Below are 72,089 nucleotides of genomic sequence, written 5' to 3'. Positions count from 1 at the left end.
GGAAGAATATTGAGAGAACAAAGGGGCATGGATATAGAATAATTGGAGAGTGAATTTGACAACTTAGAACGAAGAAATATTCCGAAAAGATGGCCTCCGGATGATCGAGAGAGAAAGCCACTCCTGAAATACTCCGGATGGATGAAAAGAATTGCACGACTAGAAACAATATGAGTGGATAGCATCAAGCTAGCGACATGAATCTTCGAGAGAACGGACAAGATTTAAGAGAAACTCTTCTTCGATCTTCAAATGTTGAGAATGACGATGAGAAAGAACACCAAAATTGTTGAGATACTCCGGGAGAATGAAAAGCGAAGAGGTAGAGTCAACAATGAAAATAATTTGAAATTGATCTTAGAAAAACGTCTGACTGATGAAATTCATACTTACGTCCACTTAGAAAAGGATTTGAGAATAACTCCGGGAAAATTAGAAGAGTCAGGTAAGATCCTGGGAAAGACCTGTGGGTTAGGGCCCACTAAAAAGAAACACCGTTGAAAAAGGATTGTTGAAGAGATAGATGATACACCGGAACAATTGAAATATTTGAATGAGGTGATAACCTCGAATTAATTCGGACACAGCCGAATCTCCTGAGATGTCTTCATCACTCCGGAGCGATTAAATGATGAGAGGGGAACGAGCAACGGGAAACATTTGAGCCGAGGAAAAAATATAATCGCTACCGAAAATCGGAATTGAATCCACCGGAAAAGGAAATGAGACGAGCAATGATGAACTTGACAAGAATTCACCGGTTGAAATGATTGAGGAAAGACTGAAGAGGCTCCGTACGAATGAAACTAGATGCTCGAATAGAGGCTCAGACTCCGGGAAGAAGAGGGTGGGAGGGCGGGAAAAACAAAGGCAACTTGGAAGGGGGAACCGACGAATAACTTGAAGAGTCGAAATAATTGAGGAAAGAATGCAGAGATTTCGCACGAGTAGGATGGATACTCGATTACGGACTCCGGTTCCGAGAAGCAGAAGGGTGGGAGGGTGGGAAAAAAACAACTGAGGACAGAGAAACAACTTCGTTGAGAGAGAAACTGAGGATTGAACTTGCAAAAACAAAGAGGTCGAATCGACTTGACGAGAAATGCACCGGATGAAAAGAGCTGAGGAACAACGATCGGAAAACCAACTGCGTGATCCTAAAGAAAATTTTGAAGGGGAAGAGAAGTAGTTCAAAACACCTACGTCCGGATTTCTCACCAGAGCGACGAAGGGGCTGAGGAGAAAAAAGAATTCCTACTCTCCGATATAACTAGACTCAGAAAATATTTTCTTCTAGACTCAACAACGGCCAAACTACACGATCAATCAAGGGGGCTCCTAAGGTCGGTCGAGGCTCTGATACCAACTTGTCATGCCCAAGATGCGACCCTATCCTAAAGGAACTCGAAGGTCCCACCAAGGATAGAAGCGCATCTTGAAGACGCTTTTGCAAGGTGGATATCATTACATCAACATTACATAATAGATGGGGATACATACAAGGCATACAAATGCCGCAAGAATACATCAATACATCATGCATAAGATCAACATCCGACTACGAATGAAACAAAAACAGAAGCTCAAACGACATCCACCCTACTAGCCCAGGCTGCCGACCTGGAACCTATCCCCTGATCGAAGAAGAAGCAGAAGAAGAACTCCAAAACAAGTAACATCGCTCTTGCGTCATGATCATCGCAAAACCTGTACCTGCAACTGGTGTTGTAGTAATCTGTGAGCCACGAGGACTCAGCAATCCCATTACCATGGGTATCAAGACTAGCAAAGCTTAAAGGGTATGGAAAAGGATAAGTGGTGAGGTTGCAGCAGCGAGTAAGCAATGTATGGTGGCTAACTTACGCAAATAAGAGCGAGAAGAGAAGCAATGGAACGGTCGTGAAACTAGCAATGATCAAGAGGTGATCCTGAACTCCTACTTACGTCAAACATAACCCAGAAACCGTGTTCACTTCCCGGACTCCGCCGAAAAGAGACCATCACAGCTACACACGCGGTTGATGCGTTTTAATTAAGTCAAGTGTCAAGTACTCTACAACCGGACATTAACAAAATCCCATCTGCCACATAACCACGGGCACGGCTTTCGAAAGATAATACCCTGCAGGGGTGTCCCAACTTAGCCCATTATAAGCTCTCACGGTCAACGAAGGATATTCCTTCTCCCAGGAAGACCCGATCAGTCTCGGAATCCCGGTTTACAAGACATTTCGACAATGGTAAAAGAAGACCAGCAAAGCCGCCTGATGTGCCGACAATCCCGATAGGAGCTGCACATATCTCGTTCTCAGGGCAACACCGGATGAGACATCCTACGAGGAAAACCAGACCTCGAGTTTCCACAAGGGGGCCCCGCAGTCTACTCAGTTCGGACCAACACTTAGAGAAGCATTGGCCCGGGGGGGGTTAAAATAAAGATGACCCTCGGGAGCGCGACTCCCAAGGGAAAAATGCTAGGTGAGGCAAATGTAAAACCAAGGTTGGGCCTTGCTGGAAGAGTTTTATTCAAAGCGAACTGTCAAGGGGGTCCCATAAATCACCCAACCGCGTAAGGAACGTAAAATCAAGGAACATAACACCGGTATGACGGAAACTAGGGCGGCAAGAGTGGAACAAAACACCAGGCATAAGGCCGAGCCTTCCACCCTTTACCAAGTATATAGATGCATTAATAAAATAAGATATATTGTGATATCCCAACATAAACATAATCCAACATGGAGCAATCTTCATCTTCACCTGCAACTAGCAACGCTATAAGAGGGGCTGAGCAAAGCGGTAACATAGCCAAACAATGGTTTGCTAGGAAGGGTGACAAAGGTTAGAGGTTCATGGCAATTTGGGAGGCTTGAAGAGAAAGTGATAGGTGGCGCAGCATAGCGATAGAACGAAGCAACTAGCATAGCAATGATAGTAATGAGATCCAAGGTGACGGTCATCTTGCCTGAAATCCCGCTAGGAAGAAGAACGAGTCCATGAAGAAGATGAAGCCACGAAGACGAACCAAGCGTAGTCGAACGGAACCTCACGAACGCAACGAAACAGGAACTACCGAGAAGAAGCACAACCGGAAAGAAGCAAGCAACAAGGTAAACACACAACACATAAACATGACATGATGCACAACCAAGCACGATGCATGACAAAGGCTATATGATGCTACTCATGGCAAGAGATGATGCATACAAGAGCAACACATCAAAGCAAGTTTAAATGAGGCCGGAAACAACATATAACAAATCCGGTAAGTCCTCATATGCAAATTTCGAAATTGGTCCAGATCTGAACAAACCTTAAGTTGAAGTGGTTAAACAGCAAGTTAAAATGCACCATGATGATCTACACGAAATTCTAGTCAAGTTACATATAAAGTTCATTTAGTTCGGAGCTACGGCCTAGAAGATATGTGCAAAACAAGTTAAACATGGCAAGAGGTGAAGCATAATAAAACTATCTATTTAGGCAAGTTTAAATGAGGCCGGAACAACAACCAACAATTCCGGAAAATCCTCATGTGCATTTAGCAATTTAAAGAAAACAACAATTTTAAATGTTGTTAACATGATGCGGATGACATATGCAAGTCTTATGCAATTTAAAGAAAATATTGACATAAGCATGTTATGAAGCATTTGTCACCGTGGTGGAAGAAAGGGGTGCCACGACAACGAATCCGAAAATGATGCCACAGCAACATATCGGTTCCGGTAGCTCATTGAGATATCGGTGCAAAAGAAGCAAGTGAGCGGATGTGCGGAACTTGCTAGAGATGGTGGGGTCATCCCGATTACCGGGTTCCCACGGGTCGACGGCATGGCGAACAAGGAGGAACGTGCAATGACAACTCGGACACGATGCAAACATAGGGTGCATCTAATGCATCACAAACATTCGTTTTCGGAAGGTCATCTCGGCGGTTATACCTTTGAAGCGTGCATCTCCGGAACGGATCAAGTTCGTCGAAGGAAGTAGTGGTCCATGGGCCGTAGTGGAAGTAGTTGTTCTCGCGACGGTAGTCGAAGTAGACATTCACGGGTCATCATGGGAAGTAATCATACAGGGCGACGGTAGTTGTACACGTCCGGAGAGGAACTTGTCGCATCCAAGTCCTTCGGGGCGAAATGCACGTCGACGATAGTCCTTCTAGGTAGGAAACGATAGCTGAACACGGTTCGTAGATGTTCATGTTGCCACAGTCGTTTGGTCTTGGAATGATGGTAGTCGTTCACTTGACGGCGGTAGACGAACTTGGCGGTCCTCGTCGTCCTGGTACTTGGAGTCCTCTCGGCCTTGACGGTGATGAAACGGAACGAGATGGTCGTGGTACTTGGCGTCTAGTGCAGCAACCTCACGATGCACAGTTGCAGTGGTGGTCTTGGAGGTTCGTGACCGGGGCGTGGAGAAGGAGTTGCAGGCGGGAGCGACTAGAGATGGCGGATGCAGGGGGCTCAGGGCGAGAGGAGCAAATAGAGGCTCGGGCTCCTCGAGCCATGGGGATGGCCGGAAACAGGCAGCTGCAGGAGGCCAAGGGGAGCGGCGGGGTCGACGGAGTGGCGGACGACAGAGCAGGGCCTTGGCGGCTTGGCTGGAGGATCCTGGCGGTCGGAGGTGATGAAACACGCAAGGGACGGCGAAGCATGGAGCGGCGACGGGGCGGCAACCAGTAGCGGCTCCGGTGGCCGGCGGACTTGGAGCTCCAGGCGAGGCGGAGAAGCGATGGCACGGGCACGGTGCCATGGCGAGGCGACGACGCCGAAGATGGCGCGACAGGCGGCTGCCGTTGCCAGAGGCGGGGAGGCCGGCAGCTCTGGTGGGACGCGCGATGGAAGGCGCCAGGAGGAAGGAGGGAATCGAGGAGAAGAGCTCTTCTCCTGTGTGTGTGGCGGCGGCAAGGGAACGAGAGGGAGAGAGTGGAGAGGACGAGAGATGGGATCGGTCGGGCTAGGGTTAGAGCTGGAGCGCGGCTGGGCCTAGGGATGGGCCTTAGAGGCCGGCCCAGTAGAGAGGGAAGTGGCCAGAGGCCTGGCGGCTGGGCTCTCTCTTCTCTCTCTCTCTCTTATTTTCTAAGAAACAGAAAATAACAAAGAAGAGAAGGAGAAGAAAGGAGGTGTTGGGGAAGAAGTTTGACACGCGGATAATCTTCCTGGATTCGCAAAAATGCGCTTGGTCTGAGAAAATAGAAGTTGGCACGAATGCAAGATTTAAATTCAAACACATTTGAATTTAATTCAAATGGTTTGAACTAGGACAAGGTTTAGGAGTGGCCAAAATGTTGAGATTTTTGGTGGAGCTCCGGAAAGTGAAGAAAGAATTTATGGGAAAAGTTTGAGGTCAAGAATATTGAGATAGGAAAGGCATGGAATTAAATTGCACGTGTGTTATGGTGAACTCCAATTAATGGAATATTTTAATATAGCTCCCTAATAATATTGGGAGGATATATGTTATAAAGAGAAATCACCATGTGCATTTCCCTCGATTTAAATGGATCGAAGATCCATGCAATTTACTTAGTTGAGTTTTTTAAAATTAAATGACATGATGGCATGATGACATGATGCAATGCAAAATAAATAGAGCAAGCAAAAAGAAACACACGGTGATCACAAAATATATGGTAGTCTTCTGGAGCATCGGTCTTGGGGCGTCACATATGTGGTTCTCGCACACTCACCTCACACACCACCCCCACTGCAAAACAAGCACACTTTGTCTCCTTGTGCACCACTCTCCTCTTTCTATCTCTCCCACATGCGGACCCGCCCTAGCTCCTCCCTGTATACATATATGTCGTGACTCTTTCCATAGCTCCCTAATGTATCATCGTTCTCGATCTCGCACATTGTTCTCTACACCATCTATTCTAGATATTTCATGAAGTCCCTATCACACACACGATGACTCGCTTCCCTTGAGTCTCCGTACATAGGCCAATTTCAAACAACATCAACATTGTCTCCCTATCTATACGCCATTTATGGACACAAGCGCCCCCTCTCTCGCCCCCTCTCTTCCTCTCTCTCTCTCTCTCTCTCACACCCCTCTCCCACACACAATCGATGTCTCTTCCAAATAGTCTGCTCCCCCCGCCCGCACCCATGCTATCCCGCTACTACACATGTCACACCATTCCCCTTCCCTTATACTAGGTTTACATCATTAGTGGTCTCTCTACTCCACATACACACACTCCCTCTCACACACAAACGCGCGCACAAACACACACAGACACGCACAAACACCCATTAATCTAGATCCTCATCTCTCCCCATGTCCGCATGTGTATCTCGCACACTCACTCTCTAATTATGTATATGTGTCTCCACGTTACACAACACAAAGCCCCATGTACATGTCTCTCTCTATCCTCCACACACATAGACACAAAGAATCTGTTATCATTGCCTCAGTCTCTAGACATATCACACACGCACACTGTCTCTCTCTCTCTCTCTCTCTCGCAAACACACTCAACAAGGGTTTCCCCGTGAATAACTTACCGTCTATTCATCAACAGTCGTGGCAGTACGGCGAACATGAGACGTGAAAAAGAATAAATCTACACGTGCTTAGACCACCTAGTATGACTATTAGGACTAGAGCAAGCCAAAAAGCGCGCCGCCGTCACCCCCTCCTTACCGGCGACGAGAAAACCTTTGTTTTACACAGTCGAGAAGTCATTGTGCTAAGGCCTCACATGCTGAGGCGTTGAATAGAATGTAGATGCTAGTTTACGGAAACAAGTATCGATAATACGTTTGTATCTCCATACTTATATTTCTTATCTTATAAAAAACCGAGTTGGTGATGATGGTACGCGTGCCATCTTGCAATATAGACCGTCCGGTCTATATCTGACTGATGGAAATTAAACTAAAAGATACCCGCACCCCTCTCCATATTTGCAGACAAGGCCTTCCCTCGTTCATCCTTATCTCCAACAACCTCATTCTTGAGCAATTAAGAAAGGAAGCCTCTGGAACAAACTGGCCTGGTGGCCGCTGCCGACGTCATCAATCCCCATGCCTCCGCTCAGTCCGACCACCGATCACCACCACGCCCCACTCCTCTTCACCTTATCTCCTATTTCTCGAGATATCATTAGTTTTTACACATGGGATTACTCCCGCATGGGTCAATCACAACGAGTGTTTTTGTAAAAAATGCATCTTGATGTTCCGTGCAATGCACAGATCTTGCTAGTACTCCTACAGAAGACTAAGTTGGTGATGATGGTGTGTCTGCCATCTGTCGTTTGTGACCATTAGATCTACATCTAACGACTGTGAGGCAAGTTGTTGCCTTTTCTCACAAACATCCCACTTGTCTATCAATTTGCAGAAAAACCCATAATTAGTATCTTAAAACCAACTGCATCCCTCCCTAACCTCACCAAAACAGCCCAAGGAATATATTCTAATTGAAACATAATATACCTCTAGTGATATATGTATATCAAAATTAGAGTGTTTTGTATCAAGTTTGTGAATAAGTATTATTCTAATTATGATTCGTTGCAACGCACATGAACATTGCTAGTATTTCCAACCATGCAATTTTTTTCCCTAGTATTCCATAGTTTCGAGTTTTCCATCAAGATATTAGTCACTCATGGTTGATATTTACTTTCAATCATGTACACATATGCACTATGTAACTAGCCTTGCTTATTGGGTTCCAAAGCTTAACTTTCACTCCTACTTACAATATGTAGAGTATTTAACAAAAAACTACCACTTTCAACCAGCCCTAGGAAGAATCTATTGTACAAAAAATAGCAAAAACATACCCAAAATTTCTTAATCCACGCTAAAAACTACTACCTACCGATTAGGTTAGTTTAAACCCATTTATGACAGGGTTGGCCCACACGTCCGTGCTGATGAGGCAGCTTAAACCAACACATTTTTTTGACCGTTGACACGAGGGACCCACATCTGACCTTCTATCCTGTTATTCCCCCTCAAATCATTATTTTTCCTGAACATTACTTCAAACAGTGCTGATGCATGTTCATCGGTGGCGCCGATGATGAGCGAGTTGGCCGCCGCTCCGCCGGATGGGCCGGACGCCGCGCTGGCCTCCGCACGGGTTGGCAGGCTGGCCCGAGCGTGACTCACGAGCAAGCAAGCCGCCGCGCTGGCCTTCGCTCAAGCCAGATGGCTGGCCTTAGCGCGGCGCGCGCGAGCAAGCCGCCGCGCCGCCGTGCCAATCTAGCTAGCAAACCTTGCAGGCAAACAGCCGGACGGAGCTATCTTGGCTAGCTAGCGGCCGCGAGCGCCGGGCGGAGCTGGCATCCAGGCTGCCGCAAGATGGGCTCCGCACCGCCGGCGGTTTTGACCTCGCCTTTTGCCGGCGGCGGTAGCTGCGTCCCATGGCCGAGGATGACTAGGTGGACGGGCCGGAGGTAGGAGCTCACTCGGGGATTTTTGTGCAGACTGACATGTAGGTCCCACAAGTCATAACGCCCGGTCAAATAGAAGGCGTTGACTTAATGGGCGACACGGGCCCTGTTTGGATACTCTAAGTCAGAGGTTAGATTCTAACCCTGAACTAACTCTAACCAAAGTGGTGTTTGGATGGCATGGTTAGATTGACAACAAATGTATCCAAACAGGGCCATGGGTTGAAACGTGCCTATAACGACACTTTGTAGAGTAGTCGTTTCTTGGTAGGGCTGGTTGGTAAGAGCATGTACAATGGTTGATAAGGTAGTCTTATCTTAAATCTGCCACGTATGCAAGTGGTAGTAGTTTCTTGGCATTATTAGTGGTTTCTTGCATTATTAGGGGGTTTCTTGTAAGGAACAATGTACTACTAGCGACAAAAGGCGATTCTAGGTTGCGTTGTACTCCAACGAGTACTACTAGTGGTCGCGGGAGTGTATACCTCGTTTTGTGGGTTCGATCCCGGTCGAACGCACGGCGGCCTTTTTTAAATAGTAACTTTGCTGCGAGCCAATATTTTACACGGGTAGTTTGAGTTTTGAAGTCAAACGGACGTGCGGCACCACAATCTAGGTGCATTGGATAGCCTAGCCACGTGAATGGGTTTTCCTTCCCAGCATCTCGTGGCTCGCGTGCTCGCCCTAGCCGCACCTCGCTTGCAGCTTCCTCATAAGCTAGTAGCATATTTAAACTAGCGCCTCCCAATTAAGCCCGAGGAGCCGGAAAAGCCTGGCGGGGCATTGGGAACTGTGCAATATGGCTCTGTACGTAAAGTGCTCTACTACTACTCTGTAGCTTGTGGCATTGCACGCATGGACTTCACTCCATTATCGGCTCTACTATAAAAGAAATTCCTCTTGACGTGTTTTTTTGAAACGGAGGCAAAAGCTTTGCTCCATCTCATTCATAAAGAAGGAACTACTAACAAAGTTTGACGAGATCCATTACGCCTCCACAAATGGAAGCGAAAAGCCTAGTCTGGCTGTATCAAATAACTCAAATGTTCTGCCCCCGCAGTAACCGTCGCTGATAAACAGGCTGCTAGTGTGTGCGTGAGAGGAGCGGCCGAGTAGGCCAGCTACGTGAGAGGAGCGGCTGAATAGAGCACCGAGAGTACCCACTAGGCCACTACGCAGGTGTACTTTCCCTGCATTGATAGTACAGCGATGGTTCTAGAGAACAGTAGTACCCTCCACTTCCAACTGTAGCTCCTTGGCCCTGAGATTCAAGAGTTCAAAACTGGTGCACTATACTAGAAGTACAGCACATAGCACTAGTAGTACCCTTGCACTACTAGTTGAGAAAGTAGTACTAGTACTGCTACAGTACGAGTACGTACTCCTCCGTCACATAATGTAAGACATTTTTTGACACTAGTTGGCATGTACAAAAAATAGCAAAAACATACCCAAAATTTCTTAATCCACGCCAAAAACTACTAGCTAGTGCCAAAAATTTCTTACCAGTGCTATTATTTATAGTATAATGCAATCCCATAACGTCCCATAATGCTAGTACTAGTAGTAAATAATAGCCTCACCCCTTCGCTACAGTTGGAAGGAACGATCTACAGTTGGAAGGGACGAGGCCCTGCGGTTACTACGGTCTTATCTCCTCCTCGCCAGTTCCCCTCCCCCTGAAGAGAAGGCAGTTCGTTGCTGCTCCCATGGATTCGCTAGGCGGTTCTCCCCCTCGTCGGGGCTGGGAGACCTTGGACGACGATCCTCTGGGAGAAATCGCACGCCGCTCCGACGTCCTCACTGCCGCAAGACTCGGTGCTTCCTGCACCAACTATTTCAAGACGGTGCTTAAAATGGCTTGGGAAAAGGCCATGCTTGTTGGTCTTCCATGCGTCCTCGAGGAGAAGGTTCTTTTATGGGACAATCCTTCAAACAATCCACCGCTCCCTGGCCATGGTTGCACGTTGACTCCGCTAGAGTTGTCGACGTTGAGAGGTAGTCGGATTTTGTCCGATGAGCAGGTCAGTAATGGAGTTTGATCATGTAGTACTTAGTTATTCCATTTCCATCCCGTAATTTCTCCGCTGCCCACCGTCTTATATATAGGTCTGGGTCGGTGCCAACGAAGATTGGCTTGCATACCTCCGGCCGGATACCACCATCATTTTGCACAACATCCACAGCAGTGCGGCCGTTCCGGTAGACCCCTTCTCCACCATTGGGATTGGCCTTCCGGACTGGCTGGGCTTGAATACATATGATGATGCCTACATGAGATTGAAGAAGATAGCAATTGCAGACCCGCCGACAAAGCGACGCGGCTACGACGATTACTATCTCATCGCGGTGTTCGACATAAGGATTGCCACAATGCAAGAGGCAGTAATGGCAGAGGCTGGCGCATGTTGGCGGCGAAGACGCCGTGCGCCATCTAGGCCGCATCTTCGCGGTGACAAGCCAGGGGACTTGCTTCATCTGGTTGCCATCCTACGGTACGGGAGATTACAAACGGAATGTCAACAATCGACACTACCAGCGTCAGACCGTTAGATGTCAATCTAACGGCAATCGTGCTTCTTCAGTCTCTGATCTTCCTGCCCCAGCCGCCCAAACCAGCGCCGTCGGAACCGCCTACTCCCGCCTCCCGTGGCCGGCTGTGCTGCCGGGCAGGCCTCACGGCCCCATCATATACTCGCATCCCTGGCCTGTCTATCCCTCTACTCACCCACACCTCCTGTTATTTTCCGGCGACGGCAGCCGAACCAGTCAACCCTCGTACTCTCCACCGCATGGGCAGCCACTGCTGTGTCTTTCCTGGCTCCGTGTCGTTCCCTTCGTAGGCCTCGCCGTCGTCCACCGCCCTGGTGCTCTCGGCGCGGCGTGGTCAACGTGGTCAATGAATTACATCCATCAGAAGTGGACTGTACGTGGAGAGGCTGACAGCTGGGTCCACGGCCGCACACAAGGAAATGCCTCCTTATTACGCGCAAAATTATGATTCCTCCACCTGACATCTGGGACCCGCCGGAAGGGCCTCTGTATTTCACGAAAAAAACGTTCCCTCCGCTGAGAGGTCGGACCCACCAACTATATCTTCGCACGCAAGAAAGTGCCTCCTTATTGCGCACAAAAAATGAATACCCCCTGCCAGCTGGGACCCACCATAGTGGGAGGCTGACTTGTGGGCCTACTAAGTTGACGGGGACGGAGGGCTTTGTCAACTTAGTCAATATGAACGATTCTAGCTCCAGTGATCGTACGATGTCCATCCAACGGCCTTACTGCTTCTTCAACCTCTGGTCTTCTTGCTCTAGCCGCCCAAAGCAGCGTCGGTCGTGCCGCATGCTCCTGCCTTCCATGGCCGGCTGTGCTGCCGCGGAGGCCTCACCACCCCCTACTATTCCCACCGCTGGCCAGGCCCTGCGGTGACGACAACCTCACACCGCAGCCGAACCAGTGAACCCTCGTACTCCTCTCCGCGCGGGCTTCCACTGCCGCGTCTTCCCCGGCTCCGCGTCGTCCCCTTCCTAGGCCTCGCCGTCGTCTACCGCCCTGGTGCTCTCGGCGCGGCGTGGTCAACGTGGTCAAGGAACGGCTTCCATCGGACGTGGACTGTACGTGGAGAGGCTGACAGCTGGGTCCACGGCCGCAGCAAGGAAGTGACTCCTTATTACGTGCAAAATAATTATTCCTCCACCTGACAGCGGGGACCCATCGGACGGGCCACCGTATTTCGCGAAAAAAACGTTTCCTCCTGACTGCTGGGACCCACCAGCTACATCTTCGCACGCAAGGAAGTGCGTCCGGGCAAAAAAATGATTCGCCCCCCTGACTGCTGGGACCCACCAGCTACATCTTCGCACGCAAGGAAGTGCCTGACAGTCGGGACCACTTGGTCGAAGCGTATGTAGCGTTGTCATTCTGGTCGCGAACGTGTACGTACATACTGGTCGATGTAGAGGCGCGCACGTGTCGTAGTAGAGGCGCGCACGTAGCATGTACACGTACGTACAACGGCCAATGTGCAAGAAAGAAAATACGGCCACGTACGTACATACGGGTAGGGTCTCGAACGCCTACTCGCGCATACGTACGGCCAGGGCTCGTGTACATGGCTGGGTCAGAACGGAGAAACAGCGTCGTCGTCGTGTTCATGGGGAGCCAACCGGCTGGGTCGGAACGAAATGCGTCGTCGTGTTCATCGGGAGGGCTTGGACGGAACAGCCGATGGAAACGAGGCTTGGCGTACCGCAGAACGGAGGAAACGGCCTTGTGTTCGACCGGCCACGTTCGAAACGGGATCCTGTTCATCGGGAGGGGTCTGGCGTACAACAAAACGGAGAAAACGGACCTCCTACGATCGAAACGGGGTCCTGTTGATCGGGAGGGGTGTGGCGTACCGCACAACGGAGGAAACGGACTTGTGTTGGAGCGCTACGGTCGAAACGGGGGTCCTGTTCATCGGGAGGGGTGTGGCGTACCAAACGGGACTCCACGGGATACTGTTCATCTCCACCGCCGACCCCCTCCAGCCTCCACGAGCTACTGTTCATCCACCGTCGACCTCCTCCAGCCTCCACCTGCGACCGTTCATCCACAGGCTCCTGTTCATCCAGCCTCCACCTCGCGCTACTCCACCGGCTACTGTTCAACCAGCCCTCTCCACGGGCTCCTGTTCAACCACCCCCACGGGCTACTGTTCATCCAACCCTCCACCATCTACTGTTTATCCTGCCCTCCACGAGGTGGTCCTGTTCATCCTGCGCTCCACGGGGTCCTGTTCATCTTGCCCCAACCGGCTCGATCAATCGGGGTCCTGTTCATCCAGAGGTAACACCACGGGGTCCTGTTCATCCACCCCCACCGGAAACTGTTCGTCCAAACCCCCCAGCAACGCTCACTGTTCATCCAGAGACAGCATCGACCGGCTTCAGTTAGTAGCAGTAGCGAAGGAATCGCTCGACCGGGTTCAGTTAATAGCCATCGATCGATCGCTCGGGTTCAGTAACGCGTAGCCTGCAGTGCAATCGCTCGGGTTCAGTAACGCGTAGCCTGCAGTGCAATCGCTCGGGTTCAGTTAGAGCCCAACGCCTCGCACCCACGCGCGTGCGTGTACGAGAGAAACGCGCATCGCTCGGCCCCGACCACCCACCCTAACCGGGAACACCCCGATATTTTCCTCGCCCTCGCTTCTACCACGGTTTTTTCCGTCATGGACGGCCCAAAGAATGTCATGCAGCTGCGTCTCCGACCCGCCCAGGACGAAAAGCCCATTTTCTGTCATGATTTTTTGTCATAGAAGTAGGACCCCACGACATCTATGATGATACCGTGTTTTCTCATAATTAACGTCATAGAAGTGTCATAAGTATGACAGAAAAAAATTTCGTTCGGCCCAAAATGTCACGAATGTCTTTTTTTTAGTGAATACCCCCTCTGTCCCAAAATAAGTGACTCAATTTTATACTATGTTTAGTACAAAGTTAGTACAAACTTGAGTCACTTATTTTGAGAGGAGGGAGTATATTTTCATATTTCATTTTTTGGAGGGAGTTCATATATCATTTATGTAGTACTAGTCATCAACCCGTGCGACTGCACGGGCTAGAAATACGGAAACTATATTTATACTCAATAAATGTTTTTGAAAATTAGTTTTGCTAATTTATTTTGGCAATTGGAAATATGGTAAAAAATAACGTACTACTGAAAATATTTTCTGACATGTAGTATTTCTTTCAATGTAGAGCGACTATCAGTACTGATCATTCAGTATAAGTTCCTAATGATTCCACTATATGTATCATGTAGAAGTCAAGCTCTTTGTGTATGTTATAATTGTGATGTGCCTATTGATAGCTCTAACTATATCAACTAACATAGCCAGTGAAAATTCTGGAAAGTGCAACTTAAATTACATGTTGCTTTGACTACAATCTCTAACTTTACCTCATTAACTTTGAGGTTGGTAAACATATAGGTGAGATAATGATAGTTGATTTGACCATTGTCATAATTGAATTTCCAAGTGAACACTAACAATAACATTTACGTAGACCTTTTAGCGAAGTTGACATGCAAAAATGTCTACCTCAAAAATATAGAAAACAACGCGTGGTGAATTAGACAAATAAAATACTTGTGACACACTTGGAAATATTCCATTCTGGTATCTTATTTGATATATATCTGAAAAAACGTCCCACATTAAGATTATACTGAGATTGAAGGCTAGGGAGCGACACGATCAGGATAGCTGCAACTCGATTGTCATACATAATTTATTGGAGGATATCTGCTAAGTAAACAATTATGGGAAATAAATCACGTACTTAAATATATGTACGTGTAATTTATAGGGAGTAGAGAAATTTAAGAATGCAAAAATACTCCCCTGGTTAGTGGGCGTAGTAGCCACCAGTTTGAAAGTTGAATGTCATGGAGAAATTCGGAACTCTGATGACGATGGGTTTTTTCATTCAATGGTTGGATGTGGGGCTGGGAATTTTCTTTTTTGTACGTGATGGATTTTTCTTGCCAGAACATGGAAGTAGGTGTGGAGAACTCTATTTTTGTACATGTACGTGGTGTATTTTTTTTCCTTCAATGGTTAGACGTAGGTACTGGGGACTTTTGCTTCTGTACGTGATGGTTTTATTTATTATTTTCCTGAAACTTGGAGCGTAGGTGTGGAAGACTCCCTTTTTTACATGTATGTGGTGTGTTTATTTTTTGTTCCATGGTTGTACGTGGGTGCTAGGGACTTGTGTTTCTTTACGTGATGTCTTAATTTATTTATTTTCTGCAACTTGGAGTGTATGTGTGGAGGACTTCTTTTTTCACATGTACATGGTGATTTTCTATATAAATAGATGTGGTTGTTGAGGACTTATCTTTCTGTACGTGATTGATTTCATTTTTTTTCTGGAACTTGGACATGGGTGTAGCAGACTTTTTTTTTGCATGGTAATACGTGTCTCATTCATATCATAAAGATCAAAATATAAGTCACGTAATGACCAACATGACAAAACTGAAAAGATAGCAGAACATCTCTGAGCTTGAAACCAACGCCCATCACCTTCCTCCGGCACCACCACAGCAGCCACCGAAGAAAAGAATGACAGATCACCTCCCCACCTGAGCTCGACGCGGCTCCATCGCTGATATGCAGCTTTGCGTACCTCCAAGGTGGCTCACCAAAAGTGAAGCCATTGCCGTTGAACGAATCAGACTGGGGCAACACCCCGGACACGCCATCGAACTCCAGATGTAGCACCCCACCACGACTAAGACGTCGAAGGAGGAAACCATACCTGCCATCCACAAACCACGAACTCAACACATGTTCCGTCTTCCAGATGTCGTCGATGCAGACCACAATCTACATCCACTCCTGGAGTACCTCCCAAGCTCCGCGCCGACGCTGGAGCAAACGCCGTCGCAACGGCGGAGCACGAGGACACAGGTCCACCACGAGGATGCCGCCATCGCCACGCCATCCTTGCTTGAACAGACTGGTTTCCAAATTCATCTCCAACCATAGGGCCAATGGCCTTGTCAGGGAAGGATCCGAAGAATCTTTATTTAACACTGTCATCGTCGCCGCCGAAGCCAAGACGATGAATAGTCTAAAAAGCTAAACTATGAAGGAGTAAAGACGATCCACCCGCGTGGATCCGGCGACCCCCCTCATCACCGACGACCGAGGTAGCCGACAGAGGGGAGCTGCCGGAGGAAGGCGCTAGAAAATTGGCACCCCTGATGGCGGCTAGTGTTGGAGCCGCCAGGGACGAGAGGAACGACGCAAGGAAAGGATACGAAGATCCCGAGTCGCGTATCGGGAAACGTCGATCTAAGGTGTCATGGGTGTAGCAGACTCCTATGTCATACGTGTAGGCCTATTTCTAGGATACGTGTAGGTCAATTTCCTTTTAATCTATGTACAAATAAAAGGAATTGTGTTCTAATAGATCATAACTGTTGAGCGTACGTTGTCCACTGCATATGTATAGAACTTGGGTTTGTATTTATACTGTTGTATCTCTCTCTCCCCTCGTATATTTGTACATCTTGGAAGACAAGTAGAGGCCGGTCCACCCTGTACCTATATACATGCACCATGCACACGATCAATGATTATCGATTCGTGCAATCTCATTCTTCCTAACTAACATGGTATTAGTTTAGCACGTCGATCCCTTTCCTAGCTTCCGCCCTAGTCCGCCGTTGCCGCCCTACAGCCGCCGCCGCCGCCCCTCTTGCATCGCCGCCGCCGATGTATGCCGCCGCCTCGTCCCCTTCCTCCTCCCAACTGCCGCACTTCGCCTGCCGCCGCTGCCTTCCCTTCTCCTCCTAGCCGCCGCGCCACCCAACCCTAACTCTACCCGAACCCCAAACCCTACCCAGCGCCGCCGTTAGCCAACCCATCCGAGCCGCGCCGCATTCCCTCTGCCGTCGCAGCTCCATGGCCTCTCCCCACTCCAGCAACTCGAACCCGTTCGTCGGACCTGAGCCCGCCGCCGCCGCCGTTCGCGATCTCGACATCCACACCCGCGTCCCCATCAAGCTCGACCAATCCAACTCCTCGTACTACGCCTGGAAGACCTACTTCAACCTTGTCTTCCGCGAGTATCATCTCCTCGAGCACATCGACGGGTCTGTTGATGGCGACATCATGGCGGGCGATCCGGACTGGGCGGCCATTGAGGCCTCTCTCATCCGGTGGTTCTACCTCACCGTCTCGCCGGACATCTTCCACACGGTTGTCTCAGAGAACGACGACGCGTGTGCCGTGTGGACCAAGATCAACGCCCTCTTCACTAACAATAAACTCCAACGTCTTGTGTTTTTGCAGCAGGAATTTTTCGGGTGCCATCAAGATGACTCCTCCATCGACGACTACTGCATGCGCCTCAAGCGACTCGCTGACGAGCTCCGCGACATTGGCGCCAAGGTGTCCGACAACCTCATGCTGAGCACCCTCACCGCCTGCCTCAATGAGGATTTTGGCAACGCGGCTTCGAACCTCACCCTGCTGCCGAACCTGACGTTTCACTCTGTCGAACGACGGATGAAGAAGGTCAAGGCTCGTGTCCACCACACCGCCCTCACCGCTGAGACTTCTCGCGGGGCGCCTCCGCCGGCCCCGCCTCACCCGCGCCCGCCCGCGCCACCGGGGTGTTGGGGAACACAGTAATTTCAAAAAAATTTCCCACGCACACGCAAGATCATGGTGATGCATAGCAACGAGAGGGGAGAGTGTAGACCACGTACCCTCGTAGACCGTAAGCGGAAGCGTTTTATCAACGCAGTTGATGTAGTCGTACGTTTTCATGATCCGACCGATCCTAGCACCGAACGTACGGCACCTTCGTGTTCAGCACACGTTCAGCTCGATGACATCTGATAACCCACAAGTATAGGGGATCGCAACAGTTTTCGAGGGTAGAGTATTCAACCCAAATTTATTGATTCGACACAAGGGGAGCCAAAGAATATTCTCAAGTATTAGCAGTTGAGTTGTCAATTCAACCACACCTGAATAACTTAATATCTGCAGCAAAGTATTTAGTAGCAAAGTAATATGATAGTAGTGGTAACGGTAATGGTAACAAAGGTAACAATAGCAAAAGTAAATAAGTGAAGAACAATATGTGAAAAGCTCGTAGGCATTGGATCGGTGATGGAGAATTATGCTGGATGCAGTTCATCATGTAACAATCATAACATAGGGTGACACAGAACTAGCTCCAATTCATCAATGTAATGTAGGCATGTATTCCGAATATAGTCATACGTGCTTATGGAAAAGAACTTGCATGACATCTTTTGTCCTACCCTCTCGTGGCAGCGGGGTCTTAATGGAAACTAAGGGATATTAAGGCCTCCTTTTAATAGAGTACCAGGCCAAAGCATTAACACATTGTGAATACATGAACTCCTCAAACTACGGTCATCACCGGGAGTGGTCCCGATTATTGTCACTTCGGGGTTGCCGGATCATAACACATAGTAGGTGACTATAGACTTGCAAGATAGGATCAAGAACTCACATATATTCATGAAAACATAATAGGTTCAAATCTGAAATCATGGCACTCGGGCCCTAGTGACAAGCATTAAGCATAGCAAAGTCATAGCAACATCAATCTCAAAACATAGTGGATACTAGGGATCAAACCCTAACAAAACTAACTCGATTACATGATAGATCTCATCCAACCCATCACCGTCCAGCAAGCCTACGATGGAATTACTCACGCACGGCGGTGAGCATCATGAAATTGGTGATAGAGGATGGTTGATGATGACGACGGTCACGAATCCCCCTCTCCGGAGCCCCGAACGGACTCCAGATCAGCCCTCCCGAGAGGTTTTAGGGCTTGGCGGCGGCTCCGTATCGTAAAATGCGATGAGTCCTTCTCTCTGATTTTTTCTCCCCGAAAGTGAATATATGGAGTTGGAGTTGAGGTTGGTGGAGCGTCAGGGGGCCCACGAGGTAGGGGGCGCGCCCTAGGGGGGCAGGCGCGCCCCCACCCTCGTGGCTAGGGTGTGGGGCCCCTGGTCTTCATCTTTTGCAAGGATTTTTTATTATTTCCAAATAGACGTTCCGTGGAGTTTCAGGTCATTCCGAGAACTTTTGTTTCTGCACATAAATAACACCATGGAAAGTCTGCTGAAAACAGCGTCAGTCCGGGTTAGTTCCATTCAAATCATGCAAGTTAGAGCCCAAAACAAGGGCAAAAGTGTTTGGAAAAGTAGATACGACGGAGACGTATCAACTCCCCCAAGCTTAAACCTTTGCTTGTCCTCAAGCAATTCAGTTGATAAACTAAAAGTGATAAAGAAAAACCTTTACAAACTCTGTTTGCTCTTGTTGTTGCAAATATGTAAAGCCAGCATTCAAGTTTTCAGCAAAGATTATGACTAACCACATTCACAATAACTCTTAGGTCTCATGTTTACTCATATCAATGACATAATCAACTAGCGAGCCATAATAATAAATCTCGGATGACAACACTTTCTCAAAACAATCATAATATGATATAACAAGATGGTATCTCGCTAGCCCTTTCTGGGACCGCAAAACATAAATGCAGAGCACCTTTAAAGATCAAGGACTGACTAGACATTGTAATTCATGGTAAAAGATATCCAATCATAGTCATACCCAATATAAATTAATAGTAATGAATGCAAATGACAGCTGCGCTCTCCAGCTAGCGCTTTTTAATAAGAGGGCGATGACTCAACATAAAAGTAAATAGATAGGCCCTTCGCAGAGGGAAGCAGGGATTTGTAGAGGTGCCAGAGCTCGGTTTTGAAATAGAGATAAATAATATTTTGAGCGGCATACTTTCATTGTCAACATAACAACCAAGAGATGGCGATATCTTCCATGCTACACACATTATAGGCGGTTCCCAAACAGAATGGTAAAGTTTATACTCCCCCTCCACCAACAAGCATCAATCCATGGCTTGCTCGAAACAACGAGTGCCTCCAACAAGCAACAGTCCCAGGGGGAGTTTTGTTTGCAATTATTTTGATTTAGTTTGCATAAAGCATGGGACTGGGCATCCCGGTGACCAGCCATTTTCTCGTGAGTGAGGAGCGGAGTCCACTCCTCTTGAGAATATCCCGCATAGCATGGAAGATAAGGGCAGCCCTAGTTGATACATGGGCTATTCGAGCATACAAAACAGAATGTTTATTTGAAGGTTTAGAGTTTGGCACATACAAATTTACTTGGAACGGCAGGTAGATACCGCATATATGAAGGTATAGTGGACTCATATGGAATAACTTTGGGGTTTAAGGGATTGGATGCACAAGCAGTATTCCCGCTTAGTACAAGTGAAGGCTAGCAAAAGACTGGGAAGCAACCAACTAGAGAGCGACAACAGTCATGAACATGCATTAAAATTAATAAACATTGAGTGCAAGCATGAGTAGGATATAATCCACCATGAACATGAATATTGTGAAGGCTATGTTGATTTTGTTTCAACTACATGTGTGAACATGTGCCAAGTCGAGTCACTTAAATCATTCAAAGGAGGATACCACCCCACTATACCACATCACAACCATTTTAATAGCATGTTGGCACGCAAGGTAAACCATTATAACTCCTAGCTAATCAAGCATGGCACGAGCAACTATGATCTCTAATTGTCATTGTAAACATGTTTATTCAAATAGGCTGAATCAGGAACGATGAACTCATCATATTCACAAAAACAAGAGAGGTCGAGTTCATACCAGCTTTTCTCATCTCAGCCAGTCCATCATATATCGTCATAATTGCCTTTCACTTGCACGACCGAACGATGTGAAAATAATAAGAGTGAACGTGCATTGGACTAAGCTGGAATCTGCGAGCATTCAATAAACAGGAGAAGAGAAGGCAATATGGGCTCTTGGTTAAATCAACAATAATACATATAAGAGCCACTTCAACAATTTAATCGTGGTCTTCTCCTATCGACCCCCAAAGAAAAGAAAATAAATAAAACTATTTACACGGGAAAGCTCCCAACAAGCAAAAGAAGAACGGGAAATATTTTTGGGTTTTCTTTTAATTATTACTACTACAGCATGAAAAGTGAACTAACTAAAAGCTACACTAATTTTTTTGGTTTTTTCTTAAGGTTTATCAAACACACAAGAAGAAAGCAAGAAAAAGAAAATAAACTAGCATAGATATTACAGTGAAAAAGTATGAGCACCGACATCTAGCAATGAGTGTGTGAACATAAATGTAATGTCGGTGAGAGATACGTACTCCCCCAAGCTTAGGCTTTTGGCCTAAGTTGGTTTATTGCCACGGATGGCCTGGCGGATGTCCATAGTTGTAGCCAGGGTCGTACTGAGCTGCGGCAGTTATTGCCTCCTGAGCTGCAGCGTGGCGGCGAGCTGCCTCCGCCCTCCTATCGTACTCATCTGCCTCCTCTCTGGTAATAACATATCTTCCTTTTGCCTGATAATCAAAGAAGGCAGGAGCAGGGAGAGTAATACGGACAACACGACGTTTGTCAAAGATTAAGCGATACCGGAGAGGTGATTCATTCCTCTCGATAAACTGGTGGTGGACCATAGCATTGTAGTCTAAATAAGTAGGAGGCAACTCAATATCATCCTCACGAATGTCCACACCGAAAATCAGCTAAGCGGGTTGCATAAATTCCTCCAAAGAAATCTCCATTAAATCTATTATGGTGCAACCTACGTGCAACAATGGCTCCCAAGTTATAAGTTTTGTCTCCTAACACAGCACTCCTAAGAATACTGAGATCAGGGACACACATGTGACATGCTTCATCTTTACCATTTATGCACCTACCTATGAAGAGAGCAAAATAATGTATAGCAGGAAAATGGATGCTCCCTATGGTAGCTTGTGCTATATCTCTAGATTCCCCCACAATTATACTAGCAAGAAAATTTCTAAATTCAGATTTGCGAGGTTCACTAGCACTACCCCATTGTGGAAGTTTGCAAGCAGCGGTAAAATCCTCTAAGTCCATGGTATAAGATTTTTCATAAAGATCAAACAGGACAGTTGGAGAATTACGTGAAGATGAAAATTCAAACCTCCTCACAAATGTACTAGTGAGATAGTGGTATTGGCGGCACTTCTCTGCCTCGAAGCTCACAAGATCAGCGTTACACAAATATGCGTTAAATTCTTCCTTGATTCCCGCTCGATCCATAAAGTTTTCTGAAGGCCACTCACAAGCACGCACTGGAGCGTCCCTTGGTGGCTCATCGTCAGCATCACACATTGCAAGCCTGGGTCCTTGCTTCCTCGAAGAACCACCTTCGAACATTTTCCTAAGCATATTTCTTCCTCTGAAAAATTTCTGAAATTTTTAGTAACTTCAAATAAAAGTGAACCAAACTCAACAAAATTGATAGCAACTACTCCTACAAGTGCCTAGAGCCTATATCAAGCATTAGAACTACTTGGAACCATATAAATTTGACATGCAAGCTCAAGAACATGGTCACCTAGGCAGCACAAATTTGCAATGAATAAAGCACTAGAACAAAAACTAATTGGACCAATGGAGGAGTCACATACCAAGGAACAATCTCCCCAAGCAGTTTTGTGAGAGGTGCTTTGAGCAAGGAGATCGAAAATCGCAGCAAAATGAGCTAGAACTCGTGCTTGAGCTGGATATTGGTGTTTGTGGGAGGAAGAAGGAGTGTGTGGGTGCAGGAATAAGTGGAGGGGGCCTCCGTGGGCCCACGAGGCAGGGGGGCGCGCCCTCCACCCTCGTGGCCAGGTGCTTGCCCCTCCTGCTGTGTTCTCAGTGCCAGATATTCTCAAATATTCCAGAAAAAATCATATTCCATTTTCAGGGCATTTGGAGAAGTTTTATTTCGGGGTATTTTTATATTGCACGGATAAATCAGAAAACAGACAGAAAAATACTATTTTTACTTTATTTCAACTAAATAACAGAAAGTAAAAGGAGGGTACAAAAGGTTGTGCCTTCTAGTTTCATCCATCTCATGCTCATCAAAAGGAATCCACTAACAAGGTTGATCAAGTCTTGTTAACATACTCATTCCGAATAACATGGAACCAGAGAAATTTCGAATAACACTATGTTACCTCAACGGGGATATGCACATCCCCTATAATAAGAATATCATATTTCTTCTTGACAGTAGGAAGAGGAAATTCAAAACCTCCAAAAATAACCGATGGAATTTTTCCAATAGAATTGATACTATGGACTTGAGGTTGTTTCCTCGGAAAGTGTACCGTATGCTCATTACCATTAACATGAAAAGTGACATTGCCTTTGTTTTAATCAATAACAGCCCCTGCAGTATTCAAAAAGGGTCTTCCAAGAATAATAGACATACTATCGTCCTCGGTAATATCAAGAATAACAAAGTCCATTAAAATAGTAACGTTTGCAACCACAACAGGCACATCCTCACAAATACCGATAGGTATAGCAGTTTATTTATCAGCCATTTGCAAAGATATTTCAGTAGGTGTCAACTTATTCAAATCAAGTCTACGATATAAAGAGAGAGGCATAACACTAACACCGGCTCCAAGATCACATAAAGCAGTTTTAACATAATTTCTTTTAATGGAGCATGGTATAGTGGGTACTCTTGGATCTCCTAGTTTCTTAGGTATTCCACCCTTAAAAGTATAATTAGCAAGCATGGTGGAAATTTCAGCTTCCGGTATCTTTCTTTTATTAGTGACAATTTCTTTCATATACTTAGCATAAGGATTCAGTTTGAGCATATCAGTTAAACGCATACGCAAAAAGATAGGTCTAATCATTTCAGCAAAGCGCTCAAAATCCTCATCATCCTTTTTCTTGGATGGTTTGGGAGGAAAAGGCATGGGTTTTTGAACCCAAGGTTCCCTTTCTTTACCGTGCTTCCTAGCAACAAAGTCTCTCTTATCATAACATTGATTCTTTGATTGTGGGTTATCAAGATCAACAGCAGGTTCAATTTCTACATCATTATCATTGCTAGGTTGAGCATCATCATGAACATCATCATTAACATTTTCATTAGGTTCATGTTCATTACTAGATTGTGTTTCAGCATCAGAAATAGATATATCATTTGGATTCTCAGGTGTTTCAGCAATAGGTTCACTAGAAGCATGCAAAGTCCTATGCTTTTTCTTTTTCTTCTTTTTAGAAGGACTAGGTGCCTCAATATTATTTCTCTGAGAATCTTGCTCAATTCTCTTAGGGTGGCCTTCAGGATACAACGGTTCCTGAGTCATTCTACCAGTTCTAGTAGCCACTCTAACAGCATAATCATTTTTCTTACTATTCAATTCATTGAGCAAATCATTTTGAGCTTTAAGTACTTGTTCTACTTGAGTGGTAACCATATAAGCTTGTTTAGTAATGAGTTTAAGTTCACCTTTAACTCTAGACATATAATCACCCAAGTGTTCAAGCATATCGGAATTGTATTTCAATTGTCTACCAAAATAAGCATTGAAGTTTTCTTGTTTGACAGTAAAATTATCAAACTCTTCTAAGCATTGTCTAGCAGACTTATAGTGAGGAATATCACCTTCATCAAATCTATAGAGAGAATTTACCTTTACTACCTGTGTCGGGTTATCAAGACCATGAGTTTCTTCAATAGGTGGAGGATTAAGATCATATGTTTCTTTAACAGGCGGTAAATTAAGACCATGTATTTCTTCAATAGGAGGTAAATTCTTAACATCTTCAGCTTTAATACCCTTTTCTTTCATATATTTCTTTGCCTCTTGCATATCTGAAGGACTGAGAAATAGAATACCTCTCTTCTTCGGAGTTGGTTTAGGAATAGGCTCAGGAATTGGCTCAGGAACTGGCTCAGGAAGTGTCCAATTATTTTCATTTGTCAACATATTATTCAATAGAATTTCAGCTTCATCCGGTGTTCTTTCCCTGAAAACAGAACCAGCACAACTATCTAGGTTATCTCTGGAAGCATCGGTTAGTCCATTATAAAAGATATCAAGTATTTCATTTTTATTAAGAGGATGATCAGGAAAAGCATTAAGTAACTTGAGAAGCCTCCCCCAAGCTTGTGGGAGACTCTCTTCTTCAATTTGCACAAAATTGTATATTTCCCTCAAAGCAGCTTGTTTCTTATGAGCAGGGAAATATTTAGCAGAAAAGTAATAAATCATATCCTGGGGACTACGCACACAACCATGATCAAGAGAATTAAACCATATCTTAGCATCACCCTTTAATGAGAACGGAAATATTTTAAGGATATACAGGTAGCGAGATTTCTCATCATTAGTGAACAGGGTGGCTATATCATTTAATTTAGTAAGATGTGCCACAACAGTTTCAGATTCATAGCCATGAAAAGGATCAGATTCAACCAAAGTAATTATATCAGGATCAATAGAGAATTCATAATCCTTATCAGTAACACAGATAGGTGAAGTAGCAAAAGCAGGGTCAAGTTTCATTCTATCATTAAGAGATTGCTGCTTCCATTTAGCTAATAACCTCTTGAGTTCATATCTATCTTTGCAAGCTAAAATAGCTAAAGTAGCTTCTTTATCAAAAACATAACCCTCAGGAATAACAGGCAAGTCTTCATCATCACTTTCATCAATATAATCAGTTTCAATAATTTCTTTCTCTATAACCCTAGCAATTTGTTCATCAAGAAATTCACCAAGTGGCACAGTAGTATCAAGCATAGAATTAGTCTCATCATAAGTATCATGCATAGCAGAAGTGGCATCATCAATAACATGCGACATATCAGAACGAATAGCAGAAGCAGGTTTAGGTGTCGCAAGCTTACTCAAAACAGAAGGTGAATCAAGTGCAGAGCTAGATGGCAGTTCCTTACCTCCCCTCGTAGTTGAGGGATAAAATATTGTCTTGGCATCTTTCAAGTTCTTCATAGCGACCAGCAGATATAAATCCCAAGTGACTCAAAGAATAGAGCTATGCTCCCCGGCAACGGCGCCAGAAAATAGTCTTGATAACCCACAAGTATAGGGGATCGCAATAGTTTTCGAGGGTAGAGTATTCAACCCAAATTTATTGATTCGACACAAGGGGAGCCAAAGAATATTCTCAAGTATTAGCAGTTGAGTTGTCAATTCAACCACACCTGGATAACTTAATATATGCAGCAAAGTATTTAGTAGCAAAGTAATATGATAGTAGTGGTAACGGTAATGGTAACAAAGGTAACAGTAGCAAAAGTAAATAAGCGAAGAACAATATGTGAAAAGCTCGTAGGCATTGGATCGGTGATGGAGAATTATGCCGGATGCGGTTCATCATGTAACAATCATAACATAGGGTGACACAGAACTAGCTCCAATTCATCAATGTAATGTAGGCATGTATTCCGAATATAGTCATACGTGCTTATGGAAAAGAACTTGCCTGACATCTTTTGTCCTACCCTCCCGTGGCAGCGGGGTCCTAATGGAAACTAAGGGATATTAAGGCCTCCTTTTAATAGAGTACCGGACCAAAGCATTAACACATAGTGAATACATGAACTCCTCAAACTACGGTCATCACCGGGAGTGGTCCCGATTATTGTCACTTCGGGGTTGCCGGATCATAACACATAGTAGGTGACTATAGACTTGCAAGATAGGATCAAGAACTCACATATATTCATGAAAACATAATAGGTTCAAATCTGAAATCATGGCACTCGGGCCCTAGTGACAAGCATTAAGCACAGCAAAGTCATAGGAACATCAATCTCAGAACATAGTGGATACTAGGGATCAAACCCTAACAAAACTAACTCGATTACATGATAGATCTCATCTAATCCATCACTGTCCAGCAAGCCTACGATGGAATTACTCACGCACGGCGGTGAGCAACATGAAATTGGTGATGGAGGATGGTTGATGATGACGACGGCGACGAATCCCCCCTCTCCGGAGCCCTGAACGGACTCCAGATCAGCCCTCCCGAGAGGTTTTAGGGCTTGGCGGTGGCTCCGTATCGTAAAACGTGATGAATCCTTCTCTCTGATTTTTTTCTCCCTGAAAGTGAATATATGGAGTTGGAGTTGAGGTCGGTGGAGCGTCAGGGGGCCCATCAGGTAGGGGGGCGCGCCCTAGGGGGGCAGGCGCGCCCCCACCCTCGTGGCTAGGGTGTGGGCCCCCTGGTCTTCATCTTTTGTAAGGATTTTTTATTATTTCCAAATAGACGTTCCGTGGAGTTTCAGGTCATTCTGAGAACTTTTGTTTCTGCACATAAATAACACCATGGAAAGTCTGCTGAAAACAGCGTCAGTCCGGGTTAGTTCCATTCAAATCATGCAAGTTAGAGTCCAAAACAAGGGCAAAAGTGTTTGGAAAAGTAGATACGACGGAGACGTATCAACGTCCCTCGTACTCTTGATCCAGTTGAGGCCGAGGGAGAGTTCCGTCAGCACGACGGCGTGGCGACGGTGATGATGAAGTTACCGGCGCAGGGCTTCGCCTAAGCACTACGACGATATGACCGAGGTGTGTAACTGTGGAGGAGGGCACCGCACACGGCTAAGAGATTGTCTGTTGTGCCTTTGGGGTGTCCCCTGCCCACCTATATAAAGGAGGGAGGAGGAGGAGGCCGGCCCTAGAGGGGGCGCGCCAAGTGTGGGGAGTTCTACTAGGACTCCCAAGTCCTAGTAGGATTCCCCTTTTCCTTTCCGGAGTAATAGAGAAGAAAGAGGGAAAGAGAGAGGGAGTAGGAAAGGGTGGGGGGGGGGCGCCGCCCCCTTTCCCCTAGTCCAATTCGGACCCATGGGGGGGGCCTCCTTCCCTTCGGCCTACCTCCTTGATAACCCACAAGTATAGGGGATCGCAACAGTTTTCGAGGGTAGAATATTCAACCCAAATTTATTGATTCGACACAAGGGGAGCCAAAGAATATTCTCAAGTATTAGCAGTTGAGTTGTCAATTCAACCACACCTGGATAACTTAATATCTGCAGCAAAGTATTTAGTAGCAAAGTAGTATGGAAGTAATGGTAACGGTGGCAAAGGTAACAGTAGCAGTTTTTTTAGTAATTGTAACAGTGGCAACGGTAAAGTAACTAAGCAAAGATCAATATGTGAAAAGCTCGTAGGCATTAGATCAGTGATGGATAATTATGTCGGATGCGATTATTCATGCAACAGTTATAACATAGGGTGACACAGAACTAGCTCCAGTTCATCGATATAATGTGGGCATGTATTCCGAATATAGTCATACGTGCTTATGGAAAAGAACTTGCATGACATCTTTTGTCCTACCCCCCCGTGGCAGCGGGGTCCTATTGGAAACTAAGGGATATTAAGGCCTCCTTTTAATAGAGTACCGGACCAAAGCATTAACACTTAGTGAATACATGAACTCCTCAAACTACGGTCATCACCGGGAGTGGTCCCGATTATTGTCACTTTGGGGTTACCGGATCATAACACATAGTAGGTGACTATTGACTTGCAAGATAGGATCAAGAACTCACATATATTTATGAAAACATAATAGGTTCAGATCTGAATTCATGGCACTCGGGCCCTAGTGACAAGCATTAAGCATAACAAAGTCATAACAACATCAATCTCAAAACATAATGGATACTAGGGATCAAACCCAAACAAAACTAACTCGATTACATGATAAATCTCATCCAACCCATCACCGTCCAGCAAGTCTACGATGGAATTACTCATGCACGGTGGTGAGCATCATGAAATTGGTGATAGAGGAAGGTTGATGATGACAATGGCGACGGATTCCCCTCTCCGAAGCCCAGAACGGACTCCAGATCAACCTCCCAAGGGAGTTTAGGGTTTGGCGGCGGCTCTATATTGTAAAACGCGATGAATCCTTCTCTCTGATTTTTTTTCTCCCCGAACGTGAATATATGGAGTTGGAGTTGAGGTCAGTGGAGCATTAGGGGGCCCACGAGGTAGGGGGCGCGCCCAGGGGGGTAGGCGCGCCCCAACCCTCATGGACAGGGTGTGGGCCCCCTGGTCTTGATTCTTTCGCCAATATTTTTTATATATTCCAAAAATATTCTCCGTGAAGTTTCAGGTCATTCCGAGAACTTTTATTTCTGCACAAAAATAACACCATGGCAATTCTGCTGAAAACAGCGTCAGTCCGGGTTACTTCCATTGTAATCATGCAAGTTAGAGTCCAAAACAAGGGCAAACGTGTTTGGAAAAGTAGATACGATGGAGATGTAGCAACTCCCCCAAGCTTAAACCTTTGCTTGTCCTCAAGCAATTCAGTTGACAAACTGAAAGTGATAAAGAAAAACTTTTACAAATTCTGTTTGCTCTTGTTGTTGCAAATATGTAAAGCCAGCATTCAAGTTTTTAGCAAAGATTATGAACTAACCATATTCACAATTACATTTAGGTCTCATGTTTACTCATATCAATGGTATAATCAACTAGCGAGCAATAATAATAAATCTCGGATGACAACACTTTCTCAAAACAATCATAATATGATATAACAAGATGGTATCTCGCTAGCCCTTTCTGAGACCGCAAAACATAAACGCAGAGCTCCTTTGAAGATCAAGGACTGACTAGACATTGTAATTCATGGTAAAAGAGATCCAGTCATAGTCATACTCAATATAAATTAATAGTAATTGATGCAAATGACAGCGGTGCTCTCCAACTCGTGCTTTTTAATAAGAGGATGATGACTCAACATAAAAGTAAATAGATAGGCCCTTCGCAGAGGGAAGCAGGGATTTGTAGAGGTGCTAGAGCTCGGTTTTAAAGCAGAGATAAATAATATTTTGAGCGGCATACTTTCATTGTCAACATAACAACCGAGAGATCTCGATATCTTCCATGCTACACACATTATAGGCGGTTCCCAAGAAGAATGGTAAAGTTTATACTCCCCCACCACCAACAAGCATTAATCCATGGCTTGCCCAAAACAACGGGTGCCTCCAACAAACAACAGTCCTGGGGGAGTTTTGTTTGCAATTATTTTGATTATTTGCATAAAGCATGGGACCGGGCATCCCGGTGACCAGCCATTTTCTCATGAGTGAGGAGCGGAGTCCACTCCTCTTGATAATAACCCGCCTAGCATGGAAGATACAGACATCCCTAGTTGATACATGAGCTATTCGAGCATACAAAACGGAATTTCATTTGAAGGTTTAGAGTTCGGCACATACAAATTTACTTGGAACGGCAGGTAGATACCGCATATAGGAAGGTATGGTGGACTCATATGGAATAACTTTGGGGTTTATGGAAGTGGATGCACAAGCAGTATTCCCGCTTAGTACAAGTGAAGGCTAGAAAAAGACTGGGAAGCGACCAGCTAGAGAGCGCCAACAGTCATGAACATGCATTAAAATTAATCAACAATGAGTGCAAGCATGAGTAGGATATAATTCACCACGAACATAAATATCGTGGAGGCTATGTTGATTTTGTTTCAACTACATGCGTGAACATGTGCCAAGTCAAGCCACTCGAATCGTTCAAAGGAGGATACCACTCTATCATACCACATCACAACCATTTTAATAGCATGTTGGCACGCAAGGTAAACCATTATAAACTCCTAGCTAATTAAGCATGGCATATGCAGCTATAATCTCTAATTGTCATTGCAAACATGTTTCATTCATAATAGGTTGAATCAGGATTGATGAACTAATCATATTTACAAAACAAGAGAGGTCGAGTTCATACCAACTTTTCTCATCTCAATCAGTCCATCATATATCGTCATTATTGCCTTTCACTTGCACGACCGAACGGTGTGGATAATAATAATAGTGCACGTGCATTGGACTAAGCTGGAATCTGCGAGCATTTAATTTAAAGGAGAAGACAAGGTAATATGGGCTCTTGGTTAAATCAACAATAATGCAAATGAGAGCCACTTCAACATTTTCATCATGGTCTTCTCCTCTCGACCCCCAAAGAAAAGTAAATAAAATAAAATTATTTACACTGGAAAGCTCCCAACAAACAAAAGAAGAACGAGAAATCTTTTTGGGTTTTCTTTTAATTATTAGTACTACAGGCATGAAAAGTAAACTAGCCAAAAGCTACAACTAATTTTTTTCTTTTTTTCTTAAGGTTTATCAAACACACAAGAAGAAAGCATAAAAAGGAAAATAAACTAGCATGGATATTACAAAGAAAAAGTATGAGCACCGACAACTAGAATAAGTGTGTGAACAGGAATGTAATGTCGGTGAGAAATACGTACTCCCCCAAGCTTAGGCTTTTTGCCTAAGTTGGTCTATGCCCATGGATCAAAGTTGTCCTCTCCAGTGTACCGAGGAGGGTCCTCGGGGTGCCACTGGTTGGCAAGCTCCTCCGGATCCCACTGATAAACCGACTGCCAATAAGGGTCAGGAGATGGCTCAGCCTCAGGCTCTGGGGATCGTGTTCGCTCCCAATATGCATAAATGTCCTCGGGCAGGATGATGTACGTGCCTGAATAAATATCAAACAAAGAAGGTGCAGGCAGGGTAATGATCTGACAAGTCTTTTCACTGAATACCAGGTTATAAATGAGTCTCTTCTCCTTATCATCACAAATAAAATCATGTGCTACCATACTTTTATAGTCTAAGAAAATAGGGGGCAACAACATTTCTTCTTTTTCATAGTGTCTAATAGGTATCTCAAAATATTTAGCAAGACGCGAAGCAAAGATACCTCCAAAAATTGGGCCCTTTGTACAGTTTAGACTCAGCCGTTTAGCAACCATAGCACCTAAACTGAAAGTTCTATCACGGAGTAAAGCATGGCGCAAAATGGCGAGGTTAGGAGCACTAAGGCCCCCACTGTTCCCGCGGCCAATTAAACATCTACTAGCAAATATTGCGAAGTAACGTAGAACAGGAAAATGTATGCTAGTAGTTCTTGCATCTGACACTTTTCTCGTTTCCCCTACAGCAATCATATCAATAAAACTTGCCACATCCCTTGGATGTGGTTCCTCGACGCTGCCCTCAAAAGGCAACTTGCAAACCCCACAAAAGTCATAAATTGACATCTCCTTATACTCATCATATAAATAAAAACCCACCGAAGGTGGTGATCTCCTAGCATGGAAATGAAAATTTTGTACAAAAATATTAGTGAGTAGGAGATACTGATCGAGCTGGTCGTGGAGGAAGTCGGTGAGGCCCGCATTCTCAGCCAAATAATAAAAATTATCATGTATCCCAGCTGCTCTCAAGAACTCGTCACAAGGCCATTCACACGGCTGAACCTCCGCGGTGCGAGGGAGATTATATTTGGGCTTCTTATCTTCTTCACTTTGCTTATCCTTCGAGCTTCGGCTCGAAGAGCCCCTCAATAATCTCTTCATCATTTTCTAAAAATTTCTGAAATTTTTAGTCACTCAAAATAAAAAGTGAAACAAACTCAACAAAATTGATAGCAACTACTCCCACAAGTGCCTAGAGACTATATCATGCATTAGAACTACTTGGGACCAAATAAATGACATGCAAGCTCAAGAAAGGGTCACCTAAGTAGCAAAAATTTGGAATGAATAAAGCACTAGAACAAAAACTAATTGGACCATTGGAGGAGTCACATACCGAAGAACAATCCCCCAAAGCAGTTTTGTGAGTGGAGCTTTGAGCAAGGAGATCGAAAATGGCAGCAAGATGAGCTAGAACTCGTGCTTGAGCTGGTTGGTGATTTTTTTTTCTAGAGGAAGAAGAAGCATGTGGGTGCTAGAATAAGTGGAGGGGGGCCACGAGGTAGGGGGGCGCGCCCTGGACCCTCGTGGCCAGGTGGTGTGGCCCCCAGGTGTGTTCTCAGTGCCAAATATTCTAGAAAAAAAATCATATTTCAATTTCAGGGCATTTGGAGAACTTTTATTTTTGGTGTATTTTTTTGTTGCACTGATAAATCAGAAAACAGTCAGAAAATACTATCTTTGCTTTATTTAATCTAAATTAAAAATAATAAAAGGAGGGTGCAGAGAGTTGTGCTTTCTAACTTCATCCATCTCATGCTCAGCAAAAGGAATCCACTAACAAGGTTGATCAAGTCTTGTTAACAAACTCATTCCGAATCACATGAAACCGGAGAATTTTTGAATAGCACTAGGTTACCTCAACGGGGATATGCACATCCCCAACAATAAGGATATCATATTTCTTTTTGGCAGTAGAAAGAGGAAATTCAAAACCTCCAATAATAATCGATGGAATTTTTCCAATAGAATTGATACTGTGGACTTTAGGTTGTTTCCTCGGAAAGTGTACCGTATGCTCATTACCATTAACATGAAAAGTGACATTGCCTTTGTTGCAATCAATAACAGCCCCTGCAGTATTCAAAAAGGGTCTACCAAGGATAATCGACATACTACCGTCCTCGGGAATATGAAGAATAACAAAGTCCGTTAGAATAGTAACGTTTGCAACCACAACAGGCACATCCTCACAAATACCGGCAGGTATAGCAGTTGATTTATCGGCCATTTGCAAAGATATTTTAGTAGGTGTCAACTTATTCAAATTAAGTCTACGATATAAAGAGAGAGGCATAACACTAACACCGGCTCCAAGATCACATAAAGAATTTTTAACATAGTTTCTTTTAATGGAGCATGGTATAGTTGGTACTCCTGGATCTCCTAGCTTCTTTGGTATTCCACCCTTAAAAGCATAATTAGCAAGCATGGTGGAAATTTCAGCTTCTGGTATCTTTCTTTTATTTGTAACAATATCTTTCATGTACTTAGCATAAGGATTCATTTTAAGCATATCAGTCAAACTCATACGCAAAAAGATAGGTCTAATCATTTCCACAAAGCGCTCAAAATCCTCATCATCCTTTTTCTTGGATGGTTTAGGAGGAAAAGGCATGGGTTTCTGAACCCATGGTTCTCTTTCTTTACCGTGCTTCCTAGCAACGAAGTCTCTCTTATCATAACGTTGATTCTTTGATTGTGGGTTATCAAGATCAACAGCAGGTTCAATTTCTACATCATTGTCATTACAAGGTTGAGCATCAACATGAACATCATCATTAATATTATCACTAGGTTCATGTTCATTACCAGATTGTGTTTCAGCATCAGAAATAGAAATATCATTGGGATTCTCAGGTGTGTCTACAACAGGTTCACTAGAAGCATGCAAAGTCCTATCATTTTTCTTTTTCTTCCTTTTAGAAGAACTAGGTGCATCAACATTAGTTCTATGAGAATCTTGCTCAATTCTCTTAGGGTGGCCCTCATGATACAAAGGTTCCTGAGTCATTTTACCCCCTCTAGTCATAACTCTAACAACATTATCAATTTTCTTATTATTTAATTCATTGAGCAAATCATTTTGAGCTTTAAGCACTCGTTCTACTTGAGTGGTAACCATAGAAGCATGTTTACTAATGAGTTTAAGTTCACCTTTAACTCTAGACATATAATCACTCAAGTGTTCAATCATATAAGCATTGCATTTCATTTTTCTACCAACATAAGAATTGAAGTTTTCTTGTTTAACCATAAAGTCATCAAGCTCATCCAAGCATTGGCTAGCAAACTTAGTAGTTGGGATTTCAGCTTTATCATATCTATAGAGAGAATTTACCTTTACTACCTATGTCGGGTTATCAATACCACATATTTCTTCAACAGGCGGCAAATTAAGACCATGTATTTCTTCAATAGGAGGTAAATTCTTAACATCTTCAGCTTTAATACTTTTTTCTTTGGTAGATTTCTTTGCCTCTTGCATATCTTCAGGAATGAGAAATAGAATACCCCTTTTCTTCGGAGTTGGCTTAGGAGTTGGTTCAGGAAGTGTCCAATTATTTTCATTAGTCAACATATTATTCAATAGCAATTCAGCTTGATCAACAGTTCTTTCCCTGAAAACACAACCAGCACAACTATCCAGGTGGTCTCTGGAAGCATCGGTTAGTCCATTATAAAAGATATAGAGTATTTCATTTTTCTTGAGAGGATGATCAGGCAAAGCATTAAGTAATTGGAGAAGCCTCCCCCAAGCTTGTGGGAGACTCTCTTCTTCAATTTGCACAAAATTATATATTTCCCTTAAAGCAGCTTGTTTCTTATGAGCGGGGAAATATTTAGCAGAGAAGTAATAAATCATATCCTGGGGACTACGCACACAACCAGGATCAAGAGAATTAAACCATGTTTTAGCATCACCCTTTAATGAGAACGGAAATAACTTAAGGATATAGTAGTAGCGAGTTTTCTCATCATTAGTGAATAGGGTGGCTATATCATTTAATTTAGTAAGATGTGCCACAATAGTTTCAGATTCATAGCCATAAAAAGGATCAGATTCAACCAAAGTAATTATCTCAGGGTTGACAGAGAAATCATAATCCTTATCAGTAACACAGATAGGTGAAGTAGCAAAAGCAGGGTCATATTTCATTCTAGCATTCAAAGACTTTTCTTTCAGCTTAGCTAATAATTTCTTAAGATCAGATCTATCATTGCAATCAAGAAAGTCTCTAGCAGTTTCCTCATCCATAACATAACCCTCGGGCACAACAGGCAATTCATATCTAGGGGGAGAATCTTCATCATCACTTTCATCAATATTATACGTTTCAATAATTTCATTCTCTCTAGCCCTAGCAAGTTGTTCATCCAGAAATTCACATAGTGGCACGATATTATCAAGCATAGAAGTAGTTTCATCATAAGTATCATGCAAAGCAGAAGTGGCATCATCAATAACATGCGACATATTAGAATTAATAGCAGAAGCAGGTTTAGGTGTCGCAAGTTTACTCAAAACAGAAGCAAAATCAAGTGCAGAGCTAGATGGCAATTCCTTACCTCCCCTCGTAGTTGAGTGATAAATTTTGGTTTTCTCGTCTTTCAAGTTCCTCATAGTGATCAGCAGATATAAATCCCAAGTGACTCAAAGAATAGAGCTATGCTCCCCGGCAACGGTGCCAGAAAATAGTCTTGATAACCCACAAGTATAGGGGATTGCAACAGTTTTCGAGGGTAGAGTATTCAACCCAAATTTATTGATTCGACAAGAGGGGAGCCAAAGAATATTCTCAAGTATTAGCAGTTGAGTTGTCAATTCAACCACACCCGGATAACTTAATATCTGCATCAAAGTAGTATGGAAGTAACAGTAACAATGGCAAAGGTAACAGTAACAGTTTTGTAGTAATTGTAATAGTGGCAACGGTAAAGTAACTAAGCAAAGATCAATATGTGAAAAGCTCGTAGGCATTGGATCAGTGATGGATAATTATGTCGGATGCGATTATTCATGCAACAGTTATAACATAGGGTGACACATAACTAGCTCCAGTTCATCGATATAATGTAGGCATGTATTCCGAATATAGTCATACGTGCTTATGGAAAAGAGCTTGCATGACATCTTTTATCCTACCCTCCCGTGGCAGCGGGGTCCTATTGGAAACTAAGGGATATTAAGACCTCCTTTTAATAGAGTACCGACCAAAGCATTAACACTTAGTGAATACATCAACTCCTCAAACTACGGTCATCACCGGGAGTGGTCCCGATTATTGTCACTTTGGGGTTACCGGATCATAACACATAGTAGGTGACTATTGACTTGCAAGATAGGATCAAGAACTCACATATATTCATGAAAACATAATAGGTTCATATCTGAATTCATGGAACTCGGGTCCTAGTGACAAGCATTAAGCATAGCAAAGTCATAGCAACATCAATCTCAGAACATAATGGATACTAGGGATCAAACCCTAACAAAACTAACTTGATTACATGATAAATCTCATCCAACCCATCACCGTCCAGCAAGCCTACGATGGAATTACTCACGCACGGCGGTGAGCATCATGAAATTGGTGATGGAGGTAGGTTGATGATGACGACGGAGACGGATTCTCCTCTCCGGAGCCCAGAACGGACTCCAGATCAGCCCTCCCGAGAGAGTTTAGGGCTTGGCGGCGGCTCCATATCGTAAAACGCGATGAATCCTTCTCTCTGATTTTTTCTCCCCGAACGTGAATATATGGAGTTGGAGTTGAGGTCGGTGGAGCATCAGGGGGCCCACGAGGCAGGGGGCGCGCCCAGGGGGGGTAGGCGCGCCCCCACCCTCATGGACAGGGTGTGGCCCCCTGGTCTTGATTCTTTCGCCAGTATTTTTTATATATTCCAAAAATATTCTCCGTGAAGTTTCAGGTCATTTCGAGAACTTTTATTTCTGCACAAAAATAACACCATGACAATTCTGCTGAAAACAGCGTTAGTCCGGGTTAGTTCCATTCAAATCATGCAAGTTAGAGTCCAAAACAAGGGAAAAAGTGTTTGGAAAAGTAGATACGATGGAGACGTATCATCCTCTATTCCCGTATGGCCCAATAAGGCACAATACTTCAACCGGCGAATTCCCGTAACTCTGTGGTACTCCGAAAAATACCCGAATCACTCGGAACCTTTCCGATGTCCGAATATAGCCTTCCAATATATCGATCTTTACCTCTCGACCATTTCGAGACTCCTCGTCATGTCTCCGATCTCATCCGGGACTCTGAACAAACTTCGGTCATCAAATCACATAACTCATAATACAAATCGTCATCGAACGTTAAGCGTGGGGACCCTACGGGTTCGAGAACTATGTAGACATGACCGAGACACATCTCCGGTCAATAACCAATAGCGAAACCTGGATGCTCATATTGGCTCCTACATATTCTACGAATATCTTTATCGGTCAAACCGCATAACAACATACGTTGTTCCCTTTGTCATCGGTATGTTACTTGCCCGAGATTCGATCGTTGGTATCCTCATACCTAGTTCAATCTCGTTACCGGAAAATCTCTTTACTTGTTCCGTAATGCATCATCCCGCAACTAACTCATTAGTCACAATGCTTGCAAGGCTTATAGTGATGTGCATTACCGAGAGGGCCCAGAGATACCTCTCCGATACACGGAGTGACAAATCCTAATCTCGATCTATGCCAACTCAACAAACACCATCGGAGACACCTGTAGAGCATCTTTATAATCACCCAGTGACGTTGTGACGTTTGATAGCACACAAGGTGTTCCTCCGGTATTCGGGAGTTGCATAATCTCATAGTCTGAGGAACATGTATAAGTCATGAAGAAAGCAGTAGCAATGAAATTTAGTGTCAAAACTTGCATCGACGTAATCCTTTACGACGAACCTTTTGTCACCTCCATAATCGAGAAACATATCTTTATTCCACTAATGATAATTTTGACCGCTGTCCAGTGACCTACTCCTAGATCACTATTGTACTCCCTTGCCAAACTTAGTGTAGAGTACACAATAGATCTGGTACATAGCATGGCATACTTTATAGAACCTATGACTGAGGCATAAGGAATGACTTTCATTGTCTTTCTATCTTCTGTCGTGGTCGGACTTTGAGTCTTACTCATTTTCACACCTTGCAACACAGGCAAGAACTCCTTCTTTGACTGTTCCATTTTGAACTACTTCAAAATCTTTTCAAGGTATGTACTCATTGAAAAAATCTTATCAAGCTTCACCGAGGCCTTTCTTCGAAAAACTCCTTTCAAACACTCCTTTATGCTTTCCAGAAAAAAAATTCTACATCATTTCCGATCAACAATATGTCATTCACATATACTTATCAGAAAGGCTGTAGTGCTCCCACTCACTTTCTTGTAAATACAGGCTTCACCGCAAGTCTGTATAAAACTATATGCTTTGATCAACTCATCAAAGCGTATATTCCAACTCCGAGATGCTTGCACCAGTCCATAGATGGATCGCTGGAGCTTGCACATTTTGTTAGCACCTTTAGGATTGCCAAAACCTTTTTGGTTGCATCATATACAACTCTTCTTTAAGAAATCCATTAAGGAATGTAGTTTTGACATCCATTTGCCAGATTTCATAAAATGTGGCAATTGCTAACATGATTCGGACAGACTGAAGCATCGCTACGAGTGAGAAAATCTCATCGTAGTCAACACCTTGAACTTTTCAAAAACCTTTTTCGACAAGTCTAGCTTTGTAGATAGTAACACTACTATCAGCGTCCATCTTCCTCTTGAAGATCCATTTATTTTCTATTGCTTGCCGATCATCGGGAAAGTCAAACAAAGTCCACACTTTGTTCTCATACATGGATCCCATCTCAGATTTCATGGCCTCAAGCCATTTCGCGGAATATGGGCTCATCATCGCTTCCTCATAGTTTGTAGGTTCATCATGGTCAAGTAACATGAACTCCAGAATAGGATTACCGTACCAGTCTGGTGCGGAACGTACTCTGGTTGACCTACGAGGTTTGGTAGTAACTTGATCCGAAGCTTCATGATCATCATCATTAACTTCCTCACTAATTGGTGTAAGCATCACTTGAACTGATTTCAGTGATGAACTACTTTCCAATTCGGGAGAAGGTACAATTACCTTATCAAGTTCTACTTTCCTCCCACTCACTTCTTTCGAGAGAAACTCCTTCTCTAAAAAGGATTCATTCTTAGCAACGAATATCTTGCCTTCGGATCTTTGATAGAAGGTGTACCCAACAGTTACTTTTTGGGTATCCTATGAAGACACATTTCTCCGATTTGGGTTCGAGCTTATCAGGTTGATGCTTTTTCACATAAGCATCGCAGCCTCAAACTTTAAGAAACGACAACTTGAGATTCTTGCCAAACCACAGTTCATAAGGTGTCATCTCAACGGATTTAGATGGTGCCCTATTTAACGTGAATGCAGCTGTCTCTAATGCATAACCCCAAAACGATAGTGGTAAATCGGTAAGAGACATCATAGATTGCACTATATCCAATAAAGGACGATTATGACGTTCAGACACACCATTATGCTGTGGTGTTCTAGGTGGCATGAGTTTGTGAAACTATTCCACATTGTTTAATTGAAGGTCAAACTTGTAACTCAGATATTTGCCTTTACGATCAGATCGTAGAAACTTTATTTTCTTGTTATGATGATTCTCTTTTTCACTCTGAAAATCTTTGAACTTTTCAAGTGTTTCAGACTTGTGTTTCATCAAGTAGATATACACATATCTGCTCAAATCATCTGTGAAGGTCAGAAAAAATGATACCCGCCGTGAGCCTCAACACTCATTGGACCGCATACATCGGTATGTATTATTTCCAATAAGTCAGTGGCTCGCTCCATCGTTCGGAGAACGGAGTCTTAGTCATCTTGCTCATGAGGCATGGTTCGCAAGCATCAAATGATTCATAATCAAATGATTCCAAAAGTCCATTGGCATGGAGTTTCTTCATGCGCTTTACACCAATATGACCTAAACGGCAGTGCCACAAATAAGTTGCATTATGATTATTAACTTTGCATCTTTTGGCTTCAATATTTATGAATATGTGTATCACTACGATCGAGATTCAATAAACCATTTATATTGAGTGTATGACCATAAAAGGTTTTTATTCATGTAAATAGAATAACAATTATTCTTTGACTTAAATGAATAACCGTATTGCAATAAACATGATCCAATCATATTCATGCTTAACGCAAACACCAGATAACATTTATTTTAGGTTCAACACTAACCCCGAAGGTAAAAGGAGTGTGAGATGGTGATCTTATCAACCATGGAATCATTTCCAACACACATTGTCACCTCGCCCTTAACCAGTCTCTGTTTATTTTGCAACTCCCTTTTCGAGTTACTACTCTTAGCAACTGAACTAGTATCAAATACCGAGGGGTTGCTATAAACACTAGTAAAGTACACATCAATAACATGTATATCAAATATTCCTTTGTTCATTTTTCCATCCTTCTTATCCGCCAAGTATCTAGGGGCAGTTTCACTTCCAGTGACCATTTCCTTTGCAGTAGAAGCACAGGCTTGAGTCTATCTTTGGGTTTCTTCACGGGAGTGACAACTTGTTTGTCATTCTTCTTGAAGTTCCCATTCTATTCTTTTGCCCTTTTTCTTGAAACTAGTGGTCTTGTAAACCATCAACACTTGATGCTCTTTCTTGATTTCTACCTTTGCCAATTTCAACATCGCGAAGAGCTCGGGAATTACTTTCGTCATCCCTTGCATATTATAGTTCACCACGAAGTTCTAGTAACTTGGTGATAGTGACTAGAGAACTTTGTCAATTACTATCTTATCTGGAAGATTAACTCCCACTTGATTCAAGCAATTGTAGTACCCAGACAATCTGAGCACATGCTCACTGGTTGAGCCATTCTCCTCCATTTTGTAGGCAAAGTACTGTGAGAGGTCTCATACCTCTCGACACGAGCATGAGTATGAAATACCAATTTCAACTCTTGGAACATCTTATATGCTCCATGGCGTTCAAAACATTTTTGAAGTCCCGGTTCTAAGCCGTAAAGCATGGTGCACTAAACTATCAAGTAGTCATCATACCGAGCTTTGTCAAACGTTCATAACGTCTGTATCTGCTCCTGCAATAGGGCTGTCATCTAGCGGTGCATCAAGGACATAATTCTTCTGTGCAGCAATGAGGATAATCCTCAGATCACAGACCAAGTCCGCATCATTGCTACTATCATCTTTCAACTTAGTTTTCTCTAGGAACATATCATAAATAAAACGGGGAAGCTATTTGCGAGCTATTGATCTACACCATAGATATGCAAATACTATCAGGACTAAGTTAATAAATTTAAGTTCAATTAATCATATTACGTAAGAACTCCCACTTAGATAGACATCCCTCGAGTCATCTAAATGATCACGTGATCCATATCAACTAAACCATGTCCGATCATCACGTGAGATGGAGTAGTTTTCAATCGTGAACATCACTATGTTGATCATATCTACTATATGATTCACGTTCGACCTTTCGGTCTCCAGTGTTCCGAGGCCATATCTGCATATGCTAGACTCGTCAAGTTTAACCCGAGTATTCTGCATGTGCAAAACTGGCTTGCACCTGTTGTATGTGAACGTAGAGCTTATCACACCCGATCATCACGTGGTGTCTCAGCACGAAGAACTGTCGCAACGGTATATACTCAAGGAGAACACTTATACCTTGAAATTTTCGTAAGGGATCATCTTATAAAGCTACCGCTGAACCAAGCAAAATAAGATGTATAAAAGATAAATATCACATGCAATCAAAATATGTGACATGATATGGCCATCATCATCTTGTGCCTTTGATCTCCATCTCCAAAGTACCGTCATGATTTCTATCGTCACCGGCATGACACCATTATCTCTATCATCTTGATCTCTATCAACATGTCGTCATATGGTCGTCTCGCCAACTATTGCTTTTGCAACTATTGCTATCGCATAGCGATAAAGTAAAGCAATTACATGGCACTTGCATCTTATGCAATAAAGAGACAACCATAAGGCTCCTGCCAGTAGCCGATAATTTCAAAAACATGATCATCTCATACAACAATTTATATCTCATCACGTCTTGACCATATCATATCACAACATGCCCTGCAAAAACAAGTTAGACATCCTCTACTTTGTTGTTGCAAGTTTTACGTGGCTGCTATGGGCTTAGCAAGAACCGTTCTTACCTACGCATCAAAACCACAACGATTTTTCGTCAAGTGTGCTGTTTTAACCTTCAACAAGGACCGAGCGTAGTCACACTCGATTCAACTAAAGTTGGAGAAACAGACACCCACTAGCCACCTGTGTGCGAAGCACAGCGGTAGAACCAGTCTCATGAACGCGGTAATGTAATGTCGGTCTGAGCCGCTTCATCCAACAATACCGTTGAATCAAAGTATGACATGCTGGTAAGCAGTATGACTATTATCGCCCACAACTCTTTGTGTTCTACTTGTGCATATAACATCTACGCATAGACCTGGCTCGGATGCCACTGTTGGGGAACGCAGTAATTTAAAAAAATTTCCTACGCACACGCAAGATCATGGTGATGCATAGCAATGAGAGGGGAGAGTGTAGTCCACGTACCCTCGTAGACCGTAAGCGGAAGCGTTTTATCAATGAAGTTGATGTAGTCGTATGTCTTCATGATCCGACCGATCCTAGCACCGTACGTTCGGCACCTCCGTGTTCAGCACACGTTCAGCTCGATGACGTCCCTCGTACTCTTGATCCAGTTGAGGCCGAGGGAGAGTTCCGTCAGCACGACGGCGTGGCGACGATGATGATGAAGTTACCGGCGCAGGGCTTCACCTAAGCACTACGACGATATGACCGAGGTGTGTAACTGTGGAGGGGGGCACCGCACACGGCTAAGAGATTGTCTATTGTGCCTTTGGGGTGTCCCCTGCCCACCTATATAAAGGAGGGAGGAGGAGGAGGCCGGCCCTAGAGGGGGCGCGCCAAGTGTGGGGAGTCCTACTAGGACTCCCAAGTCCTAGTAGGATTCCCCTTTTCCTTTCCGGAGTAGGAGAGAAGAAAGAGGGCAAGGGGGGGGCGCCTCCTTCCCTTTGGCCTACCTCCTCTATTCCCGTATGGCCCAATAAGGCCCAATACTTCTCCCGGCGAATTCCCGTAACTCTCCGGTACTCCGAAAAATACCCGAATCACTCGAAACCTTTCCGATGTCCGAATATAGCCTTCCAATATATCGATATTTACCTCTCGACCATTTCGAGACTCCTCGTCATGTCCCCGATCTCATCCGGGACTCCAAACAAACTTCGGTCATCAAATCACATAACTCATAATACAAATCGTCATCGAACGTTAAGCGTGCGGACCCTACGGGTTCGAGAACTATGTAGACATGACCGAGACACATCTCCGGTCAATAACCAATAGCGGAACCTGGATGCTCATATTGGCTCCTACAGATTCACGAAGATCTTTATCGGTCAAACCGCATAACAACATACGTTGTTCCCTTTGTCATCGGTATGTTACTTGCCCGAGATTCGATCGTCGGTATCCTCATACCTAGTTCAATCTCGTTACCGGCAAATCTCTTTACTCGTTCCGTAATGCATCATCCCACAACTAACTCATTAGTCACAATGCTTGCAAGGCTTATAGTGATGTGCATTATTGAGAGGGCCCAGAGATACCTCTCCGATACACGGAGTGACAAATCCTAATCTCGATCTATGCCAACTCAACAAACACCATCGGAGGCACCTGTAGAGCATCTTTATAATCACCCAGTGGCGTTGTGACGTTTGATAGCACACAAGGTGTTCCTCTGGTATTCGGGAGTTGCATAATCTCATAGTTTGAGGAACATGTATAAGTCATGAAGAAAGCAATAGCAATATACTAAACGATCATAATGCTAAGCTAACGAATGGGTCTTGTCCATCACATCATTCTCCTAATGATGTGATCCCGTTCATCAAATGACAACACATGTCTATGGTTAGGAAACATAACCATCTTTGATAAATGAGCTAGTCAAGTAGAGGCATACTAGGGACACTTTGTTTTGTCTATGTATTCACACATGTACTAAGTTTCCGGTTAATACAATTCTAGCATGAATAATAAATATTTATCATGAAATAAGGAAATAAATAATAAATTTATTATTGCCTCTAGGGCATATTTCCTTCACGGGGTATTTCCCCCTCCCGCCGGTCCCGCCCGCGCCACCCGCCCACTCGCAGCAGCCGCAGCAGCAGGGCGGTGGCCGCCGCAACCGGCGCCGCGGACGCGGCCGCTCCGGGCCACCACAGCAGCAGCCGGGGTATGGGGGGGGGGCTCCACGTCATAATCAGCCCTCCCCGCCCTGGTCCGTCGGCGCCAACCCATGGACCGGTGTGGTCCATGCGTACCACATGTCGGTGCCGCCGGCCCCGGGCATCCTCGGTCCGCACCCCACCGGCCCACAGGTGCACTTCGCCGCTGCCCCGTACCAGGCGACGGGTGGCGGCTACCCGGCGAGTAGAGGCAGCTACTCGCCGGCGCTCGCGCCTCAGCCGGGCGGCTACGTGCCGCCCCCGCACCGATCCATCCCGGAGGTTACTCCCTCCCGCCGGCCCTGTGGACCTTGCACTTCTCGCCGCACTGCACTCGGCACCGTCTCCCTCCACCTATGGAGATGGCGGTGATTGGTACATGGACACGGGGGCTACCGCCCACATGACGTCGCACCCCGGTAACCTTGCTTCCTCCTTTCCGGTCACCACCTCGAACCGCATCACCTTCGGTGATGGTTCTTCCGTACCCATTACTCATGTCGGTCATAGTTTCTTTCCGTCTAATTCTATGCCTATTAACATGACTAATGTTCTTGTCTCACCTAACCTAGTTAAAAATCTTGTCTCCGTTCGTCGTCTTGCACATGACAATCCTCTCACCGTTGAATTTGATGATCTTGGTTTCTCTGTGAAGGACGCCCGTACACGGATGGTACTCCACCGATGTGACAGCCCAGATGGCTTGTACCCGGTGCACTCCGCCTCCACCGCCATCGCCACCACCTCTCCGGTCGCCCTCTCCGCCGGTGTCGACCTTTGGCATGCACGCTTGGGTCACCCCAACTCCACCGTCCTTTGTCAGATTCTCAAGTGTTTTTCATTTTCATGTAATAAATTCGACGAGCACACTTGTCATGCTTGCTGTCTCGGTAAACATGTTCGTCGACCCTTTAGCGAGTCAAACACTATTTCTACTTTTTCATTTCAATTAATTCATAGTGATGTATGGACATCTCCCGTTGCGAGCAACACGGGCTTCTTATATTATCTTGTTTTACTTGATGATTTCTCTCATTTTGCGTGGATGTTTCCACTCCGTCACAAATCCGATGTCCTCGCCACCCTCACGGCTTTTTACTCCTACATCACCACCCAGTTCGGGCGCCCTATTCTCGCCCTCCAGACTGACAACGGAAAAGAGTTTGACAACGCTGCCACTCGCCACCTTCTCGCGTCTCACGACACCACTTTTCGTCTCACGTGCCCCTACACATCCCAGCAAAACGGCCGCGCCGAGCGGATTCTCCGCATTCTTAATGATTGCGTCCGCATGTTGTTGTTCCACTCCAACGTGCCCCCTCGATTTTGGCCCGACGCTCTCGCCACCGCCACTCTCCTAGTTAACATCAGGCCATGTCGTCCCCGCTGGAACTACACTCCGCACCAACTTCTCTTCGGTTCCCCTCCATCCTACGATGGTCTCCGTATCTTTGGTTGTCCGTGTTACCCTAGCACCGCCTCCACTACACCACACAAACTCGCCCCTCGCTCCGTAGCGTGTATCTTCCTAGGCTATCCCCCTAACACCAAAGGTTACTGGTGCTACGACCCCGTCTCCCACTGTGTGTACACCTCCCGACACATGTACTTTGATGAGCGGGTATTTCCTTTTCACCAGGTACCGCCTTCTGCAGAGGATTCGGCGCTCTTTGACGGTGTTTCGAACGCGGCCCTGGTGCAGCCCCCGGCGCGGCTCCCTGCGGCCCCTCCCGCCACGGCCTCGGCGCGCCCTCCCGCGACGGATCCCCAGGCTGCGGGCCCCTCTGCCTCGGCCCCCGCTGCGAGCCCCTCTGTCGCGGCCCCCGCTGCGAGCCCCTCTGTCGCGGCCCCCGCTACGGGCCCCTCAGCCTCGGTCCCGGCGCGACCCTCCGTGGCCTCGGGTGGCCCTTGGGCTCCCACCCCGACGGGTGCCGCGGCCTACACCGCCCCGGCTGGCCACGCTGCTCTGGCCGGCACCAGCCCCGCTGCGAGGCCGGGAGCGACAGACTCTTCGCCACCCTCGTCCGTTTCTCCTGCCGCAGCCGACCCACCTCCCGCTGGCATGATGATGTGGTCTCACGCCGGTATCCACCGGCCCAGCTCTGACGCCCCCGATTTGACCGTACACTAATCATGCACGCAAATGTGTACGATCAAGGTCAGGGACTCACGGGAAGATATCACAACACAACTCTAAAACATAAATAAGTCATACAAGCATCATAATACAAGCCAGGGGCCTCGAGGGCTCGAATACAAGTGCTCGATCACAGACGAGTCAGCGGAAGCAACAATATCTGAGTACAGACATAAGTTAAACAAGTTTGCCTTAAGAAGGCTAGCACAAACTGGGATACAGATCGAACGAGGCGCAGGCCTCCTGCCTGGGATCCTCCTAACTACTCCTGGTCGTCGTCAGCGGCCTGCACGTAGTAGTAGGCACCTCTAGTGTCGTAGGAGTCGTCGTCGACGGTGGCGTCCGGCTCCTGGGCTCCAGCATCTGGTTGCGGCAACCAGGTAGAAAGGAAAGGGGGAAAAAGAGGGAGAAAGGCAACCGTGAGTACTCATCCAAAGTACTCGCAAGCAAGGAGCTACACTACATATGCATGGGTATATGTGTAAAGGGGCATATCAGTGGACTGAACTGCAGAATGCCAGAATAAAAGGGGGATAGCTAGTCCTGTCGAAGACTACGCTTCTGGCCATCTCCATCTTGCAGCATGTAGAAGAGAGTAGATTGAAGTCCTCCAAGTAGCATCGCATAGCATAATCCTACCCGGCGATCCCCTCCTCGTCGCCCTGTTAGAGAGCGATCACCAGGTTGTATCTGGCACTTGGAAGGGTGTATTTTATTCAGTATCCGGTTCTAGTTGTCATAAGGTCAAGGTACAACTCCGGGTCGTCCTTTTACCGAGGGACACGGCTATTCGAATAGATAAACTTCCCTGCAGGGGTGCACCACATAACCCAACACGCTCGATCCCATTTGGCCGGACACACGTCATGCCCGGCCTCGTAAGATCAACACGTCACAGCCCCACCTAGGCTCAACAGAGAGGTCAGCACGCCGGTCTAAACCTATGCGCGCAGGGGTCTGGGCCCATCTCCCTATGCACACCTGCACGTTGCGTACGCGACCGGAAGCAGACCTAGCCCCCTTAATACAAGCGCGAGCTTACGGTCCAATGCGGCGCGCGCCACTCAGTTGCTGACGTCAAAAGAGCTTCGGCTGATACCACGACGTCGGGATACCCATAACTACTCCCACGTAGATGGTTAGTGCGTATAGACCAAATGGCCAGACTCAGATCAAATACCAAGATCTCGTTAAGCGTGTTAAGTAACCGCGAACGCCGACCAGGGCCAGGCCCACCTCTCACCTAGGCGGTCTGAACCTGCCCTGTCGCTCCGCCACAAAGATCCACTTGCGGGTACTCCTACGAGCCGACCCGACTTTAGTCACCACACGTGTCATGTATATAGTATATAAGTATATACCCGTGATCACCGCCCAGGTGATCACGGCCCGATAGTATAGCACAGCAGACGGACAAGGATGAAGGGCCACTGATGGAAACTAGCATCCTATACTAAGCATGTAGGATTGCAGGTAAAGGTAACAACAGTAGTAGCAAGGATAGGCTATGCATCAGGATAGGATATCGGAAAGCAGTAACATGCTACACTACTCTAATGCAAGCAGTATAGAGAAGAATAGGCGATATCTGGTGATCAAGGGGGGGGGGGGGCTTGCCTGGTTGCTCTGGCAAGTAGGAGGGGTCGTCAACTCCGTAGTCGAACTGGGCAGCAGCAGTGTCGGTCTCGTAGTCTACCGGAGAGAAGAGGGGGAAGAAACAGTAAATACAATGCAAACATAAGCATGACGATGCGTGACATGACAACGAGCGGTACTAGGTGTGTCCTAACGCGACAGTAGGTGGTACCGGCGAAGGGGGGGGCACATCCGGGAAAGTATTCCCGATGTTTTGCGTTTTCGGACAGATGGACCGGAGGGGGAAAGTTGCGAGTTCGATAGGTTAGGGAGGTGTGGTGGACGAACGGACTGCGTATCCGCATTCGTCTCGTCGCTCTGAGCTACTTTCATGTTGAAAATATTTTAATCCGAGTTACGGATTAAAAGATATGATTTTCTAAAGATTTTATTACTTTCTGGAATTTAATTAATTATTTAATTTAATTCGAAAATGGATTTATGACATCAACATGATGTCATGCTGAGGTCAGCAGTCAACAGGGGTTGACTGGGTCAAACTGACATGTGGGTCCGGTGGGACCCACATGTCATTCTCTGTTTAGGTTAATTAGGGTTTAGCTAAATAATTACTGTTTAATTAAATTAACTAACTAATTAGATTAATTTAAACAGGATTAAATAACTTAATTAATTTAGTTAATTAATTAATTAATTAAATTTATTTTTATTATTTATTTATTTTATTAATTTTTATTAATTTATTTATTATTATTATTATTATTATTTATTTATTTATTTATTTTATTTATTTATTTTTATTTTTTTTAAACATTTTACGGGCGGGGCCATATGTCATAGGCCCCATGGCCTTAACGGGGCGGTTACAGCGGGCGTCGGGCGACGGGCGCCCGAACGGTGCGAGCCCAAGGGGCGCTGGGCGCGCACGGCGCACGCCGGCGCCGGCGGCCAGGGCCAGGGGAGGCAGGGCTCCGGCGAGCCACCGGAGCGGCGACGGAGCAGCGGCTGTGGGCCGGGGAGCGCGGGACGCGATCGGTGCGGCGTGGAGCGCGGTCGGGCAGGGACGACCACGCGCGGGTGGTTGCAGATGGCGTAGCCGTGGTGAGCGCGAGGCGGAGCGGTGGGAGGAGAAGCAGGGGCGGCCGCGGGCGACGAGCGCTGGGGCGCCCGAACTGGACGCGGCCAGTCGAGGCCACGGCGAGGGGGGGGGGGCGCTGGCGCGGCGGGGCGCAACGGAGGAGCGCGCGGCGGGCACTGGTGGGCGCGCGTGGAGCGGCCGAGCCAGGGCAGGGAGAGAGGAGAGGGGAGCGCTCACGGGGGGAGTAGGGCTCGTGGCAGCGGGGCTCGAGGGGGATGGCGGGGACGGCGGCGTTGGGGAGCAGGCCGGTGGGGAAGCTCCGGCGAGGGCGAGGCGGCACGGGCCCCTGGCGGCGGCGGAGAGGACCAGGGGCGGCGGGGTCGAGCGCCTCCTCCTCGATCCCGATCGGGGGAGAGGGGGATATTTCGGGGGAGTGGGGGGGCTGTCGGTGGGGAGTGGGGGGGGAGGAGTGGATAAGGGAGAGGAGTGGGGGCCGACCTCGGCCGGCCTGGTTGGCCTGATGGCCAGCTGGGCCGCGGTCCAGCAGGGGGGGGGCTGTTGGGCCAGGGTCCAGTGGGGGGAGGGGGGTTTCCTCCTTTCTTTCTTTTTTTTCTGTTTGTTTTCTCTGTTGCATTTTCTTTTCTTTTTATTTACTTTCTTTTCTGTTTTACATCATTTTAAAATAGTTAGGCATTTTCTAAAAATGTGTTTGCTCCACAATAATTATCAGTGCAGTATCTGGCACCCACCGAACATTTTTGTTTAAATTTTTGAAAACTTTTATTATTGACATTAATTTGAATTTGAATTTTGAAACGGTTTCGAATCATCGCGAGGTTAACAACAGTAACCGTGGTGACGTGGCATCATTAGCGTGGGATTACTGTAGCTTAATTATCCGGGCGTTACACCAGCATGCGCTACGCCGCTGATGAGTATGCGTGCGTGGTGTCGACATCGTCCTCTCCACCGTCGCCCATCCCCTCGTCCGCACGCGCCGCCCTCCGTGATCCACATTGGCTCGCCGCGATGCACGAGGAGTTTGATGCGTTGTAGCGCAACCGCACGTGGCATCTTGTTCCGCGACCCCCTCACGCCAATGTCATCAGTGGCAAATGGGTGTTTCATCACAAGACCAACCTTGACGGTTCTCTCGAGCGCTACAAGGCTCGCTGGGTGGCGCGTCGGCATGGACTTCACCGACACCTTCGCCCTGGTCGTTAAACCGGGCACGATACGCACGGTGCTTCAGCTGGCGGTCTGCCGTGCATGGCCCGTGCATCAGTTCTATGTCTCCAACGCATTTGTGCACGGCCACCTCACGGAACGGGTCTTCTGTGAGCAGCCGACTGGCTTCGTCGATGCCGAGCATCCCGACCATGTCTGCTTGCTCTCTCGGTCTCTTTATGGACTGAAGCAGCCCCCCCCCCCGGGCGTGGTACCAGCGTATGGCTGGGTTCTTGCAGCAGCTTGGGTTTCGCACCACCCGCTCCGATGCGTCTCTCTTCGTCTACCATCAGGGCACTGCTACTGCGTACCTGATGCTCTATGTGGACGACATCATCCTGACGGCATCCTCGCCTGGGCTCCTTCAGCAGCTCACGGCTCGTCTCCGTGATGAGTTTGCCCTCAAGGATCTGGGAGCGCTGCACTACTTCCTTGGCATTGAGGTCGTTCGCTGTGCCGACGGGTTCTTTCTGCATCAGCAGAAGTACGCTCATGAGCTTCTCGAGCGTGCGAGTATGCTTAATTGCAAGACCGCCCCCACACCTGTTGACACTAAGGCGAAGGTCTCTGCTTTGGAGGGTTCCCCTGCGCCGGATGCCGCGTTCTACCGCTCCATCGTCGGCGCCCTGCAGTATCTCACCCTCACTCGGCCTGACTTGCAGTATGCAGTCCAGCAGGTGTGCCTCCACATGCGCTCCCCGCGTGATTCCCACTGGACTCTGGTGAAGCGTATACTTCGATACATACGCGGCACTATGAACCTGGGACTCACCCTGACGGCATCCTCCTCCATCGACATGGTCGCCTACTCCGATGCTGACTGGGCTGGCTGCCCGGACACGCGTCGCTCTACGTCAGGCTATTGTGTCTACCTTGGGCCCTCGCTGATTTCGTGTTCGTCCAAGCGGCAGCCCACGGTCTCTCGCTCGGGTGCTGAGGCGGAGTATCGGGCAGTGGCTAACGCCGTTGTTGAGTGCTCTTGGCTCCGTCAGCTTCTTCAGGAGTTGCTTTGTGTGGTCCCCAAGGCCACGATCGTCTACTGCGACAAAGTCTCCGCCGTCTATCTCTCCGCCAACCCCGTCCACCATCGTCGTACGAAGCATATTGAGCTCGACATTCACTTCGTTCGCGAGCAGGTGGCTCTCGGGAAGGTTTGTGTTTTGCACGTTCCTACCACTCAACAGTTTGCTGATGTCATGACTAAGGGACTACCGACCCCAGTCTTTGAGGAGTTTCGGTCCAGTCTCTGTGTCTCCAGCGACGCTTCGACTGCGGGAGGGGGGGGGGTGTTGAGCGTACGTTGTCCACTGCATATGTATAGGACTTGGGTGTGTATTTATACCGTTATATCTCTCTCTCCCCCTCGTATATTTGTACATCTTGGAAGACAAGTAGAGGCCAGTCCACCCTATACCTATATATGTGCACCATGCACACGATCAATGATTATCGATTCGTGCAATCTCATTTTCCTAACTAACAATAACCATTAAATTGATAATCTAACGGCTAAACTAATTTTGTTGATGTGGATTAACATGGAAGTTCGTATGGTGCCTCTAATTAGTAAATATAAGATAAGATAAGGTATAAGATTGTAGGGGTTGATATAAGCTTGATCCAACATAGGAATATTTGACTTTGGAAAAACAAATACACTTTATACTTTATTAAGAACGAAGGACTCGCTATATTTCCCATTAAAACAAGCACGAAAAAGACCATTTATTGCACACACACACATGTTTGGGTACTACAAATGCGCCAAACATTCTATTGATACGACACTGTGCACAAAGAAATCAACACGAGTAGTCGTTACAAATTGTACATTTCAAAAAAATAATTGAATCCGATATGATCGGGCTGGGTTGCATCCACTTGGGATCAAGCAATCAGTAGTTGGCCATGGAGCACTTGAGCCTCACCTCCACTGGCATTCCCTTTGGCGGAGGTATGTTTCCCATCTTCACCATGGCCTTGGCAAAGTCGCTTGCGAACACCTCACCGTCGGCGCTGTACATCTCCACGAGATTGTCCTGCAGACCTCCACCGCCATAGAGAGTCTGGTCGGAGGTGAGGAGACCACGCCGCTCGATAAGGTTCCTGTAGTAGGCGTTGTCGAACCTCATCGGCGTCTGCACATCGAACGGCGCCTTACCAGAAGTACCCTGGCACGTCTGCTGCGTGGTCTGTGCGAAGGAGGGGTCGATGTCGCCATTAGGGCCGTAGACACGGTCCCTGTAGGTTTCGCAGTTGGCCATCCCGACGGTGTGGGCACCGGAGAGCGCGGTCATGTCATGAGCATCGAGGTTGAGCTCTGCGAACATGGTGACGAGCTCGCCGAGGTCGTCTTTGGGGCTGGGGAGGCCTTTCTTGGTGGACTCGGGGTCGGCGGCGAAGCGCGAGTCCTTGCGGCCGAGGGGCACGCTCCAGGTGGGACCTCCGAGCAGGGCGACTGCGTCGCGGGACGCGAGGGCGATGATGTCGGCGCAGGAGACGGTTGCGGGGCAGTCGTGCTCGAGCGCGGATTTGATGTCGTCGATGATGGTGTAGCCGGTGAGGGAGGCGTTCGGCCTCACATCCTTCTCGCCTGGGGAGAAGGGCGTTGCGTCCAGGAGAACGGAAGCATCGCATCCCTGACATGTCATTTGTAAATCGTACAGTATTTAGCAAATGTAACCATACATAGTACAATAGTAGGCAGAGTATATGTAGAAGCAGTTATAGAATAGAGGTGCGTATATACGTTGATGAAGCAGTCATGGAAGAAGAGGCGGAGGACGGCGGGCGCCATCCTCGGCTGGGCGGCGACCCTGCTCGCCATCACTGACCGCACCACGTGCTGCACGTTGGGGCACGTCTTCTCGTAGTAACCCGCGGAGAGCTCGCTGCCATTGGCGGTGGCAACCAGAGCAACGAAGAGGAGCAGCGCGACCCAACATGGGGCCCTGGAGGACGCCATGCCTATTGACTGGTGTCTGGTGATGAGAGCGATCGCTGCACAGTGCAGAAGAAGCAAGCAACAAGGAGAGAATATTAATGTGTTGAACATGAATGGAAGCATATGCTTATATAGTGCTTGCGTACAAGCTGCATGTTTTTATGCGTGTGCGCATGTGCGAACGCTCTGCAATATTGTAGAGCTCCATTGACGAGCTGCAGCCTCGTGCTTCCTGGCCGGAAGGCTGACAAGGTCAGGACCGGACCAGAACAAGAGAAAACAAAAGCGCAGGGAATTGACAGGCTAACTAATACGAGTACGTACCTAGCTTGAATTGCACAAAATTAAGGATGCGTATGCGTCGACATGGTTGCTTGCTTGGATGGTGCAATTGTCCACGCCCAGAATCTTTGATTGATGATGCAATTCGGTGGCTGGAATCAAAGGGTGTTAGAGAACGGGCTGGGACCAACCGTTGAAACGCAAACACGCATGTCGTCCACTTGGGCTGTTTGCCTAGTTCAAAAGATGAGCACTAGTCCACTTTTGCACGGTCTGAGAAAACACACTCTAAACACACGCTTTCTCGACGCCTGGATGTATGCACACCTTACAGTCGGCCTTATATAATTGAAAATTTTATGAAGGAATTTGCAAATCCGATTACAAAGCCGTTTTTTTAGGAATTACAAAACCAACTGTTGTCTATCTCTTTGCTCTGATTCAAAATTGAAGTTCAGCTCCGGAAACATTGTACACGTACATCCCATATTTGTTAAGTACTTACTCCATCCTATTTTTCTTGTCGTGGAGGGAGAATAACAGTAGTACAAATCAGGTATACAAATGGCAACAACAAAAACGAAACACAAGAAGTATTTTGTATGACTTCTTCATATTCCATTTTTTTCTTCTAGATCATGCTTTCGTATGCATGCATGATTCTCAATGTTAGCGCGTTGAGTGCTATGACTAGTAGAAGATTAATGCAATTAATTAACCAAGTTGATGTGTAGTATGTCATTGTTGATGGCTCTGCCAATAAGAATGATCTTCAAAAGCTCAAGTTCTAAGCTCCCGAGTCCTCCCGAGTCGCCCCTGCGCGGCGACCGGGGGGAACCCTAGCGCCACCGCGTCCTCGTCCCTCCCCCGACCTCTCCTCCTCGCCGCTGCCAGGGCGCGCCGCCGGGCAAGGCCCCGCCGGCGTTGGCGGCGGCGGGATCTCTTCTCCCACAACTCGCTGGATCTGGCGCGGGCGGATTGCGGCGGGGGTTGGCGGCGCGCTGGAGGCGGGGCGCGCCGGCGCGGGCTTGGGGTCGACGGCAGGGCTCACGCTCGCGGTTTCCCCTGGTGTGCGTGGGAGTCCGCTCGGGGCGCGCAGCGGCGGCCCTCGGCAAGCGGTGGCGGGCGCTGGGCTCTCGGCGGCGCTCCGGCGTGTGCAGGCGGCGGCGGTCCCTGTGCGCGGTCGGCGGCTCCGTCTCTGACCCGGACGGCGCGGGGATGGCGGCGGCCCGGCGTGGCCGGCGATCTGGATGCGGTGGTGCCGGCGGCTCGCTGATCTGCCGGTGCTCCAGGGTTCTGCCTGGTGGTGCTGGTGGTGACGGCGGCCCGTGCACGAGAGTTGGATCCCTTTGAAGTGATCTGGGTGAAATCTTGCCTTCGGTGCCTGCTAAGGCCGGCGGTGGCGGCACTATCTGCGTCATTCCCTTCTTGAAAGCATCGTTGTGGAGAAGTTCAAGGCCACTCTCTGCTACCTCCGGGGGAAACCCTAGATCGGATGATCGGATGACGGCGGCGCTCTGGTGTCATTCCTCCTAGGGGGCGTCATTCTTGGAGGTACACACGTGATCGAGGGACCAAAGGACGGATTCTTTGGTGGAGCGGTGATTCATCCTACACACTGATGACGATGGATCTTGACGGCGTGGCGCAGTGCAGATTCGGAGTTCGCCGTGGGAGGATGGACTCGCGCAGGAGGACGACGCTGTCGGGCGTCGTGGTGGCGTCGATGGCAGAGAGACCTAGCACGGTACATGCAACAATACAGCTCTGAAGATGGATTGGTGGCAGGTGGCTGCGGCGGCCTCATACCCGTCAGGCGTCCTGGTTGAGGAGTGCGCCGGACTGGTAGGTGCCCCATACCTGGTAGGCGTCCTGGTTGGGACCTCAGGTCTTAGATGTTTAGGTTTGGCTGCGATGACTATTTGGTATTAGGCCCAGACTATCTGCGCCCCTTCATTGATTGAATATGTGTAGCGACAGTTGTTGCTTAGATGGTGGCTTTAGTCTTGCTGTTGTATGGCTTTGTAAGGTCTTGTGAGAATAATTAATAAAGTGACCGTATGCATCGCCCAGATGCAGAGGCCGGGGGTCATCCTCCTTTTCAAAAAAAAACTCAAGTTGACTATTGTATCATGATGAAGAAAAGAATGCTTGGTCCACGACCAGCTTCGCTTCACTTTTGGTGTGTGTGTGAGAGAGAGAGAGGCTTGTGCCGGCTGCCACTCCCACACCGGCAATCTCCCTCTCCTCTCCCGCAGGCCCAGACACAACATGTGTCCGCTCAGCCATGTGGCCCTTTTGGGCTCGCCGTCGCTCGGCCTCTTCAGACTCACCCCCACCCTGCCGCTTGGGACCCGTTACCGCTTCCTCAGGTATGCGCTAGTGTGGGTGGGGGCCGAGTGCTTTCGACCCTAGTTCACCTGCGACACCATCGTTGGCGAAGTGTTGGCGAAGAAATATCCACCGTCCTATTTTTCAGAGTTATGAATCTCCATAGGGACATAAAACGGTGACAGAAGGCAAAAAAACTTCTCTCAAAACTGACATAGAGGGGAAACAACTATCCATGCTGGGGAGATGGCCAAGGAAGAAAAAGAAGGAGGGGCCTCTCCCCCCTTTTCTCCAGCGGTGCCTGAATGACGACGGGTACATCTACGCAATCTCCGTCAGCATCACCAACAATTGTTTCTTTGTAATCCTCTCATGGTGATGTGTGTACACTCCTTTGGGGTTGAGGGTTTGTAAGTAATAGCCTCTTTTTTGATGCCAAACATGACTGTGATATTGGGCTTTATTAATGTAGTTAACTATATGATGTGCTTCCGGATATGAGTTCCTTTTATGTTGGATCGAATCGTGTTCATGTTGTGTATTCAACTTTGTAATCATGAAGATCATATGGTCATTGTTTAGTATAATTTTGGGAGACACCTGAGATAACATATGAGTGCTCATTAGATGAAGATTAGAAAGATGACCATTGGGTGTGACGCTTTACCAGCACTTACGAGTCTCATCCTATTTAATAAAATTGGAACATTGTGAGGTTAGATCATATATCTTAATTAAATTATTAACATTGTGAGTTTGCTTTAGCGAACCTATAAACCATAGACCTTGTTTTTGATTACTAAAATCTCATTTATGTCACGTTTGCACACTTTAACTTTGATTTTTTATTCATTCCAAAAATATAAAAACAAGTATACCATCTATATTGTCAATCTCTTCACCGTACTAGGGCACTACAGAATTGACATGTGTGCTAGCTATGTTTGGGACACTAAAGACTACTTGTATCTTGATTGCAGGGTTGCTTGAGAGGAGAATACTTCCATTCTACGCACATAGACTGATAAATCTTAGGTCATCCACTTAAAAAATTGATGACACCCTACAATCCTCTGCACTTGAAGGCCCAACAAGTGACTACAAAAATAGAAGTGCGTAGTTGACATTAGGCCACTACTCCAATGAACAATGAGTAGATGTACCATGAGTGATTCCTGGAGAGTGGACTACTTATCTGGCCTATGAACGATCCACCATGTTTATATCTAGATTTCAGCTATGAGTAGGGGAAGACTTGTAGCATAAATGTTGTGTTGTGAAGCTCATCTCTCTAAGCACTCATATTTGGGTTATGAGTGGAGGGCTGGGTGTGGTGGTAATCTTTATCCAATGCAAGATAATGACCCACAACTTGATTTTTTTTGTGAACTCTATGTGGTTAGGAATCATGATTAGGTGCAACCCTTCAAATATTAGCACAATGTTGCATGAGTTTTAAATATGAATGCTATATCTTCTCCATTTTGTATCTTTTTTTCTCGGAGATATTGCATTCGATCATGTTGCGCTCTCACCGATTTTTGCTCCCAGTCTGTCAAAATCGGACAAAACTTGGTGGTTGACTTTGAGCACATTACTCTAGGTATTTTGAGGAAACCAACACCAAGATTGAGAAGAATAAGGGGTGACGAACAACTTCCTACAGAAGACAAAGAAAGAGGGGGCATCCAGGAGCCTATCCGAGCTCTGGTATGAGAGAGGGCTCTCATACCGCTGCTTGTACCATGTAGCACTGCCACCATATCTTCAAACCCCACCACTCTTCTAAGTAGAATGAAAACATTCGGATAATAGAGAAGGGAGAAAACACACAACCACTAGAAGTATAAGAGAAGAGAAGAGAACTAGAGGGAATATCTTCATTTAGATTCATCCTAGATCCCCCCGTCGAGGAGATCCACCACTTCACCACCAATAACTCCACGAGAGAGAAAGAGAATGAAAACTCCAATATTGTGAGGGTTTGTATCCTTGTTTCATACTTTGACTCAGAGATTGAGACTTGGATAATCATTGATATTGTTTTGATGATTACGGTATTATCGATACGATTTCCCTTTATTTGATATAATTGTTTGATTGTGACGACCCTTGCATGTGCGAGCAGTCCCTCTCAAGTGTGAAAGAGGGAGGGGAATGGTATAAGACGAGATCATGCCTATTACTTCTATTACTAATGTGTGATTACCTGGAATATTGATTGGGAGATTTTTTTATGCATGGTATACGCATTGCTTGTTGTCTAATTTAAGGGCCTAGATAACTAGATCCGAAGATCCCCAGGACTATGAAGGTATTGTTTAGCGAATCCGCGACATCCACATGCCAGGTGTTGGTATCAACGAGGAGCAAAGATGATATGGAGAGCATGGGAAGTCATATCACCTAAAGCACTAGTCCGGTCTACCAATCTTAATTGTTGAGATGGCCATTAATGATGGCAACAGAAGGTAGGACAATAGATAATCAAACTAGCCTGACAAGAGGAGTTTGGCTATTCACGGGTGATCCGCCTACCAAACTGAAGGACCAGAGATGCGCGATATGTCGAGAGAGGCGGGGTGTGAATAGGGGACTACCAAATTTAATATTTTCTTTGTTGATTTTAGAGACAAGTGCGGAAATGTATGTTCTATAGAAAGGCAACTAGGTGATGTATCATATATGTTATGTTACAACAAGATAGAAAACCACAGAAGGCAAATAAGCAAGCAAGTAATAGTTAATAATAAGTAAAGCTAGGGTTAGAGACGACCAGAAGTGATGGAGACAAAGATGTAATGCAAATTTCACACTCTTGGGAGGGTGTAAATCTCCGTTGGACTGGTCGGGAACAATGAATGCTTCCATGATAATGAATGTCTCATCCAATTCTCCAAGCACGTTGGACAACGAATGACCAAGTAATCTCACACTATTGTGAATTGACAAGTAACTAATACACGTACCTAGCTTGAATTGCACAAAATTAAGGATGTGTCGATGTTGTTGCTTGGTTGGATGGTGCAATTGTCCACGCCGAGAATCTTGATTGATCCATTCATTCGCTCGAATCAAAGAGTGTTCGAGAATGGGCTGGACCATACCTTTGAACCACAAACACGCATGTTGTCCTCTTAGGCTATTTTCCTAGTTCAAGAGATGGGTAGTGCGAATTAGGAGTTGACTTTGCGTGGTTTGACAAAAAAAATCTGGTAAATACACCGTTGTTGGAACCAGAAGCTTGGAATGTATGCAATCCTTATAGGTATGGCATCTTATAACTAAAAGATTTGGATTATCTTTCCAGAACCAAGGAATTTGCAAAACTGATTGTTGAGTATTTCTTTGCTCTGATTCAAAATTTGAGTCCAACTCTGAAAAAATTGCACTACATGTACTTGCCGTATTTGTTAAGAACTTTGTCTGACTTCTTCGTAATTTCATTTTATGTCTTACTCATGGTTTCATATGCATGTATGAACCCTCAAGTCTCAACTTAGAGCGTTGAGCACCACCGTTTGGAGCATATTCACACACTTCATGATCAAGTTGATGGCTCTAGCGATAATACTATATATATAGAAATATATTTATTGGCATACTGTAACTAGTTGGGTTGTTCGCACATTTCCATGTGCGCCAAGTAGTAGAGTCATACCACCATGCATCATTAACAAACTTGCATACTTTTAAGGCAAAAGAAGTGATAATCCAAAATATCAAACATAATACATATGTGTTTTGTGTGTCTCAGCGCAGTAGATGACAAACTACATATTTACACCAAGACGCAGTTGCCATACCCGCAACCTCCAAAACGCAACGTTAAACAGAGAGTCGCCAAAATAGCAGTCTCCATAGTTTTCTTCTTGTTGTATTCTATCTACTCTACTATTTCAATTTGATATCAAAATCAAACAATTCAACAATGTTACTACAAACCATTCACCTGAATACAATAAATAATCTAAATGCAACAAATAATCCAATGAATGAATTTTTCTAAGTAAAACTTAACAAATTAAAGAAATGTAAATACACTATCACCCATGTAGTTGTCATTAATGCTCCATGAGATCTTCGCGCGGCTGATCATGGGAGGTCAGTCTTTATTCTTCCTGCACATCTCAAGACATGTTTGAATGCGGTTTGTGTGTCTACACGGCTTGCTAGTTATGCCAACATTGTCCTACTCTTTGGCCACCTATGTACCCCTTTCATGCACAATGACCATGTCATGTAGGGATGCGTTTGGTTGCTCACAAAAGTTCAACCAGACCCACTGTATGCAACATCTTTTCGGTGTGGACTGTTTAGTTACATGCAAGTACTGTTGGGCCTGCATGACACGGTTTTTAAAGCACCTCTCGGCCTGGCTCGCTGGAAATGGCCAATTCCAGTGAGCCAGGCCCGAGCGATGCGAGGAAGCGTATGTGGGTGGCTCACTGGAAACGTGTCAGCAGCTAATCACCTTCTTATCCATCCGCCCCACGTCCCCTTCCTCGTTCCATGGCCGCACCCTGTCGCCGTAGCCGCCGCGTTCACCTGCCCGCTCGCCCCTTGCCGCCCGCCGCGCCCTGCCGCGCTAGCCGCCCCCTGCTGCCCGCCTCCCCGCCGCACTCACATCCCCCTGCCGCGCCCTCCCTCGCCACCCGTCGCACTGCCGCCCGCCTCCCTCGCCGCATTCGCCGCCCCCTGCCGCGCGCCGACCCTCCGCCCGCAGCGTCCTGGCGCGGTTGCCGCCCCCTGCCGCCCGTCGCGCTCGCCGCCTGCACGACAGCAGCAGCAGCCCGGCGTGCTTGCTTGTCGTGACAAGGCATTCTCGCTGCAGCAGCGCGTGGCCGATGCCTTCTTTGTGCTCGTGGCTTGCACCGTGGCGCTCGCTGCCCTGCGGGCCGTGGCGTGTACGCGCCCGCAAGATCTCGTTCAGCCTCAACCCAGGCCACCTTGAGTTGTTCATGCCGGTATTGGCATTTGTGGACGCGTTCGACACGATGTCCATGCCCTCAGCGAGGCGCGCGACCGCAGTGTTGCAGATCATATGGCGCCTGAAGCGGTTCTTCAACAATGGGGATGAGAGAAAGCTCCGGGAATCCATGAGCCCCGTCGACGGGTTCACCGTAGAGGTCACCCGACAACGACACAAGCTCGGTGGTGCCGCGTCTGGCAGCGGTCACAGTTCATTGGCTCCAGCCCCCCGTGTTTGCGTGCTCGCGGAGGAGGACCCCCGACGCTCGCCCGTGCTCCGTGGTGCCGTCGCGGAGGAGGAGGCCGATGAGGAGACTCGGTTCCGGTCGTTGTGAGAGTGAGCATTCTACTTTAACTTCTCTGTTTAGTGTAGTTGTTAACTCCTAATCACGATGCATGTACGCAACCAAACACTGGGTAGAGGAATCTTCCACAATGCAGACAACCTATATGCAGGTGACCAATCAACATGCAAACGTCGTATTTTGGCCTGTATCTCCTCAACCAGTCTCTACTCAGCCTGGCCTGTTTTTCCCACGCAACCTCGAAAAAACGGTGCAGGTAACCAAACACGTCCTAGGATCACACAAAAAGTCATGATCTTTGCCAAGACATCTATGTTCCAGAAATGAGCAGGACACTGGACAATTGCAAACCTAGCTTGCAACACCAAATGCCCTATGTCCTTCCCTGCTACTTCTTATATCTTTGCAAAAATGATTATGTTTGGGGATCAGAAATTTTCTTCATAAATGTTGACCAAGATGGATAGATGTCATCGGCTAGATAGTATCCTTGGTCAAAATCATAGCCATTCACCTTGTAGTTGTATTTGGAGTACCACATGTTGCCTAACAAACATATGAGATCTTTGCAAGCATTGATGTCATTGTGAGATTCAGGCAAGCCAAAGTAGCAATGTGAAATCCACAAATCCTCGAAGGTAACAACTTACAAGATAATAGTTGAATCATGTAAACCCTATGAATTGCCCGTGTCATGCTACCATGCAATTATTCCACCTCCAATGCAGAAAGCCAACTCTCCCAAGCATCCAAGGTAAACCTCTTACTTCACCCATTAATTGCTAAAAGCCTCTTTCATTGGCATTGGGTGCTCACAAATACTGAGCTCCATGAACCCTAACCGCAGCATTGACAAACACTTTTGTGCACTTTATGGTTGTATCTTTTGAAGATATCCATGTGTCATATCTGCTGGAGTGCCATATGCAATCATCCGAAGTGTCACAGTCATCTTCTGGAAAAAAAACCCAGCAGACATGCGTCATTCTTCCGTTGCTTGAAGAACGGTTCATTAGATTCCATGCTATTGACAATTCGACATAATAGCCGTTTGGAGATGTTGAAGCGTCGCTGCTAAAACCCAAGTGCAGAAATATAACAATTAAATGCGAGCTCATTATATGACAACTGAATGCAAGCTCATTATATATTTCCCATTGAAATAAACTTGTGAAACACCATTTATTACACACACATGTAAGGGAACATTTTTGTCAAACATTCTGTCAAGACGACATTATATGGGCAAAAAATTTGAACACGAGTACTGTTACAATTTGTACATTTAATAATTGAATCCAGTATAAACATGCCCGGTTGCATGATGCACTTGGGATCAAGCAATCAATAGTTGGCCGTTGAGCACTTGAGCCTCACCTCCACGGGCATTCCCATGGGTGGAGGTACGTTTCCCATCTTCACCATGGCCTTGGCGAAGTCCCTCGCAAATGCTTCACCATCGGTGCTGTACATCTCCACGAGATTGTCCTGCAGGCCTCCACCGCCGTAGAGAGTCTGGTCGGAGGTGAGGAGGCCGCGCCGCGCGATAAGGTTGCGGTAGTAAGCGTTGTCAAACCTCATCGGAGTTTGCACGTCAAACGGCGCCTTACCGGAAGGACCCTGGCACATAAGCTGCATGGTCTGTGCGAAGGATGGGTCGATCTCCTCATCGCGGTCGGTGCTGTAGACGCGGTCGCTGTAGTGCATGCAGTCGGCCATCCCGACGGTGTGGGCATCGGAGAGCGCGGTCATGTCACGCGCGTCGAGGTTGAGCCTTGAAAACATGGTGACGAGCTCGCCGAGGATGTCGTGCGGGCTCGGGAGGCCCTTCTCGGTGGACTCCGGGTTGGCGGCGAAGCGTGAGTCCTTGCGGCCGAGGGGCACGCTCCAGGTGGGACCTCCGAGCAGGGCGATGGCGTCGCGGGACGCCAGGGCGATAACATCAGCGCAGGAGACGGTTGCCGGGCAGTCGTGCGACTTGATGTCGTCGATGACGGTGTAGCCGGTGAGGGAGGCGTTCGGCTCTACATCCTTCTCGCTGGCGGAGAAGGGAGCTGTGTCCAGGAGAACAGAAGCATCACATCCCTGTGACGCCATATATGGATCGTAGCATTAGCAAATGGAACCATAGTGTAGGTAAGAATATACGTAGAAGTAGTAGAGATGCTTATATACGTTGATGAAGCAGTCGTGGAAGAAGAGGCGGAGGACGGCGGGCGCCATCCTCGGCTGGGCGGCGACGCTGCTCGCCATCACTGACCGCACGACGTGCTGCACGTTGGGGCACGTCTTCTCATAGTAACTTGCGGAGAGCTCGTCGCCATTGGCGGTGGCAGCCAGAGTGATGAAGAGGAGCAGCGCAAGTGTAACCCAAGAAGCGCTCCCGGAGGACGCCATGCCTATATGTTGGCTGGTGTTGAGAGCGATCGGTGCACAGCGCAGAAGAAGCAAGCAAGAAGAGTGTGTGGAAGATGAATGGAAGCATATGCTTATATAGACTTCGACTTGTGTCGGCTTCTTCCTGCGCGCGTACAGTTGCATCCATGCTTTTAATTTACCCGCGTGTGCATGTGCGAACGCTCTGCAATGTTAATTAGCTCGAGTGACAAGGTCTCCGGTCTGTCTCTGCCTCCTCGTGCATCTTGGCGAGGCCAGGAGGACCGGAAGAAGAGAAAACAAAAGCCAAGGGAATTGACAGGCTAACTAATACACCTACCTAGCTTGAATTTACATAAAATTAAGATGCTCCCGTCGACATGGTTGCTTGCTTGGATGGTGCTGGATCCAATCGCTCACTGGAATGAAAGGGTACGGTGTTAGAGAACGGGCTGGGACAAACCGTTGAAATGCTATGGAATCGCAAACACGCTTGTTGTCCACTTGGACAAATTAGTAGTCGATTTTTGCACGGTTTGATAAAAACATCATTTAAAGTTTTAAACACATCCTTGCTGGAACTGGAAAGCCTGCAAAGTATATATGCAATCCTTACAGCTGTGGCCTTTTATAGTTGAAAGGTTTAGGATATCGGTCAAGAACCAAAGAATTTGCAAAACTGATCGTTGAGTAGTATTTCTTTGCGGTGATTCAAAATTTGAGTTCAGTTACAGAAAAAGAACTACACGTCCATCCCATATTTGTTGAGAACTCTGTTTGACTTTGTCATAATTCCATTTTATGTCTAACTCATGGTTTCATATGCATGCATGACCCTCAAGTCTCAACTTAGCGTGTTGAACGGCATCGGTTGGAGCAGATTCACGCACTTCATAATCAAGTTGATGTATATTGTCATTGATGGCTCTAGCGATAATACTATATATAGTAATGTACAGGGTCTGGCTTGTCACCCAGCACTACTGGAATCTGATTTTCTGCTGAGTTGGTTTTATCGGCAACTCAACAAAGTTTACATCTCCTGAGTTTGATCCAAAATTGGATTTCGCAGTGATAAGAAACTTGACAAACTTCACATTTTGCTGCTAGTTCCAACGAAAAAGGACTCGGCGAACACAATAAACTTGGAAGAATCTCAAGTTCGCCGAGTTGCCGACAGAAACAACCCGACAAAGTCTGGCAGGTGGGCCCCGCGGTTAAGCAGGCGACGGAGCCGTGAAGGGAGTCTATATTTGCCGAGTTTCGGCAAACGGAAACCCCGAAGAATTGTTATTCTTCATCCCTTTTATTTTTATATCACATCATCATATTTTTTACGCCTCCTAAGTTTTTAACAATGTTGGAAGTCAAATGAGAACGCAAGAAACATATAACAGTCGTAGAAAATATTTTACATTATGTAAGATTACGAACATAAAATTATAGCATGAAATTTACATAAAAATCTAATTTTATTGTATTATGACTTATATTTCGTTTTCTTATGACAGATTTTGCACAATGAATCAATATGAACATAAGTGTTTGTATACTAAATACAAATTCTTAATGAAATGATGTAAGAAACCTTAGATGCAGAATAATTTATGCTGCACCCTGGGTGATGAAGAGCATTGCTAATGTACTTATTGATATATTGTAACTAGTTGGATTGGTCGCACATTTCCACGCATGCCACCCATGCATTATAACAAACTTGCATAGTTTTAACACAAAAAATGATAATCCAAAATGCCAAATGTAATACATATGTGTTTCATCTGTCGCAACGTAATAGAGGTCAAACTACATTTTTACATCTGGATGCAGTTGCCATATCCGCAGGCTCCAAACGCATTTGGAGCACACCATAAATTTTGAAAGGTTGTGTAGGCGGCGTTATAAACAGAGTCACCAAAACAACAGGCTCCATAATTTTATTCATGTTTTTTTCTATCTACTCTACTTGTTCAATTTGGCGTCGACATTAAACAATTCAACAATATTATTACAATCCACTTATCCGAATACATAAATAATCAGAATGCAACAAGTATTCCAATGAATCAAATTGTCCAAATAAAAAACAATGAACTAAAGACATGTAAACACACTATCGCCCATGCATCTGTCATTGATGCTCAGAGATCTTCACGCAACTAATCATGGGAGGCCCGGTCTTCATTCTTCTGTCACGCCTCGAAGCATGTTTGAATGTGTTTTGTGTGTCTATGAGGCTCGATAGGTATGCTAACATTGTCATACTCTTTGGCCATCTGTGTATCTCTCTCATCCGCGATGACCATGTCATGTAGGACTACACAACAAGTCATGATCTTTGCCAATGTATCTTTGTCCGAGGAATGAGCAGGACACCAAACAATTGCAAATCTAGCTTGCAACATTCCAAATGCCCTATCAATGTCCTCCCTTGCTGCTTCTTACATCTTTGCAAAATGTTTATGTCTGGGGATTTGTCGTCATAAATATTGATTAGATGGATAGATGTCATCGGTTAGATAGTATCCTTGGTCATAATCATGGTCATTCACCTTATACTTGTATCCTGGAGTAGTACCACATGCTATCCTAATAAACAAATGATATCTCTTTTATTTAGAGAAAAGGCTCGAGCCGAACCCTACTTTGAATTGACAAAACCATCAACGGCCAGGAGTACAAATCTCATAACAATACAAATAAGTCAACAAAAACAAGAAAAAAGCAGCAGAACCCAAGGCTAAACATGACTGCATAAAGGCAATGTTAGATGCAAGGACAAACTAGCACCGCCGAGGATATCTCCCTACACTACGACCTACACAAGAGGGAAAGATAAAGTCTTGAGAGAATGTACCCCCAAGGATGCATTGTTCCCTTGTCCGACCTCAAGGGAACAATCTAGCTTGAAACTATGTATCTTTGCCGTCGCAGAGGGCCACAACCCTCTCGTCCTGGCTCAAAGGATGCCGCATAATCAATAGGCAAAGCCAATCACCCTAGATCCGACATGTAGCGGGAAACCAGGGCTGCCAAGGAGAGGAGCAAACTCATACCAACAAGCTCACTAACACTGCCATTGGCTGACCACTATGCAGATCGAAAGTAGCCAGACAGAGGAACAAGTTAACAAGATACAACCCACATAGAAGACATCACCAACCTTGGGCATGAGCAAAATTCGTTGGACCACAAGGCTCACCAAATATATTACCGCCACATCCTTAGAGGGAACCTCGACCCCCTCTCGGCCAGGATCAAGGGCGTCGACCACCAGCGGCACCACCAGGGACGCTTCACTTCTACATCTGGAGAGTGGTGAAGAATTGAAAACCAAGATGCGAACCGTTGACTCCCAGAGCCATCACCGCTCACCCAACTCAACTACAATCCCGGCTGGGACGACGCCTCCAAGAAGGACCACGACACTGCAGCACCACCATCGCCCAAGAGAGGGGACCAAGGTTTTTAACACTAAGCAGATGGAAGCTTGAAGGCGAGGGGAACCTCAGTGAAGCCTCCATGGAGGATCAATGCCAAAGGCATCGACATCAGTGTGACTGCCATGCCGACCAAGGAATAACTTCAGTTCTCAGTCACACCTACGAGCTCCACCCTATCCGAGCCCAAGGCCATCCATGGAGGACCGCTGGCCACTGGAAATAGAAGGGGAGTGAGCAGATCTAGTGATCTAAAACGGATGTTCTCGACAGGGCACTCATAAAGCCTGTGGAAGACTCTCACGCCTCCCCTTGCTTCCCGCTTAGCCATGGGAGACGTCCAGCCAACACCCACTAGTAAGGCTTGCCGCATATGGCCATGCTGAGCACACCAACGGGGCCGCCGCCCCGACGACCGAGGTCCTCCACACGACTGGAGCGGCTATATCGCCACTGCCACCTTCATAGGTGTCACACGCATGAGTCGGGGAGCACCTCAGAAGGCGGCAGAGGGCAGGGAGGAGGGAGAAGGGGGTGGCAGTGCTAGGGTTGGGCACTCTTGAGTAGCCTCTGAGAGAAGATGCGAGATTCACATGGCAGGGTTTGAATGTTAAGAATACGAGATCTCTGCAAGGCATTGATGTCATTGTGGGATTCACGCGATGCCAAATCCATAAATCCTTGAAGCACTGGTAATTAAACCCATTAGGCGTCGCACTAAGGGCTGGTAACTGCGATGTCCAAGCGTCATTTTACTGTGCAAGGGCTATTGTTCTGTCGATGAATTTGTTTCACGTCGTTGGTCCACTTTTCTGTTGCGTATTAGCCTAGGTATAAGAGACAGAAAGGGGAAACTTCCCCTCCACCTCTCGCCCGCCGCCGCCTCTCCCATCCCGTCCACGGCGCCCCAGGCCAGAGATTTTTTTGTCCAAAAGGACCCCCTGGCGAAATGAATTGGCAAAAAGGACCACTCGTCGAAAACATTGACAAAAAGGACCCCCTCGGCCATGGCGGCAGGCGCGGCAGGCGACACGTGTCACCTTCCACCACGCCAGGAGGCGGCGGGCCCTGCCGCCACGCCTGCAGGCGGCCACCAGGTTAAAACGTGAATCGCACAGTGTCGGTGTACAAAAGTAGGGGCTCTCCTTTTGACCCCTTTACTTGTGCACGGGCAGTCAGAGCCGCGCGCCGCGACCGCACTTAGCAGTGCAGAGAAGGGAAGCCGGAGAGAAGCCGAAACACAAGACAACCAAGGCAACGCCAAGACCAGAAACACAAAGAGCAAGATGGCGAGGTGGACCCCCTCCGGCAAGACCCCTGCCGGGGCGGCCTCCGCAGCCCCGGCAAGAGCCTTGCCGGGGCAACTTGCCTAACGCCAGTGGAGCGCGCTTTCCTTGAGCCCAAGGGTTCCACCAACCAACCAACTACATTGGAACCAAGGCTCGGGAGGCACCTCTGTGGTGGCATGCAGATCTTCGTCAAGATCATGAACACACAAGATCAGATGAGGATCAGAAGACGACGACCCTCGGCGAGATCCTAGCCGAGGAAATCCACGAGACCCCCCGACAAGATGCTTGTCGGGGAAGACCATGGAGTCGCGGCTAGACCCTTGCCGAGGGCATCAGCAGGACCACAGCCAGGCCCGCACCAGCCAAGACTCCACCGCCGTCCCCAAGTAGCTGCTAGCTCGACCAGCTGGGCAGGCACCTGCGTGGCGACGGGCGGCCTCTTCACCGACTCAGCAAGCACCTGCGTGGTGGCATGCGACCCTTCGTGAAGGCTCCACCACTGCGCCAGCCCAGCAGCCAGCCAACGTGGCGCCGCAAGGCCTCGTCAGCTCGGGCGCGTGTCAAAGCCAGGCGAGGCGGCGACAACTGGGACATGCTTCGTTGCCGTCCCCGATAAAGCAAGGGGGGCACGTCGGCAACGCATTAAATGCGTTTGTCCGACGGTCCTAGAGGATAGGCTTATCAACTGTAGACCTTTCCACCTCCTGTGTGCCACTGTGGCAACCCCTTCTGCCTATAAAAGGAGGCGCGAGGTGACCAGGAGAGGGATTCAGATCTGTTGGGCAAGTTGCACCCCGTAGCTAGCTCAAGAACACAAGAACACTCAAATACACCCACCAAAGCAGGACTAGGGTATTACGCATCTTTGCGGCCCGAACCTGGGTAAACGATCCGTGTGCTTCCTGTAAGACCCGCTCTTTGCACAACCTCGCGCCCGCCAACCATAGAAGGGATCCTAGTGATTCCATAGGTGTCGTTCCCACCGACATCTTTGGCGCGCCAGGTAGGGGGCGCAGTTGTGAGAATCTGGTCTAGCAGTTAGCCTAGCGGTTCTTCATCGCCATGGCTCCCAAGAAGAAGACGATCACGGCGATCGGCTCGTCGGGAGCCGAACGGCCCGTGCCAGTGCGGGCGAGCAGCGGCCCGGTCGCGGACAGAACCCGAGCCGCGGCCCGCGAGCACCAACATCGCTCTGGCAGTCAGAGCCTGGCGAGCGGCGTCGTTCGTGCGCCAGACGACGGGCCGCACACCACCAAATCCAAAGACAGGGCTGGGCCCCCCGTAGGTGGCGCGGGGCCCTCCAGGGGTGTCGCTGTGCCACCTACGGGCGGCACAGCAACCTCCAAGATGCCTACACTGGCGCCCACGACACGCTCTTCCCAGCGTGTGCACGACGAGCAGCGTCACCATGCTGGTGACCCCGGATGCCGCCGTGGGAAGAGCCATGTGCATCACTCGCGGGACGGAGGAGGCCAGCACGCACACCGAAGTGCTGGCGAAAATGGCGCGCAACCGCCGGGCCGTGATAGAGCTCCTTCTAACGTGGTTAGAAGTCGGAGCGCGTCATGGTCCACGCAGCTTTCGGTGCCACCCACGCCAGCAGAAGCTTTGGCGCGCGTGCAGCTGCTCCTCGACTTCCCTCCTGCCACGGAAAAGCTCAACGAATGGAGAGCCACCATCCGGAGCCTCATCGCTGTCGCCAACAAAGATGAACCGCGACCGGCGAGGCCCTCGGGCCGGCGCTCCGTCGAGCCGCCACATGCCAGCGGTGGAAGGACCGGGGGAGCTGCAGCCACGATGCACTCTCCTCCCCCGCGCCAGCTGCCGCCGGTGCGAGTCCGTCGTGACGACGCTTGTGATAACATTTCCATAGCGTCGTCCGACCCACGGACCCACCGTGATCAGCGCCAAGTTCTTCGGGAGCGAGCCCATGAAGACGCTCGAACCACCATCGAGCGCCGGCGCGACACACGCCACTAGTCAGATAAGCGGGCGAGGCCCGCTATGGACCACCCAACACTGGGAGGCTCCGGCGGCCTACCTTACGAGGTGGGTTGCCCAGCCTTTACCCGTGAGCTGCGGCAGTTCCAGTGGCCATCCCACCGCATGTTCAAGCCCGACGTCGGCGAGAAGTACAACGGCAAGACCCACCCGTCAGAGTTCCTCAGCATCTACACCATCGCGATGCAAGCCGCTGGAGCTCGCGACGACAAGGTGCTTGCCAATTACTTCCCGTTGGCGCTGAAACCCAATGTCATGTCCTGGTTGATGCACTTGTCGGCGGATTCCATTTCTTCTTAGTCGGATTTGTGCCATGAGTTCGTTGGTGCCTTCACTGGAGGCCACCAAGCTCATGGCCAGGCCAGTGATTTGCATATCATTCCCTAGAAGGAAGGGGAAAACCTGCGCAAGTACATACAGAGGTTCAGCCGGGTGCAGTACAACATCCCAGATGTTCATCCCGCCGCTGTGATTAGCGCGTTCCATCAGAACGTGCGCAATCGCAAGATGCGTGAAGAGCTGACGATGAACAAGGTTAAAGATGTGGCCGAACTTTATGTTCTGGCCGATAGATGCGCCCGGGCTGAAGAGGGAAGGAATTACCCCGGCGAGGACGCCGGCGCGGAAACCGACTCTACTGATGAAGACACCGCCACCCCGACGAAGAAGGGTCGGCATCTCAACAGGAAACGCAAGGGCAAGGCCGTGCTTGCCGTCGAGGGATCCGACCACACCGGCGCTGCCAAAAAGGCCAAGGCAGACGACCCCGGCAAGGAGATTGCCGAGTGTGCCGCTTGCCGGGCCTTGGCAGCCGCCGACAAGACAGGAGGCTCCGACAAGCAGTATTGCAAGATCCACCGCACCAAGGGCCACGACCTCCAGAATTATCGACAGGTCGAGCTGCTTGCCGAAAAGCAAAAGGCCGAGTATGAGAGGCGGGACAAGGAGAAGGGTCAGGATGGTGCCGAAGGATCTGGCAAGAAGCGTGGCGGTCAAGGAGGCTGCGCGACAAGGATAACCAGCAAGAGAGGCCCGCTCGGGGCCATGACAAGAAGCAGGAAGACGACAATCATGACGAGGACGACGAGTCCGGCGAGCAAGAGTTTCAGAAGGCTACGGAGGCCATGTGTGTCGATGGTGGTGCCTCGCTGCACACTTCTCACTGCCAGCTCAAGCAGTGGGCGCGTGAGATCACAGCAGCGGAGCCATCGTTCGACGCTCAGAAGCCGCTGAAGTGGTACCAACACACCCATCATGTTTGACGCCGAGGATCACCCTGATCGCACAACTGCGGTCGGGTGTTTGCCGTTGTTGGTTTCACCAACGATACGTAACCTCAAGGTGAACAAGATGCTGGTTGATGGCGGGGCTGGTCTGAACCTAATCTCACCCGTTGTGATCAAAAGGCTGCAAATTCCTGACGGAGACCTCGAGGAGACGGGCACGTTTCGAGGGGTCAACCCGGGAAGGAGCCAGCCGAAGGGGAAGGTCATGTTGCCTGTGACGTTTGGAGGCGAGTTGAACTA

At 47.1% G+C, this 72,089-nt stretch overlaps 2 protein-coding genes across 2 annotated transcripts; both read right to left on the bottom strand.

Annotated features, from left to right (window-relative positions):
* Positions 1-52,184: 52,184 nt before the first annotated feature.
* LOC109735345 (peroxidase P7-like) lies at positions 52,185-53,586 on the bottom strand. Its single transcript, XM_020294561.2, has 2 exons — positions 53,371-53,586; positions 52,185-53,260 (listed from the first exon to the last, which is right to left on the bottom strand). Exons 1-2 carry the CDS (start codon positions 53,584-53,586, stop codon positions 52,517-52,519), a joined length of 960 nt encoding a protein of 319 aa, XP_020150150.1. The 3' UTR covers positions 52,185-52,516.
* Positions 53,587-62,654: 9,068 nt separating this feature from the next.
* Positions 62,655-63,637, bottom strand: LOC109735344 (peroxidase 2-like). Its single transcript, XM_045230606.2, has one exon. It carries the CDS (start codon positions 63,549-63,551, stop codon positions 62,799-62,801), a length of 753 nt encoding a protein of 250 aa, XP_045086541.1. The 5' UTR covers positions 63,552-63,637; the 3' UTR covers positions 62,655-62,798.
* Between the last annotated feature and the right edge of the window lie 8,452 nt (positions 63,638-72,089).

The sequence above is a fragment of the Aegilops tauschii genome, chromosome 7 (assembly GCF_002575655.3).
Source record: "Aegilops tauschii subsp. strangulata cultivar AL8/78 chromosome 7, Aet v6.0, whole genome shotgun sequence".
Taxonomy (NCBI): domain Eukaryota; kingdom Viridiplantae; phylum Streptophyta; class Magnoliopsida; order Poales; family Poaceae; genus Aegilops; species Aegilops tauschii.
This window is presented reverse-complemented; position numbering and strand designations above follow the sequence as displayed.

Coding starts and splice junctions, on each gene's coding strand:
- LOC109735345 (XM_020294561.2), bottom strand. CDS start 53,586: ATGGCGTCCTCCAGGGCCCCATGTTGGGTCGCGCTGCTCCTCTTCGTT. Junction 53,261..53,370: donor TCCATGACTGCTTCATCAAC/GTATATACGCAC, acceptor ATGACATGTCAG/GGATGCGATGCTTCCGTTCT.
- LOC109735344 (XM_045230606.2), bottom strand. CDS start 63,551: ATGGCGTCACAGGGATGTGATGCTTCTGTTCTCCTGGACACAGCTCCC.